Source organism: Rhinichthys klamathensis, unplaced genomic scaffold (genome assembly GCF_029890125.1).
Source record: "Rhinichthys klamathensis goyatoka isolate OS25496 unplaced genomic scaffold, OSU_Roscu_1.1 h1tg000554l_1, whole genome shotgun sequence".
In the NCBI taxonomy this organism is placed as follows: domain Eukaryota; kingdom Metazoa; phylum Chordata; class Actinopteri; order Cypriniformes; family Leuciscidae; genus Rhinichthys; species Rhinichthys klamathensis.
The window spans coordinates 2,220,932-2,293,020 of NW_026607023.1; the positions used below are offsets into that span (position 1 = coordinate 2,220,932).

The 72,089-nt window shown below is 44.1% G+C and overlaps 1 protein-coding gene and 1 pseudogene across 1 annotated transcript; both read left to right on the top strand.

The window, feature by feature from the left end:
- The first annotated feature begins 27,498 nt into the window (after positions 1 to 27,498).
- On the top strand, positions 27,499 to 46,977 carry LOC130073627 (uncharacterized; annotated as a pseudogene).
- An 8,314-nt stretch (positions 46,978 to 55,291) lies between these two features.
- Positions 55,292 to 56,614, top strand: gpr34l (G protein-coupled receptor 34 like). The gene is made up of 2 exons (XM_056239114.1): positions 55,292 to 55,385; positions 55,518 to 56,614. The coding sequence occupies exons 1-2, from the start codon at positions 55,341 to 55,343 to the stop codon at positions 56,568 to 56,570; spliced, it is 1,098 nt and encodes a 365-aa protein (XP_056095089.1). The 5' UTR covers positions 55,292 to 55,340; the 3' UTR covers positions 56,571 to 56,614.
- The last annotated feature ends 15,475 nt before the right edge of the window (positions 56,615 to 72,089 follow it).

Sequence of the window (72,089 nt, forward strand, 5' to 3'; positions counted from 1 at the left end):
ATTACAATAATACAATACCAATACAATAATGAATGGCTACAACATGAACGCATGACTCGCTCCCACAGTTGCTTTGAAGCATATTTTGATCTTAGAAACTTCAGCTCGTTTTCATCCCGAAAGTGGATCAGCTGCCGGGTTTCCTCATGCGTCCCTGTGTGATACAGGACAGTATATGTAAAGCACGTATCGATGTCTCCGGGGTGACCATACAACCACTCGATTTCGGGATCGCCCAAAATGTTCGGCTTTTGCTTTCTGCCGTCGCTATTCATTATGTTTACATGCACAAGGTGTTGTTTTAATTGAAAACAAGTGATCGGTTGATGTGCGTTTTAGCATTGCTAATATTCCTGTGTTTTCGTCTCGGTCGGGATCCGTTTGAAGCTGAATGCAACAGAAAGCTGCCACGTACATGTCAGTATCAAATAATGTAGGCTACACATAATGAATGGCGTCTGTAGAAAGCAAAAGCCGAATCCCGGACATTTTGGGCGATCTCGAAATCGCCCTAGTCAGAGAAATGCGGGACTGATTGTGCAAATCAGCAATGTAATGTTAGCATAGCCTGGCGTAGCAGACTAGCTATTTTTAAAAACGTTTAAAAACGTTTCAATTAACAACATAGTTGCAAATATATATGTACATGACTGTGTAGAGCACAAAACAAGACTGTCATAATTTTTTAATCAATCATTTAAGCCGAAAATACTTACATTTATGAGACTCTCTGGATGGTATGCCCGCCATTGTTACCGGTTGCGCAGTGCATTCTGGGTACCCCTTGGTTTCAAGTAAGCTCGTGAAAATTCTTGGTTTTAAGGGGTATCTACCTCTTCCCCTTAGCCCTACCCCTCGATCAAAATGAGGATTGGGATAGCCCTTACTCTCACGTGAACGTGCAAAACTAAGGGGAAGGGGTAAGACAGAGAATTGGGATTCAGCCTAAATGTCACACACACACACTGTCAGAGACACATCAGAACAACATAAATCCACTCTATTATAAATATCACACACACACACACTGTCAGAGACACATCAGAACAACACAAATTATAAATGTCACTCTATTATAACACTCTATTATAAATGTCACACACACACACACACACACACACACACACACACACACACACACACACACACACATACTTCCCCACTTTGACTGAGAAACATATAAGAGTAATCAATAAATTACCTGCAATGTTCCAGCACAGTCTCCAACCTCTTCAGTTTATCAAATTCAGCTGCTGTTGGCATGTTGATGCTGCTTGCATGTAGAACCAGTGCATCTATCAAAGGTTCTTGATTTCCCTGAACACGCTTTATCATTTCAAGGGTGCTGTTCCATCTAGTTGACACCTCCTGTATGAGTGACTCTTTCTTTTGAAGATGTTCAACTTGCTGCTGTTCGAGCTCAGCTGCGTTTGCAGGACTATGCTTGAAATGACCCACTACCTTCCTACATTTTGCCATAACGCCGTCAAATGGGCTGTTCTGGAGAGAAACTGTGATAGCTTGGTGGAGGCTGTGTGCAATGCAAGGCATATGCTCGAACGGGAGCTGCCTGTGTAGTCATATAGATTCAAATACTCTTATGTATTGTTATTCATATGTGTTATTGTTATTCTGTATTGCTGGTTAACATTTATTAAGTATAGCCATCTGTTATCATCACTTAAACCTGTGTATACCGGCGGGTGACACTAGGGGACAGTGAGGAGCCGCGGGGTGGTTTCACTTGTTCACATAAAGAAGTCACACTGCCAACTATTTCAACACTGTGATACAGAAACTAATTTACTGTTGTCTTTGTTGAATTTGCAGGTAAGAAAAGTGATGTGACATCATAACTGATGTATAAGTAAATTCAATGTTTTAGTTTGATGCACTTGTTTCATGGAATTGATAAGAATGACCGCATCGACGCAACCGCGGCTGATGTGCGGCCTGCTCGACCGCGTTGGCGGATGTGTTCGCCCGCGCTGCTTAGGCGGATGTCCGCGGCCGCGCTGTCGGATGTCGGGCGGGAGATCGCGGCTTTACAATGTTTAAATGAGATTAATTCTGTTTCAGTGCACTCCATGTTTTAGTAAAGAGAGTTTACAGTTATCACGTTAAAAACTGCTTGTATGCTTCTTAAAATGCTTGAATAGGTATATTGAGCTTTATAAGCTTAGTACTGAAATGTCAATGTCAGTAGGCTATATGTTTTGTTTGGTGGTTTTAATTTTCTGTGACCATACTGTATAACCGATAAATGTGTATTGAGTTTATGGAAAGAGAGTGGTTTCACTTGTTCACATAAAGAAGTCACACTGCCAACTATTTCAACACTGTGATACAGAAACTAATTTACTGTTGTCTTTGTTGAATTTGCAGATCTTACAGTGTGTGACAGCAATACAAATTATATGTGCCACCAGAAAACAGCCTCTTCTGTGTGTGCAACATAATCATGGCGAGCCAGCCAGGAGGACTGCTGATTGGATGTGAGAGAGACAGCTCCTCCTTGAGACGAACCTAGAATTAACAGAAATTCATCAATACAGAGAATAAGGTACATTATAGAGAAAAAAAAATATATATATATAAAAAAAAATGGAACTACTTTAAGACTGTGTTAGCTCCAAGTTTCTGACACTGGAGAAGCCTGAACTGATAAAAGTCTGCCTATGCCTAAAGTGCAGCGAACCAGCGGGTGAAGGTTTCCCAGGTCAAACAAGGCGAGCACTAATAAGAGTGGCTGAGAAGACGTTGGATGAAATTGAGGAAAGTTTAGAACGGGAAGAGTATGCAGAGATCCTTAATGAACTTCTGTGTTTCATCGAGTCCCTTCAGAAACCAGCTGAGCTCGAACTGCCACCAGTAAATCTGGCTGAGATAGAGAAGCTAAGAAAAGAGTATGCAGAACTACAACAGACACATGCAAATGCTAGTCGCGCATTACAGGAACAGATCGGGCTACTTGAAGAAAAACGTCAGGCAGGAAAAGTTGAAATAAATGTGAAAGAGAAAACCACAAGACACTATTCGGTTCCTGAAGTTACTATGAGGAGGGAATTCCGAGTCTTCGGACAAATTGGGGAGGCTGGCCAAAAGGAAAAATTGTCCTACACTAGCCTCAACAACCAGATCGAATCAGGAGTGAGAAAGGGGTACGCTGAGGCAGAAATAATTGAAGCAGTTATCAGAGCAGTGAGTCCAGGCCTTCCCCTCAGGGAACTCCTTGAAATAAAGCGAGACCTCACACTTTCCACATTGAAGACCATCCTCAGAGGACATTATAAAATAGATTCTTCATCAGATCTGCTGCACAGGCTCATGAACATCTCACAGGAACCCAAGGAGTCTGCTCAAAGTTTTCTCTTCCGAGCCATCGAACTGAGGGAGAAACTACTGTGGACATCTGGAGAGGAGGAGGATGGAGAGCAGTTTAGCCCTGAGCTCATTCAACGAAAGTTCCTTCGCTCTGTGGAGACAGGCCTCCTGAATGATGCAGTTAAGTTTCAAGTCAAACCATACCTCAGTGATCCTAAAGTGGCAGATGAAGTACTGATCGAGAAAATTGGTGAAGCCGCTAATCTGGAATTGGAGAGACAAACAAAGTTAAAGAAAGCTGCGACTCCAAAACCCCTCAGACTAAGTGAAGTTCAAGCAGTAGAACATGCCTGTGACACTGAGCGACATGTGAGCAGCAAGATTGAGACTCAAGGCCAGAAAAAAGAGTCATTGATGAAAGACATTCTCACTGGCAAAGACAAGAAGAAACAGGCACAAAGCAAAGAGAATGACAACAACACTACTAAAGCAATCGAAGACCTCAGAGCAAACGTCATGGAAATGACCAAAGTGTTCAGAGAGACAATGGAAGCGACCAGATCACAGTTTCATCCACCCGTTACTCCACTACGGACTGAAAGGAGGAGCAAAGGCTGCCGTTCATGTCAGGAGGCCCAAAAGGGTGAAGAGTGCAGGCACTGTTATCGCTGTGGACAAGATGGACATCTATAACGGGGCCGTCGACAACGGAGGCCAGCATTTGGAAACGGGAGGGGACTGCTGAACTGGACCCCCCAGTAGTCTATTCTGTCTTTGGGTCCCAAGCAAGCTCAGAAGTGCTACAGGCATCCAGGTCTGTACGTAGCAAGTAAGGAAGCAAAGAAAATAACACCCAACCTATTATCCACACAGATGAAATCACTCATGTTGTCTCGTCACTGTCACTTACCACGCCTGGACTTTTGAACATTATTGGAAAAAGGTGCCTGATCCACTGCTTGCTCAATGATGTCCCAGTTGAAGCCTTATGGGACACAGGAGCCCAAGCCAGCATTATCAATGCGGACTGGAGAAAACGACACTTACCACATACCACCGTCAGACCGATTGAGGAGCTCCTAGGGCCAGGAACACTGACTGGATTGGCTGCCAATCACACAGAGATCCCTTTTGATGGCTGGGCGGAAGTCTGCTTTCGATTAAATGATGATAAAGGCTCAGAAGGGACCCTGCAAGTGCCCATGCTCGTGGCAACTGATTCTAGCGTGGCAGAAAACCCGATCATCGGTTACAATATCATTGAGGAGATAATTGGCAGGTGGGAGAAACAGGAACCACGATCCAGTACTGTCGGTAGGGTAAGCAAAGCTTTCTCGATATCAATAAATAAGGCAAGATCAATGCTAAGACTGTTGAAGACTGTGAATTCAAATGTGACTGTTGGAACAGTGCGAGTGGGTAGACAAAAGATCAGACTCAACGCAGGGCAAATAACCACCGTCTATGCGCAAGCAAACATTGGGGGGCAATTTCCAGAACAAAGCCTGTTATTTTCTCCAAGTGAACCATCACCACTACCTGAGGGTTTGGTAATGCAAGAAGGCGTAGTCAAAGTCGGTACAGAAAAGACGGCGAAAGTGCCAATTGCCATCGCTAATACAGCCAAACACCCAGTCATACTTACGCCACGACTCATACTAGGCCACCTGGAAGTGATAAAGACAACATACCCAGCAACAACAGACTCTTGGATAGAACAGCCAACATCCATGGTGCAGACATGTGGGGTGAGTGTTACACCGCATCAATCAAAGAAACCAAGTCATTGGGATCCCCCAATAAAACTTGAACACTTAACAGTGTCACAACAATATATTGCACGACAACTGTTAAAGGAAGAGTGCAATGCTTTTGCTTTTGATGATAATGATGTTGGTTACATCCCCTCACTTAACATGCATATCACACTCCATGACAAAACACCTGTGCAAAAGACTTATCTCTCTGTGCCCAAGCCACTTTTACAGGAGGTGAAGGAATACCTTCAAGATCTGCTGAATCGAGGGTGGATAAGCAAGTCAAGATCTCCTTATTCCTCGCCAGTGGTATGTGTAAGGAAAAAGGATGGAAGCTTGAGACTCTGCTGCGATTATCGTGAGTTAAATCGTAAATCTGTGCCGGACAGGCACCCCATTCCCAGGATCCAGGATATGTTGGACTCTCTGAGCGGCAGTTCTTGGTTTTCAGTCTTGGACCAAGGGAAGGCCTATCACCAAGGATTCCTTGATGCCGAGAGCCGACCCCTAACAGCCTTTATAACACCCTGGGGACTATTTCAGTGGAACAGGATACCATTTGGCCTTAGCTCAGCCCCAGCCGAGTTCCAGAGGAACATGGAAGCTTGTCTGGAGGATTTGCGAGATGTCATCTGTCAGCCTTACCTGGATGATAACCTTGTTCATAGTACCTCTTTCGATGACTATGTGAACCATGTTCGCACAGTCCTTCAGAGATACCAGAAACATGGAGTCAAACTCAGCCCACACAAGTGTGAAATGTTTCAAAGGAAAGTGCGTTTCTTGGGCCGCATTGTGTCTGAGGATGGATATTCCATGGATCCAGCCGAAATAGCCCCGGTACAGGCCCTGAAGCTCCGAACACCAGCTACCGTAGGAGATCTGAGGAAAATTATGGGGTTCCTCTCCTATTATAGAACATACATACCCAATTTTTCTCGCCTGGCAAGACCTCTCTATCAGCTGATCGCCGCACCACTACAAAGCACATTACCTGCTGAGACGAGGGGAAAGAAAAAAAGAGTCAGTACAAAGTCAAAAGGGCAGGCATCCCCTAACACACCCATCACTTGGACACAGACTCATCAAGATGCGTTGAACACATTGATTGACCACTTAACAGAGCTGCCAATTCTTGCTTATCCTGACCTGACTCTACCATTGGTCCTCCATTGTGATGCGTCACAGGACGGCCTGGGGGCAGTCCTTTATCAAAAACAAAAGGGAAAGATGTCAGTGATTGCATATGGCTCAAGGACACTTACACCACCTGAGAAAAACGTCTCAGGTTACGTATGTAACCCTGGTTCCCTGAGAGGGAACGAGACGCTGCGTTTGAGACGCGGTGGGAACGCTCTGCGTGATTGCGTCATGAAGCACGTGTAAAATCAGTCCAATGGAAGCCCGATACGTCATAGGTGACGTCATAGACCAGGAAACTATAAAGCACCCTTGAAAACAGACCGCGACAGCTTCTGAAAAGTCTGAAGTAAGTCGATCAGGGTATGCAGGAAGTATGGCAGGCAAACGCAGCGTCTCGTTCCCTCTCAGGGAACCAGGGTTACATACGTAACCTGAGACGTTCCCTTTCAAGGGAACTTCGAGCTGCGTTTGAGACGCGGTGGGAACCCCATACCCACTACGCCATAGTGACAAATGCCCGTTCTGTGTGAAGTCCTTGGCGCACACTAAGAAGCAAGCAACCTCGCCCCAGGAGTGGAGAGGTCAAGGTCATAAAACCTGACAAATGTATGCGGAGAGGACCAGCCTGCCGCATTACAAATGTCAAGAAGGGAAACACCCGAAACTAAGGCCGTAGAGGCCGCCATACTCCTAGTAGAATGGGCCCGTACAGCCATAGGTGAAGGCTGACCGGCCGCTTCATAAGCCAATGAAATAGCCTCGACTATCCATTTGCTCATAACCTGTTTCGATGCAGGGCACCCTCTTCTGGGTGACCCAAAACATACAAATAATTGCTCTGACTTACGCCACAGGGCAGCTCTGTGAACGTAGGCATCTAATGCCCGAACTGGACATAACAGGTTCAATTGTTCCTGATCTGGGGTATTAAAAGGTGGAGGATAAAAGGCCTGCAACACTATTGGACCCCCAACATTCACTGGGACCTTAGGTATATAGCCCGGTTTAGGGTATAGAAATGCTTTCACCATACCAGGTGCAAATTCCAGGCATGAAGGAGCAACCGACAGGGCATGCAAATCTCCAATTCTCTTGATAGAAGAAATAGCAAGGAGAAACAAAGCTTTCAAAGTGAGGAATTTTTCTGAAACCTCTTCAATAGGCTCGAAGGGAGCCAGAGCCAGACCCTCAAGTACAATGGCTAAATCCCAAGCCGGTGCTCTAGAGTGCAGTGCAGGTCTCAACCTCAATGTACCACGGAGAAAACGAATAATCAGAGGATCTCTCCCAATAGAAGTACCCCCCAGAGGGGTATGATAGGCCGATATAGCCGCCACATAAACTTTTAAGGTGGAAGGAGATAATCCAGCAGAGAAACGGTCTTGCAGAAAATCGAGAACTGAACCAACAGGGCAGTTAACAGGATCAAACTGACGCTCACCACACCAGGTGGAGAATAATTTCCATTTCAGCGCATACAGTCTTCTCGTGGAAGGGGCTCTGGAATGGAGAATGGTCTCAACGACCTCAGTCGAGAGACCGGATTCTATGAGCCTGGCCCCCTCAGAGGCCAGGCCCACAGTTTCCACAACTCCGGCCGAGGGTGAAAAATCGTGCCCTCTACCTGGGACAGCAGGTCCCTCCTGATTGGAATCTCCATGGGAGAGCCGTTCAGAAGAGACACCAAGTCCGAGAACCAAACTCGAGTCGGCCAGTAAGGGGCTATTAGTAGCAGACGGGCCCCTTCCCGGCGAACCCTCTCCAGAACCCCCGGGAGCAATGATATCGGGGGAAATGCATACAGTCTCAGCACTAACTTCCTCACAATCATCCATGTCCCTCAGCAGGTCAGCCTGATAAGCTTGTAAAATCGACATCGTATGTAAACATGCTGCAGCCTGACCTGCTGCCGAATACGCTTTACCCACCAGCATTGATGTATTTTTTAATGGTCTGGTGGGTAACGTCGGGGCTTTCAGTGATGACGCTGACTCGGGGGAGAGATAGCTCGCAAGCGTCTCTTCCGCACGAGGCATCGTCAAATAACCATAATTATCCATACCTCTAACTTTACTATAATTACTAGTTTGAGGATTATGAACTCTGAAAGACGCCGGTTTATTCCACGATCTGGACACCTCAGTGTGAAGATCAGGAAAAAACGGGAGTTCCCGACGAGGAGGTCGTGATCTAGATGGTAAATAACGTTCATCTAGAAGACTCTTTCTTGATTCAACATCAATATCATCAGCTGGCCACTCAATATTTAATTTAGTAACAGCACGAGATAAAACCTCCATAAGCTCCTCATCAGCAGGGGTATGAGCTGGCGAAAACTCAAATTCCCCCATATCAACGACATCCAGTTCCTCAGAACTGGATAGCCGCAACAGTGGTGTCTCAGCCTGGGGAGGAGAAACCGCAGAGCGGGCTCCTTCCTGGGCTGGGACACCGGATCCAGCAGGTAAGGGCTGAGAAAGGGCGGGGCCCGTCTCAAACCCCGCTACTAAATCCATATGTGAACCCCAAGATGAACGCCGCCGCAGTGCCTCGGCAGCCGCGGGACCCGCACCTCGGGGAACACGAACCGAACCATCCTCCTCAAAGAATGCCCGGCGAGAGCGGAGAGTTTTCATGGACAAACTCATGCAATGCTCGCAGTCAGCCCCCTCGAGGACCGACTGAGCATGCTCCACTCCCAAACAAGCAACACACATCTGATGTGTGTCCCCACCCGTAATGAAACGAGGGCAAGGGACAACACAACGTTTGTAATCTTGCTTGCTCGCCATAATGATATATATATATGAATGATCGGACAGACAACAATAAATAGACAAGGACAGAGTCACAGAGAGCGCTTACTGAAGACAACAGAAGCTGTCGCGGTCTGTTTTCAAGGGTGCTTTATAGTTTCCTGGTCTATGACGTCACCTATGACGTATCGGGCTTCCATTGGACTGATTTTACACGTGCTTCATGACGCAATCACGCAGAGCGTTCCCACCGCGTCTCAAACGCAGCTCGAAGTTCCCTTGAAAGGGAACTATCACATGCATTCAGGAAAACTAGAATTCCTTGCTCTAAAGTGGGCCATTTGTGAGCGCTTTAGGGATTATTTGTTTCATGCTCCACATTTTGAAGTGTACACTGACAATAATCCCTTAACGTACATTTTGACGACAGCCAAACTCAATGCAACAGGACACCGTTGGGTCGCGGAGCTGGCCGATTTTAATTTCACCATCAAATATCGGCCAGGGAAATGCAATGCAGATGCAGATGGCTTGTCGAGGATGCCGCCAAACATTGATCAGTACATAAAACTGTGCACAGAGGAGATAAACCAAGATGTGATAAGTGCTACTGTGGAGGGTGTGATGTTACCTTTTAAGGATGCTCCTCGGTGGACAAGTGCAATAGACATACAAGCAGTACACCTGGTGGAAGACGAAATCACACTGCCCACTAATCTGTGTCTTTCGCAGAAGCAGATCAAGCAATCTCAACAGAGAGACCCTGTTATCAGCCGTGTTTTGGAGTACAAAAAGAATAACAGTCGTCCATTCGGCCGTACTTTAAAAAAAGAATCTCATGATGCCAGACTCCTGCTGAAACAGTGGACACGATTGCACTTGGGCGATGACGGTGTCCTGTACAGAAAAGCAGGAAAGAGGAACCAACTCATCCTACCAAAAGAACATCATCAAACAGTTTACAAGGAGTTGCATCAGGAAATGGGGCATCTTGGAACTGAGAGGACTCTAAGTTTGATACGTGAGAGATTCTATTGGCCCCATATGCAGAAAGAGACTGAGCACTTTGTGACACGTGTCTGTGAGTGTCTGAAAAGGAAAAAACCTCACAAGATTACTAAAGCCCCATTGATTACCATTCAAACTACATACCCTTTCCAGCTTGTGTCCATTGATTTTCTTCACCTTGAGAAGTGCAAAAATGGTTATGAGTACATACTTGTAGTGATGGACCATTTCACACGTTTTGCCCAGGCTTATGCCACAAGAAATAAGTCTGCAAAAACTGTGGTACAACACGTTTTCTTTGATTTTGCCCTCAAGTTTGGCTTCCCTGAGAAAATCCACCATGACATGGGAAGAGAATTTGAGAATCATCTCATGCATCAGTTGCAGAAGGTGTGTGGTGTGCGTGGGTCTCACACAACCCCATATCACCCAATGGGCAACGGGCAAGTTGAATGGTTCAACAGGACGCTCTTGTCCATGCTCCGGACACTGAGTGATGCTAAAAAGGCTGACTGGAAGAATTCGCTGTCCAAAGAAATCCATGCATACAACTGCACCCGCTGTGAAGCGACTGGGTTCTCTCCATATTACCTGCTATTCGGGCGTTCACCCCGGCTTCCCATCGATCTTATGTTCAACCTGCAGGCGAATGAGAAACAGCAGAGTTATGCAGATTATGTGGCAAACTGGCAAACACGTATACAGGAAGCTTATCAAATTGCATCAAAGACTGCAGAGAAAGAGGCCTCAAGAGGGAAAAAATACTATGACAAGAAGGTCCATGGTGTTGAACTTTGGCCTGGCAACAGAGTCTTACTCAGGAACTTGAGTGAAAGGGGAGGGCTGGGTAAACTGCGTTCACACTGGGAAGATTGTGTGTATACAGTAGTAAGTAGGAAAAGCCCTGATGGTCCGGTGTACGAGATCAGACCAGAGAAAGGAGGACAGAGTCGGGTGGTACACCGGAACCTCCTGCTGCCCTGTGACAGTTTACCTGTGGAAAAGCCGGACACAGGAGAATGCAAAAAACAGAAAAGAAAGCACACAGCTAAGAGCAGGAAGGAGCCAGAAAAATAATCCAACCCAGACTCAGACAGTGATGATGACGAAGGGTATGAACTGTGCTGTAAATTTCATCCCCGTTCTAAGCAAAGTGGAAAGTCCATCACGCTGAATCCTATGGCAGAACCATTCGAACCAGCAATAATGAATGAGGACTTACCCGCATACCGACCTGATTCTGGAGGAGAAGAGAATCCAGACGTCACCGGAGCTGAAGAGGAGAATGTATTACAGGAGGACAGTGTTTCTGAGGAGGAGGATCGAGATTCTGTGAGTGAACCGGAGGTGCCACAACCATCAACTTACCCAAAAAGACAGAGACATCAGCCAAAGATGTTGACTTATAATGAACTGGGAGAACCAACAGTGGAACGGAGAAATCTAGTTCTGAAGGAGATTGACTTCCAGACTGCCTGTGGTCAGAAACTGTGGAGGCCATGGACTTTAATAAACAACATGGTAGTAAACTAAAGACAATTGACTATCACAGCAGAAAAAAAAAAGGATAGAAGAAAAAAATAGAAAAAGATTACATACCTGAGACGTGTGACCTGAGATCTGGGACCTGTAAAGTAAAGAGAAAAAAAAAGAGAGAGGTAACAAGACTAAGTGAATAAGTGGCCGGTAATTATGGAGTCTGGTTACATGGTAAGATTAATCTAATTAAGATGTAACTGGTTACATATACTAACATTGCTGGTAGAAATAATCAGATTACTGAAAAAGTGCAATAGTCAGAAAATGTAGCATTACCCCTTTTTTTGAGTGACCCCTTTTTTTTTTTCTAGAAACAAGCCATGGCAAGCAGGGGATGACTGATTTTATGCACAGAGTTCAAACAAACTGAAAACCTACCTTTTTGTTTTACAGCCAGGAACGGGTCAGCCGGGGAAATATTTTTCTGAAGTTGTGGTAAAATGTCAAGGAACATTTTTTTTTTAGTGGGGGAGGGTGTAGTCATATAGATTCAAATACTCTTATGTATTGTTATTCATATGTGTTATTGTTATTCTGTATTGCTGGTTAACATTTATAAAGTATAGCCATCTGTTATCATCACTTAAACCTGTGTATACCGGCGGGTGACACTAGGGGACAGTGAGGAGCCGCGGGGTGGTTTCACTTGTTCACATAAAGAAGTCACATGCCAACTATTTCAACACTGTGATACAGAAACTAATTTACTGTTGTTTTTGTTGAATTTGCAGGTAAGAAAAGTGATGTGACATCATAACTGATGTATAAGTAAATTCAATGTTTTAGTTTGATGCACTTGTTTCATGGAATTGATAAGAATGACCGCATCGACGCAACCGCGGCTGATGTGCGGCCTGCTCGACCGCGTTGGCGGATGTGTTCGCCCGCGCTGCTTAGGCGGATGTCCGCGGCCGCGCTGTCGGATGTCGGGCGGGAGATCGCGGCTTTACAATGTTTAAATGAGATTAATTCTGTTTCAGTGCACTCCATGTTTTAGTAAAGAGAGTTTACAGTTATCACGTTAAAAACTGCTTGTATGCTTCTTAAAATGCTTGAATAGGTATATTGAGCTTTATAAGCTTAGTACTGAAATGTCAATGTCAGTAGGCTATATGTTTTGTTTGGTGGTTTTAATTTTCTGTGACCATACTGTATAACCGATAAATGTGTATTGAGTTTATGGAAAGAGAGTGGTTTCACTTGTTCACATAAAGAAGTCACACTGCCAACTATTTCAACACTGTGATACAGAAACTAATTTACTGTTGTCTTTGTTGAATTTGTAGATCTTACAGTGTGTGACAGCAATATAAATTATATGTGCCACCAGAAAACAGCCTCTTCTGTGTGTGCAACACCTGGCCGCTGCAATCATTTTGCGAGCACTATCAGTGGTCAGTATTCTAATTTTGAGTTCAATGTTCCACTGTCTGGCTACTTGAAGAAAGTGCTCAGCGCAAATGTCAGCATACACTGTTAGACTTTTCTGTAATTTCTACAGTTATTTACTATATATCAACCAGTATACTACTGTAAATTATCTTTACAGTTCAGAACTGAACCCTTTGCATCATGGGAATTTTCTGTGACGTAAAACACCAAATACAGTGATTTGCTGTATTTAAAAAAAATAAAGTATACTACTGTATTTACCACAACGACATTTGGCGCTATTTGGATCGTCAAAGTCCAGTCGTAAAAAGATTGTTTCATCCCCGTGAATATGGAAGAATAAGGAAGAACAGCAAACAAGCAAGGTAAATAATGTATGTATGTGTGTGTGTGTGTGTGTGTCTCCGCGGTTGTTCGCACCCATGTTCGCATCGCACCCCAATTTTACCTATAGGTTAACATTCGTCAGCATTGGCACAAAAAAAAAAAGAGGTAAACCTAACGTTTTATTAAAAAAAGATATGTGTGAGATATCACACTCACTGTGTGAGTTGAATTCCTTGAATTACCGATTAAAATCAAGATTATTATTTTTTATCCTCGCATTAAGACGAAGTTAGGTAATAAATTAACGTTGGTCTCTAACTCAGTCTAACGTCGTTTTTACATTTCATTTGTTAGACACCATGTGTTTTCTTTTCTTTTTTCTCATATTTGACTTTTGGTTCGACATGATTTATTTTACGTTTTAGATTAGGAACTAGCAGTGGAGTCGCAAGTTTTGCCCGAGGCCAGAGCTCTCGGTTCTGGAGACGGTTAACGTTTTCCTGTCAGCATTGGGGCTACAAACTGAGGTAAAACGTCTCAGGTTACGACTGTAACCACAGTTCCCTGAGAAAGGGAACGAGACGATGCGTCATCGACGCTTTGGGAACGCCCCCAGCGTGAATGCGTCTGAGCATCAATGTCAACTAGTCCAATGGAAAGAATGAGCGTCACGGGCGGGTGACGTCATGACCAGGAAGGGATAAAGCACATCCGGTGCAAACCGGCATTAGCTTCAAAAATGTCGAAGCAAGCCGATCACAGGGATGCAGGAAGTATGGCAGGGTGACGCATCGTCTCGTTCCCTTTCTCAGGGAACTATGGTTACAGTCGTAACCTGAGACGTTCCCTTTCGAGGGAACTCGCGATGCGTCATCGACGCTTTGGGAACGAGAATACCCAAAACGCCAGAATTCCAAGTACCTGAGTGTCAGTCTGTTGAAACTAAGCACTAAGCACCTGAGAACCTGGGGCAGCATCCAGGTCCAAGCTGTAAAACCTAACGAATGTGAGCGGTGAGGACCAGCCTGCCGCATCACAAACGTCTTGAAGAGAAACTCCAAATAGTAAGGCTTTAGAGGCCGCCATACCCCTCGTAGAGTGAGCTCTGACCGCCAAAGGACACGGCTGGTCAGAGTACTCGTATGCAAGTGAAATAGCCTCAACTATCCACTTACTAACCGTCTGTTTAAAAGCAGGAAGACCCTTCTTAGGTGATCCAAAGCAAATAAATAACTGGTCGGACTTCCTCATTGAAGATGTCCGATGAACATAAGTATCCAGTGCTCGCACTGGACACAAGAGGTTCAGCCTTTCCTGGTCCGCAGATGTAAAAGGAGGAGGACAGAAACCAGCAGCACAATAGGCCTCGGAATAATGGTAGGCACCTTTGGAACATATCCATGTTTCGGGTAAGATTGCCTTGGCCATCCCCGGTGCACTCAAGGCAGGTGGGGACCAAAAGGGCCTGAAGGTCTGACTCTAATAGGGACGAAATAGCTAGCAGAAAATAGTCTTAAAAGAAAGGAACTTCTCTGAGACCAAATCTAAGGGCTCGAAGGGAGCCCAAGAAAGGCCTTCTAGAACTATTGCAAGGTCCCAAGCCAGCACCCTAGTGCAAGTTGCAGGCCTCAGCCTCAAAGTGCCATGAAGGAAACGAGTGATCGGGGGTCTCGACCCAAAAATGTACTACCCACCAGGGCGTGGAAAGCCGCAATGGCCGCCATGTATACCTTAAGCGTGGAAGGACATAGACCTGATACAAAGCGTTCTTGCAGAAACTCGAATACTGTGTTTACTGAACAGTTAACCCGATCCCACTGACGCTGGTAACACCAAGAAGTGAAAAACTCTCGAAATAGTGAATATAGTTTCCTCGTAGCGGGAGCTCTGGAGCTTAGAATGGTCTCAACAAACTCGGTTGAGAGACCACTCTCTATGAGTTGGGCCCCCTCAGAGGCCAAACCCACAGTTTCCAAATCCCCTGCCGGGGGTGCAATACTGCATCCCCTGCCTGAGACAGAAGGTCTCTCTTGATCGGGACCTCCAAGGGAGGTCCGTCGAGGAGAAAAATTAGGTCCGCAAACCAAATTCAGCTCGGCCAGGGTGGTGCTACTAAATAGGCTTATTCCATCCTGGCGGAATCACTCCAGAACTCCTGGGAGCAGAGCAACAGGGGGAAATGCGTACAGACGTAGCCTCGGCCACGTCTGCACCATAGCAACCAGCCCCGAGGGGACTGGTTGAGTGAGGGATAACCAGAGTGGACAGTGCGTCGTATGCTGAGACGAGAACAAATCCACTTCTGCCTGGCCATAAAGCTCCCATATTTGCTCCACCGCCTCGGGGTGGAGTCCCCTGGCCTCAGCGCCTGCCTCGACAGGGTGGCTGCTCCAATATTCTGGCCCCCCTGGAATATACACTGCCTTCAGACAGCGTAATTTCCTGAGGGACCAAAATAATAGGCCACCAACGTGTTGTCTGTGGGTCAAGAACCAGAGTTTCTTCCTTATAACCATGGCGCGGGGATACTGCCGCGTGATCTTGATCGTACGGAGTGGGTTTCCCCTCAGGGAGAACCCTCTGGTCCTGAGCCACCACTGTAAAGGTCTCACGTACAGCAGGTCAAAGGCCTAACAGTCACTGTTTCAGAACAACACATGATGGCCCCTCAGGTCTGGGAGGAGATGTCTCAACGCATTGAACACGACCATCATCTCTAGGCAATTCATGTGCCAAGCGAGATGATGACTCCTCCCAAGCCCTGAGTTGAGCGGCCTTCCAATACCGCTCCCCAGCCGGTGAGGGAAGCATCTGTCGAGATCACAACTCGATGGCAAAGAGCTCCCAACACCGGACCCTGGGCTAAGAACCAGTGTTTCCTCCATATAACCAAGGCGCGGAGACACCGCCGCGTGATCTTGATCATACGAAGTGGGTTTCCCCTCGGGGAGAACCCTCTGGTCCTAAGCCACCACTGTAAAGGTCTCATGTACAGCAGGCCAAAAGGTATCCCGTTGGACGCTGCTGCCACAAGACCCAACAGTCTCTCAAACTGTTTTACAGTGCGTGACTGGCCTAGCCTCAGCTCTTTTGTGGCTGTTAGGATAGCAGCTACACGAACGGGCGACAGAGTGGCCCGCATCGTCACTGAATCCCATACCACACCAAGGAAAGTGGTTCTCTGTACTGGAGAAAGCACACTCTTCTTGGCATTGAGCCTGAACCCCAACATCTGCATATGAGCGAGAACGACACCTCGGTGCCGAACCGCTAACTGTTCTGATTCCGCTAGAATCAGCCAGTCATCTATGCAATTCAGAATGCGTATACACTGCAGCCTGGCGGGGCCAGAGCTGCGTCTACACACTTCGTGAATGTGCGGGGTGATAGAGCTAGACTGAAAGGAAGTGCCTGATACTGGTGTTCTTTGCCCCAAAGAAAACCTCAGGAACCTCCTGTGCTGAGGGAGGATGGAGATATGGAAGTATACGTCTTTCAGATCTATCGTGACAAACCAGTCCTCGGATCTGATTTGAGTCACGATCTGTTTGAGTGTCAGCATCTTGGACTTGAGTTCCAGCACCAAACACTCCAACAGACGAAGATCTAGTATGTGACGCAGCTCTCCATCCTTTTTTGGAACAATGAGATAACGACTGTAAAGACCCGACGCAATGTCGGGTGAGTACACCTGCTCTATAGCTTTCTTTGCTAACAGGGCCTTTACCTCTTGCTCCATTACCAGAGAGATTACCATTACCCATAGAGATATATTTGGCAGTAGCTTCCGCGCTGCCAGAAAATCTACCAAGGGAACCAGCCCCTCGAGGCTGGCCTCTGGTGTAATAAAGACAGCCAGTTCGGGGACCTGAAGCATACTGGCAGGAACCACCCGAACTGACTGTTTTCGAACCCCCCTCAGAGGGCGCGAGTCCGACGCAATGTCGAGTTGACGCTGCGCCAGAAGCTCGCTGGAGAACGCTGCGCCCCGAAGCACCAAGGGTGGCGGGGTTGGCAGAACGGTCCCCTGAGGGCACCGAGATGGAAAGGGCACCGTATAATGAGGTGTACACCATTCCACCCCGGTTGGGGCTGCCCTCACCGGTCTGACGCCGGTGGCGCCAGACCTTTTCTTTTGAGCGGCAGCCTTCTCAGCATGAAGAACGGTCCTCGGATCCGGCTTCTGCTTTGAAGGCTTTGGCTGCTGTGTTGTGTATGAGAACCTAGCCGGCTGGAGCTGCTCACGGCCAGCAGCCCCAGGGGGTTGGACATAGCGAGGGAGAGATTATCTTGTATCTTTCTCCATGATTCCCATCAAATTGAGCCAGAGGTGTCTCTCAGTGACCACAAGGGCTGCCATCCCTGAGAGATAAATCTGAGGCCCGACGGAGTTCTCAAACCCCATCGGGCCAAACTCCCTCACTTCTGTCCAAATACCACAGCAGGTCAGCCTGATATGCTTGCAGCACTGCTATAGTGTGCAAGCAGGCTCATGCTAGACCCACTGCCATATATGCTTTTCCCACTAGATTAAAAAATAGTTTTCTTTAATGGTTTAGTGAGAGAAGCCGACGCCTTCAGGGACGATACTGAACCGGGAGACAGATAGCTCGCAAGTGTCTGTTCTACCCAGGGTATTGCCCCATAGCCATACTCTCTTAACCCCCAAATATCTGAATATACATGAATGTGGGGCTAAAAAATGGGTAAGGCTTTTTCCATGATCTAGACAGCTCGCTGTGCAGATCGGCAAAAATGGAAGGCCCCGTGATGGAGGTGGAAAAATAGAGGAAAGGAAACTCGTTCAATTTATTTTAAGGACGAGTGCCCCCTTATTTCTGCTGGCCATTAAATATTTAATTTATCTACAGCCTTAGTAAACACCTCCACCAGCTTATTATTTTTTATATATACATTCTTTATATATATACACTTTATTTTATATATAATATATAAACTATCATATATATATATATATATATATATATATATATAGGCTATATATATTTCTCATACGCTGGGGAAGAGATGGCAAATCCACTTCCCCCATGATTGTGTCACTTTCAATGCCCAGCACATCTACCTCCTCGGAGGTAGAGCACTGAAGCATTGATTTCTCTCCCTGAGCAGAAGAGACCGCAGCGCGGGCTTCCGAGACCGGCGAGAGAGCGCTGGATCCCTCGTGGAAAGGGAGGAGATAAGATCCGCGGACCCGTCTCCAACCCCGTAAAGAGATCCTATTCGCGATCCACAGGAATGCATTCTCCGCGCTGCCTCGGCAGACGCGGGTCCTGCACCCTGAGGATCGCGAGCCTGGCCACTTTCCTCGAAAAGCGCCAGGCGAGAGCGGAGCATGCGGAGCGGAAGCATCTCGCAATGCCGCAATCAGCCCCCTCGAAGGCTGACACCGCATGCTCCACACCCAAACAAACTACACAAAGCTCGTGTGTGTCCCCACCCGTTAAATAACGCGGGCAGGGAGAAGCACAGAGTTTGTAAAGTTGTTTCGCCATAACTCTTCCCAATAATATCGAACAGACAACAATAAATAGACAGAGACAGAGTAACACAGATCGCTTGCTGAGACACAGAAGCTAATGCCGGTTTGCACCGGATGTGCTTTATCCCTTCCTGGTCATGACGTCACCCGCCCGTGACGCTCATTCTTTCCATTGGACTAGTTGACATTGATGCTCAGACGCATTCACGCTGGGGGCGTTCCCAAAGCGTCGATGACGCATCGCGAGTTCCCTCGAAAGGGAACTAACGTTTTATTTTTTAAAAAACTCTAAGTTTATTGAATTACCGTTTAAAATCAAGATTATTTTTTGTTTTAATCTATAATAGCCTAACTGTTAGTTAAGCTTATTAAGACGAGTTAAAAAATTAACGTTGGCCTCTAAATTAGTTGCGAAATACCATATTTTTTTTCCATTTAAACACAGTGTCGTTTTTTCTTTTTCTCATTTTTGACATTTGGGTCGACAGGGTGCTTTACGAATTAGATTAGGAACTAAGTTACAGTGCAGTCATTTTGCCCGAGGCCAGAGCTCTCGGTTCTGGGGACGGTTAGCAGCTAACGTTTTCCTGTCAACATTGGTGCTAAAAACTGAGGTAAAACTAACGTTGTGAGTTTATTAAAGGTGCCCTAGAATGTTTTTTTTTATTATTTTATAATGTTTCCTGGGTTACCCTTATAATGTTAGTATGTTTTTTAGATAAAAAATAATCATAATTTAGAAATAAAAGGCATTTTTCCTAGCCTGCTTTTAGCCTCTAATTTGAACACTCTGTTTGAAGGGGCGTGTCTGCTGTGGGATTCAGTGTAACCGCGGCCACTGCTGTGATTGGCTGACATGCTTGCATATGAAATAGCAACGCATTACATCTGAAACTCTCTCGAATACTTTTACTACTGCTATTATACGTTTTTACTATAACAGCTATCGAGATTAACGAATCGTGAGATGTTTTTAAAGTATTTAGATCTATTCCCATCACATAAAATGTTGCCGTGATGAGCATTGAGCAGATGACAGTGTGTTGATCGTGAGAATGAAGATTTTATCATTGCAAAGCAGTTTCTGCACTCTCTCTGCTTTCACCAATGCAAACACGATGATGTAAATACAGTAAGAGCTTCGTTGTGCAGTAACGTGCGTCATTGATTTCATAACGAGTTTGGCAAGTGTCCAGATAAACTCGCGCTGTGTGGAAAGATTGTTCTTTGATCGCTTTCTGTATATAATTTGTTCACAATTTAAATACGATTATTTTCATCCTACTAAAAGAAACGATGTGAAGCTGATATTTTAGTCACTGTCTTGACTTACTGATGCATAAACAGTATTGAACGATTTTGAGAGAAAGATTACCTGTCTGAACTTGAACAATTACACATCAGAAAGTGTTGCTTGGTAGCACGATCCGAGGCCAGCTCTGTATTGGCCCAAGTTGAGGAAACAGTCGGTGAAATGTTTGAAAATTTCCAGAGAAAATAAAATTAACCCATTGTTTCTCCAGAGGCTCAGATGAAGGAACTAAAAAATACTTTTGTGTTCATGTGTACATCCAAACACTGAGCAACTGCCATGCTTCGGCTGCGCAGTTCCGCCTGGCATTGAGGGCTGGCATTATGCAAATATTTGAAGGCGTACATATTAATGATCCCGACTATTGCGTCACAGTCGGTATTGTGTGGAGAACCGACCGTTTTTCAGGGGTGTTTTTCATAAACGTGAATTAAACGAGAACGCGAAAACAGTCCAATTTGAGATTCACTCTATGTCATGTCCATGCACTAAACTCTTGTTATTTGACTATACCAAGGTAAATTCAATTTTGAATTATAGGTCACCTTTAAATAATGTTACCGATTAAAAGCAAGTTTTTTTTATTTATTTTTTATCGAGCATAGTTAAGATTATTACATTAAGACGAAGTTAGGTTAACAGTGGCTGTGAAAATAGTCGTTTTTATATTTAGACACCATGTCGTTTTTTTCTTTTTCTCATTTTATGAAGTTTTATGTAAACAAAGTTCGGGAGGAGCATGTTCAGGTAATCATCCAATCAGCGCAAGAAGAAGCCAGTATAAATAAAGCCTTCCCTTACCTCCTGTCTCATGACTAATTTCTCAGCATCCCACCACCACCCCTTCACCCCACATTCGGCTGGGTCCGCTCATAGCTACCTATGATCTCTAAGGTTATGGGGGGAGTACTCTGGGGTCGGGCCGAATTCTGAGCTCGGAGCCCTCCCCCCGGACAGCAAGCCAAATACGCATTATAATATTACATCTGATTTCATTAACATGTAAACTCGTGAATGACATTTGGATCGACAGTAGGCTATTTTACGTTTCAGATTAGAAAGTAGCTGTGGAGTCGCAAGTTTTGTCTGAAGAGTGAGCTTTTGTGTGATTTGTGTGCGTTTATTGAATTATCGAGTTAAACCAAAATTGTTTTTAACGAGCAAAGTTTACCTTACATTAACATGAAGTAAGCTAATGTGATATTCTCTGTATTTCCCCCTTTCAAATTTTACATTTGGATTGACATGATGTATTTTACATTTCAGATAAGGAACCATAATCGCAGATTTTACCAGAGGGGCTCAGGAGCTGGACGTAGGAACTGTGTGGAGACACTTTGCTAAGATTTTTCAGAAAAATAATAAAGACCTGCTATAGCTTAACATACAGGTAGATGGTAAAACCTGCTGGGCATTTCTGCCTGTCGCACCTCCACCGGTGCCTAAGAGATTAAGGTGTACCGAAGGTGTACATGTTGGGGAACACTACAGAGGGCATTTATGGGTCATCAGCTGGGGACCACCAGTCACGGATGTTTCGCTCCTTTAACCCCAGTACATCTCATGGTGGCGGAGCGATGGCAGGGATTTCTCCCTGCCACCCCCTGCTGATGCCCTAGGTGGATACTGGACCCCAACTCTTTGCCTTCCTTCTCAGCCACAGCCAGAAACTGCCTCTTTCGGCCTCTTCTGCCAGCTCTTTCATGGCTTTCCGGTGCCTTATGCCTGTTGCACCCATGTCGCGGAGCAGACGAGAGGTTGAGGATCCCACAAACCCCCGGCACCCCACCTCCACAGGGTAAATGACTGCCCTCCAACCAGCTTCCCTGCACTCTGCAGCCAGGTCAGAATATTTGGCCCGCTTCCGCTCATGGGCAGCTTCAAGTCCTCCTTCCCATGGGACTGTGAGCTCCACCATCAGGACAACCTTGCAAGCAGCAGACCACATCACCAGATCTGGACGCAAAGACGTTTCCACTATCTCCCTGGGAAAATGGAGCTGCTTCCCAAGGTCGACTGCTAGCGTCCACCCCTTGCCTGGTGTGAGGAGTCTTCCTGTGTCCTTCTGGTGGTGGGTGTTACCTCTCTGCCCAGCCCTTGCGAACTGGATGGAATGTGCGGTTAGGGCCAGGGGCCTGCTATTCGCTTCCTGCCTACATGTTTCCACTACCTCAGCAAGCTTCTTCAGCACCAGGTCGTGCCTCCACCTGTAGCGCCCTTGTGCCAACGCTGTCTTGCAGCCAGACATGATGTGTTGGAAGCTCGCATTAGCAGTGTTACACAGGAGGCAAGATTCCTCGTTGCCAAACCATCGGTGGAGGTTGCGGGGGCAAGGTAAGGTGTCATATGCTGCTCTGACGAGAAAACTTAGCCTGGCCTGTGGAATCTTCCATACGTCAGACCAAGCCAGCTGCCTGTCTAGAATGCCTTCCCACGACAGCCAGCCTCCCTGTTGGCCCTGGGACACCGCTTTGATGGTAAGTCTCTCGTTTTCAGCTCTCATCACCTCTGCTGCCACCATGGCCTTCCTCTCTTCTTTGGATGCATTTGACCAGAAGAGGGGGGCCTGTCCCCAACCGAGGCCTGCCCGGCCGTCCTGTACTCTACCAACCACCTCCCTGTGTCGCAGCCTACTTATTGCCAGGTCAACTTCCTCCTTGGCCTTCCATTTTCTCCCGGTTACAACTTGGGCATCCGCGGCTCTCACCAGATGGTCAGTGGACTCTCTTAACTCCATGATCAACCGCGCCTTCTCCTGCTTATATCCCCCGCTGATGGAACGCAGGGGCAGCTGGAGCTTGGTCTTGCCAAAGAGACCTACATCAGAAAGGCATCTTGGTAACCTGAGCCATTTCCTGATGTACGAGTTTGCCAAGCTATCCAACTTGCTCACTGTGGAGGAGGGAACTTCGCTCATCTTAAGTGGCCACATTATCCTCTGGTACAGCGTGAATTGGTAACACCACACCTTGTATTTGCCTGGGAGCTGACTGAGGTTGATCCTGGCAAGGCCACCTGCCAGCTGCTTCTTCACCACGCTCCCCATCTGTTTATCCGTGAGGTCTGCAGAGTAGATTCGGCCGAGGCTCCGGACAGGCTGGCTAGACAACAAGGGGATTTCCTCACCGCCAGCGCTAAAGATGGAGCGGTCACTCCTGACCCCTTTCTGAAGGGACAAGCTTCGTGACTTTGAGGGTTTGATTCTCATTCTTGCCCACTCCACAAGTTCATCAAACCTCTTAAGCAGTCTCACAGTGCATGGAGCTGTCTGGAGTATGCTGGTAACGTCATCCATGTACCCTCTCAGTGGAGGTAGCCTTTGGCCTGATGGCAACTTCACTCCTCCGACCACCTGCCTTGCCCCAATGAGGATGATCTCAAACGCTGCTACAAACAAAATTGGGGAGATTGAACACCCCATGGCAATGCCAACTTCAAGTCGTTGCCACTTTGTAGTGAAATCTTCATGTGTGCAGCATATCTGGATGTCCTCAAAGTATCTGGATATCAATCCTTTACAGGGATCAGGGATATAGAAGAAGTCCAGGGCGAATGTAATAAGTTGGTGGGGGACAGACCCATAGGCGTTGGCAAGATCCAACCAGACGACATGCAGATCGCCCTTCTCCCTCTTTGCCCTCTGAATCTGTTCCCATATCACTGAGGAATGTTCAACACACCCTGGAAAGCCTGGTATGCCAGCCTTCTGGCAGCTGGTATCTATGAACCCGTTTCGCGTAAGGAACGAGGTCATCCTCTTGGCCATGATGGAAAAGAATATCTTTCCTTCTACGTTTAGAAGGGCTATGTTCCTAAACTGATCGATATCCTTTGAGTCTTGCTCCTTGGGAATGAGGACAGACAGGGCTCTCCTCCACTCTACAGGGACAACTTCTTTTTTCCATGCTGCTCCTAGGAGTTTCCACAGGATCCTCTGGACGCCGGGACAATGCTTGTACAGCTTGTAAGGTATCCCATTGGGGCCTGGTGCTGAGGCTCCTCTGGCCTTCCGAACGATATCTGCGACCTCGCTGAGTTTAGGGGGTGCAGTATTAAAGGGCACGGCTGGGGGGGCTGGGCGAGGAACATACCCCGGGGAACCCAGAGGTTCCCCGGGGCATGCGGGGTATTGCTAAGATTTTTCAGAAAAATAATAAAGACCTGCTATAAAGCAAGGTAAAGAAAAAAGAAGGGATGGGGGATTATATGTACTTTCAGAAACAAGAAATAGATCCATTATAGTCCAATATCCATTGATATAATAGTTCTGCATCAGAATTTCCAGTTACAAGACTTATAGCAATATGTTTAGCTGTAAAGTTTGTAGCCACCACACTGACTGTTTAAAAACCTTCTATGCCCATGCAAAAAGTCATAGAAACTTGGCAAACAACAGATTTTCATGTGGCATAGAATATTGTCCTGGTAATTTCAGGGTGTTTTCTGCATTAAAGTCCCACATGCACAGAAATCACCCACCTGCTGTCACTGTGTTACAGAGACAAGGCATGTACCAGCAGAGTGGTAACTGCAAATGCAGTATTCAAGAATGTGATTATGTGGCCGATAATGTTAACTTGTTGTGCATTCATTTAAGATTACACATACGGAATGGCAAAAAAGTCACTTGTCCCTTTGAGGGATGCTCAAAATATTTTAGAGTGAGGTCATCCTTTGCTACACACATATCTAGGAAACACAAGCAATCATTTGTAGCAGAGCCACAACCACAACAAGATACTGATGTCCAAGACATTCAAGTCCATGATGAGACTGTTTATCCATTTCTTGAAAGTCATGAAACAAACCCAGATTTGAACCCTGCAACCTTTCTAAAGAATCTGGCATTGTTTTATTTAAAACTACAGTCCAAACTGCTTTTGCCAGCCACAACAGTACAGAACATTGTTGAGGAATTTCAGAAGGTCCATAGTAGTGGAATGAAGCAAGTACTTAAAAAAGTAGAGGAGAAACTGACAGGGCTAAACATAACAAAGGAAGAAATACAGGAAATAATTAGGGAACTTGAACAAGAGGATCTTTTAACTATTTGCAATGAAGGTGTCTTGAGATCAGACAAAACCAGGAAAACATATTTTAAAAAAAAAATTGATTGTTGCACCTGCTCAGATTTACCTAGGAACAGATACCAGTGGTAAGGAACGCTTTTGTCAGTATGTTCCTGTAAAGGATACACTTGCTACCTTGTTTAAGCAGTCCAGTGTGAAAGACCAGTATGCACATTCTAAACTTCATGTGCACAGTGATATGGTTTTAACTGATGTTAATGATGGCAAAAACTTCAAGCAAAATGCCATTTTACAGGAATCATCATCTGTGTCAGTTATACTGTACTTGGATGCCTTTGAGGTGGCAAACCCCCTAGGCTCTGGAAAAAAGAAACACAAAATCATGGCCATGTACATGACACTTGGGGAAATATTACCACATAATCGATCCACTGTTGACCCAGCACAACTTGTTTTGTTATGCAGGGAGCAGAATTTTAAATTTTTTGGTCAGGACAAGATATTTTCCCGTCTTATTGCTGACCTAAAAGACTTAGAGGAGTCAGGCTTTCAGCTGGAAGATGGGAGGTACCTTAAGGCATCACTGATTGCTATATGTGGCGATAATCTCGGTTCCCACTCTGTTGGTGGATTCACAGAAAATTTCAGCAGTAGCAGACTGATCTCATGAAATGGCGTATGTATGACACGCCAATTCGTATTTCCATTTTTGGCGTGCTATCAACACGCATAATCGCTTTTCAGCGTGTTTATCAACGCCTTTGACTTAACGTTATATTACTGTATTATGTATATATAGATATATGACCTACCCCAACCCCGTCCCTAAACCTACCCGTCACTGGGGTTAATACCATTTATGAGTCTTCTCCTACCATCCTAGGAAAAGAAATATCGCTCCACAGATGTAGATATAGATTTTGCTTCGTTTCGCTCGGACATTTAACGGCGTACACATACACGCGGAATCACTCGGACATTTAATGGCGTAGACATACACGCAAAAGATTTCGGCGTGGACATACACGCGGATAGCTCAAAATGCGTATAGATAACACGCCACTTGAATTGAAAGTGGCGTGTATGTTTACGCAAAGTCATGATGTCATGTTGGCAGTAGCAAAAACTTTTGTAGGTACTATTTGATTAACAGAGAGACATTTGCCAAATCGCCACTGGTTTTTGGCCCTCCACGAACACCTACAAATTATAACGACAGTGTACAACAACTGACCTCTGACCATGATTTAATAGATGGAATCAAATTTAATTCCTGTTTCAACTCACTTAAGTCTTTTCATGTCTGTAGCGGTCTTCCTCCATGTCTTGCAAATGATTTGGCTCTCTATATTGAACATTTGGTAAATTCTGAAAAACATCTCACCTATGATCAGATAAATCGAGCCATCTCACAGACAAAACTTTTGGGTAGTGACTCACACAACAAACCATGTGAGATTAAGGAAAATGCTAAAAAGCTCAGTGGTTCAGCCACACAGAATTGGTGTCTTTTACGATTATTACCAGTTTATGTTGGTAGATGGATCAAAAGTTCTTTGGAAAGTGAGGTTTGGCAGTTGTGCCTTAAGCTAAAGGAAATAGCTGAATTCATCTGTGCTCCAAAAATTCACCAGAATGAGGTCGCATACCTGAAAGTTTTGCTCGAGGAATATGTATATTTACGGAACAGCATGTTCCCTGACCACCCTCTCAAACCAATGCATCACTATTTGTTGCATTATCCTGTCCTAATCCTTAAATTTGGCCCACTGATACGCTTGTGGTCACTAAGGTTTGAAAGCAAACACTCCTATTTCAAGGAGTGTGCCAGAAAGCTTCACAATTTTGTACACTTAAGTAAGACACTGGCAGAAAGACACCAGCTTCTTCAGTCATATCTAGGTTGTGGTCAGTTATTCTCACCTTCCATTCAGGTTGCTGGTGAAGCAAATTAAATTGATGAACAGACATACAATGGGGATATACAGATGCTGTTAAAGACAGTTGATATTGATAAAAACAAAACCTCTGAGGTTTCATCAGTGATTTACAAAGGGACCAAGTACACTAAAGGCCTTGTTGTTGTTTTAAAGCACACTGGTGACAACTTGGTCTTTGGGAAAATATCCCTCATACTTGCTGATGAGAAACAGGTGCACTTTGTTGTTTTGGTACATCAATCTTTACTGTTAGTTGATCTTGGAATCTATCACCTATGCAAGTCAGAAAATGAATATGCATATATTAATGCAGATAGGTTGCAAGATTATTATCCACTGCCAGTGTACAACATCTTGGACCTCCCTACTGTTTGCTTGCATCACTCAGTGTGTTCTTCATTCTAGGTATGGATGCTGAATGCATTCAGGAAATTCAGAGAGTGCTACCTGAATTAGACTAGGAGAGATTGATGGGTCTCATTGAACACCTGTCATCAGCTGTTGGAGTCACAAATAAAGAAGACCTTGCCTTTATTGAGAGGGATGACTTCCAGCATCATTTAACACCAATACAGTGTCGTAAAGTCATCCAAGCCTTCAAAAAAAGAGGTGAGAAAAAGCACATCAAAAGCAATGTAAAATATTAAAGATATTGTATGTGGCATCTTTCTAGATAAAGCTTGAGACACTAAACTCCAGCCCTGGGGATCCACCTCCCAGCATGTTTTAGATGTCTCCCAGTTCAACATGCTAAGAAGCAGATGAGCTGAATCAGGTGTCTTTATTAGTTGGACTAATCTAAAACATTCTGCGATGTGGGTCCCCAGGACTGGAGTTGAGAAACACTGGGTTAAACTACTGGATAAACTTAATCTCTAAATGACAGAAGAGAAAGGGGAAACCAATTGTTAGTTGTTTAACAGCCTGAAAAATAACCATAGATATTATATTGTTTTAAAAAAAATAAAGCAGATTTGTGAATCACTAATAAAACAATTTTAAGTTCTCTTATCTGTAAAATTTGCATACTGTAAATAAAATGCACTTGTAAATATCTGTTAATGTATTTCTTCTCTACTAGAACTGAATGGAAAAGCTGACACTGATGTCAACTGTGTGCCAAATGAAAAAACAGTGCCTTTTTCATCCTTGGACCCAAAGCCGACAGATGGACATTTCCAATTTACACCTCCTCATACACGACCCCACTTTAATGGATTATCTTTTACAAACACACAGAACTCGTGGGTCAGCCAGTTTGAGATTCCTTGGGACAAGATGCCTGCTTCACTCTCACAGGGAATATTAAGAGGGCACAGGGCTAACCCTGCAGACAGACGAGCAATGGTGAGAACTGTGGTGGCTGCCATGCAGAAAAACTGTCCAAATCCCAACAGGGCTGCCTGCGTGGAGATAGCGAAACTGATTGTGTCAAAATATCCTTTGACCTTTGCAGACACAAATGAGGAAGGTGAACAGTTGGGGATAGGTTACTTTTCTCTTGTTAATCAACTTAAAACAAGAGTTGAGCATGTTAACCGCAACAATGTAACTGAGAGAATACGGAGAACAAGAACAACGACAGAACTTGGCACTACCACCAAAACAGTACGGTGCAAAATAGACAGCTATGGCTGCACAAATTGGCAGCCAAAATGTCTCCCAGAAGGAGAGTCAGTTGACTCCTTAGAAGACCGAAGAAAAAATATGGTCACCATATTTCAGTCTGCTGGCCCCAGAGTTGTGGACACTCCAGATATTGACAATTCAATGAGACTGACATACATCTATCAGCGTCACATGATAAACAGCTTGCCCTCCCCCTAGTACAAATGAGATTGAAGAACAGTGGCCTTTCCTCTTTACAAAAAGAGGACTCTGTGCCCATTTCAAAACTCACACAGATATTGATATCTGTGATCGAGTAGGACAGGCTCTTCAAACCAAGGGGAAGAGGATCATAGATTTCTTCCAAAGACAGACTCAGAACAGAGACATTCAGTGTCTTCTCCGGGACATTGAAAGCGACACAGCGACCATGCAGCATAGCCGGACCAGCATAGCAACAGTGCTTCTTTTGATGAAGCACTTCCTTGAAAAAGAGGATTCCATCTTCATTTTGGCTGATGTAAGTGGGTAATAGTATTGTGAATTACATGAAATGTTAATTTAAGCTGCATTTTAAACATATAGTAATAATAGGTATTTTTGTGTTTTAAAGACAACTGCAACAAAGGCATCCATCGAGAAAGACTTGAGCCTTCCAGCCACAAAAGACTCATAATGCTTGGTAAGAGAAGATTTTGAGGAATGTTGGTGTACTTCATTTGGGGTTTGCCTTTTAAAGCTGTAATATATATATATATATATATATATATATATATATATATATATATATATATATATATTTAGGGAACACATTTCTCTCTTCCCCAAAGTGGATGGTAAGCTTCGAGGGAAAGGTGGCCTATATTTTGGATGAGCACCTGGGATTTGCAGATGCCTTATCTGTATTCTTCAGCTGCTTCTACGTTTTCAACATCGAATACCAGGAGAATGCCTGTGCAACACTGGAACTCATACAACGGTAAGTACCTCTTTGATTCTCCACATATTAGATATATCGGATGACATTGTTATGCCCATCTCGTCAGTAAAGACGTATCGCCTGCGATAATTAATGCGATATGGCTCAGCTTGTCAGTGAACTACGGCTCTGTGTAGTAAATGCCGCTCCATCTGAAAGCAGGTGATGGCGATTTACTACTAATCAAGGAACCGGCTTTACTGACGAGATGCGGATGACAATGTCATCCGATATATCGCCCAGCCCTACCACATATTGTTTTGTTCTGTTAATTCAAAGTTTAAAACGTTTAGTTGTCTGTTTAACTAAATCACAAAATTATATAGTCATTCACTTCAATTAAGTGAAATGGAAGTGAATTTTGCCCCAAAACGAAATAAATGATGACATAATTTTTTTTTTTTTTGGGAGAACTATCCTTTTAACGAAGAACCATTATCCTAAAGTGTTACCAAAAACATTTAAAGCAAAGAAATCTAAAATGCCTTTTTCCACTCATGGCTTAAGAAATACACTGAAAAAAATTATTTTTGCTGCTTGTTCAAATTGCTTAGTTAAAATTAGCTTAAGCAACACAATTGCTATACATTTTGTCCAAACTTAATTTGATTGTGTCCAATCTGCTTAAATATATGTACAATTTAAGTTTACTTAATCCGTTTGTGTTGGATTACATGAACGATTTGTGTTGCATTAACTGAAACTAGGCGGTGCGTGTTAATTCCCAGCATGCTTTGCATATGTCTGAATTACGAGAGAATAAATGTTGAAATGAAGTGTTATTTTATATGTTTTTGAGAAAATGAGAAAAAGTTAGTGTGTAATTGTGTTTAATGTTCAATTACATTGGATTTATTAGAACCATTTAAATTACACCAAATTTACAGTATTCCTTAGTGACTGTTATTTCTAATGTAATTTCCTATGAATTTTAATACTTAAATGCACTTTGTTAATTCAATACTCTATTATTTTGTCAATTCTTACATTTATTGATTTGTTAATGGGTTTATGTTAAATCCAGTATACAGACAAAGGACAAAAAATGTTGCAAGGTCCCAGCATTGTATCTTTAATGACTGTTTTTCAGTGTGTGTGTTAACATACAGTTTTATGTGCAGTGTTCAGATACTTTGTTATAAAAAAATTAAATAAGTGACATTGAATTACTAATTGCTTTTAAACATGTAAATTCATGCTCTATTTTGTATATTTGTGTATTGTATATTTATATTAAGTTATTTATATTTATATGCATATAAGTTATTCTGAAAATAATATATGAATTGAGTTTTAAAGTGAACTTCTTTCTCACTTTTACATGTTCAAGTTTAAGTATTTGCAATGTTTTAAATAAAGAATTTCATATTTTGTAATAATTGTGTCTCTTTGGACTAAATGCCAGGACTTATGTAGGATAAAAATTATAAAAGTGTAATTTTAATTTAGTAAGAATTAATTATTGATTGGGATTAGTGTACTGTTAACCAAGTTTTACAGTAATGGTACTGTATTACATGATTACAGTAACACATAGTTACTGTAAAACTAAAATGCGGTTCTGTACTGTACATCTCAAATACAGTAACTTACTGACAACAGTGTTGCCAGTAAGTTACTGTAAAAAACCCTTGAAAAGTCTAACAGTGTAGAGTCTCTCGTCTGTCTTCATCACGGTCAAAGCGTGAGACCGAAGTTTCCAGTGCGTGTCAAAATAATGCGCTGTGACACCCAGGTAGCTATGGTTACTGAGGAGCTATGGTTACTGAGGGAAGTCCAGTAATCTCCGGTTAGTGCAACCGTGTTTGTCTGTCTCAACGCCTCCTCAACTTTAGCTTTCTCCTCTTCATATAAGTTGTGAACTTTGCTTGTAACGGTGGCTCTTGAAGGTAGTTCATATGTAGAATCGTTAGATGCGATGCGAATAATTTCAAGTAGACCCTCGTCCTCCACTACATTAACTGGTCTACATGCTGTAGCCACCCATTTAGCTATCGTTGAGGTGAGTCTAATGGTTGTGGAGTTGTCCATCGATCTCCGCTGCAAACTATCCAATGTGGTCTGCCTTTGGCGAGGGGGGAGGGTAGCTCTCTGCGTCCGTTGTATGCTTCGCCATCAAGTGATATTTTAACCTGTTAAGCTGCAACACCATTTTTGAAAAATCCCCAGATATAGCATACCCAAACTGAAACAGATACAGTTCATGAACCCTTTGTACTAAAAGCACAAGTAAGATCTCATTTGAAAGCTGACACCTGGAAGTTTATTGTAAATGTAGAATTAATTATTGTCATAATGAAAAAAAATAGTTATAAATAGCTTCAAAGTTTTGTAAAGTTATTATACATTTATTTTTATGAAACATCTTCATGAAAATAAAATTGAAGTTGGCATTGTAGCAATCTAGAAATGCACTGCAGCTAAAGCCAGATGTCTAACCATGTTATATTTAAAACCTGAAGATGATAAGTCTAAAACTCTGTATCTAGTTCAATGTTTTTCAAGATCATGTCATATGACTTTATTTTGATTACTCTAAAATGCAAACTGGTGTTTATTGTCATCTTATAAGCATCTATTCAGACTATTGCCTCTATTGTTTTGTGATGCAAAAACGAGCCCCATTCAGTCTCAGTCTCCCCTGCACATATTCACACCTCTCCGGCTTGGTTATTGCTCTAAATATGCTTTTCTTTTGTCTGCATTATAATCACTAACGACTAGCAATTCACACTGTTTCAATCCCTCATTTCTTTTATAAAAGTTCTCACTTCACAGTGAAACTGTATCAAATGCCCTTTTTGAAAAAAGAAACATTTCAGTAAGCATTCTTATTTAGAAAAAATCATAAAAATGACAGCGAAGTTAGGTAACGTTAGCAGCCTAGCAGGTGCACAGAGCTAGCTAGCATGTTAGCTTAGCACACCATCAATACACGACAATTTATGAGATTAAAATCATGTTTTTACTCTAAACTTACTTTATAGTGCAAGTCGAGTGTTTTAAATAACTTTCTGTGATCTGATTTGGCTTCAGATAAAAAAATCTGATAGAAAATATATTATTTTATTGTATTCTGCAAATTGTGAATGTCTATTTCGATTAGCATTACATTATACATATAATCTATTATTATGAAAATACCTGACATGGCTCGAAGAACACAGATAAATCAAATATCATTGCAATCATGTTTATTGTCTTCAAAACATCTTTATCTGCACTTTACAGCGATCTCTGATAGCTTTGTTGTGCCAGGACTTCCTGAATGTCACATGATTATGCCTCGTCTTCATGTGATCCATATATGGACTTTACTGAATACACAGCGCCCTCAGACTGTCAGTATGAATTGAAAACACAGTACATCAGAGTATACAGCGCTCATAATGATTACATCGACGCATTTGGGTATAAATTCAATAAATATTATTCCTGTCTATAGAAATCTGATGTAAACCTATGAGAATCTATCAATATTTCTCCAAATCTGCACATGTTTGAGCTAAAAGCCCTGAGGGACGTTGTTTTGTCAAGCGCTGTCATGACGATCGCACGGGAGTTTTTTTCTGAATGAGAGCAGCTGACGCTCATAATTCACATTAAAGGTAACGACTCGTTTTTTAATTTCATAACTCCTGACACAAATTAAGACATAACTGTCACTATAAGTTTCTCAGAATACAATAGTGGTCAAAAACTGAAACTTGAGTCTTATATCTTTTTAATTATGTATAGTTTGTCAAGTTAATAACATTAAATATGATAGTAACTTTGAACTATTTAAAAAAAAAAAACGCTTCAGAGCGCCCACGCACTGGTGAAGCTTTAACAGGTTTTAAACTCGACGTGCTGCGGTGATAACTTAATTCACATCGACAATAAATGCAGACAACTTTTGTCTTGTCGACAGAACCATCAGGCATCGTTTTGTATATGAATTTTCCGTTCAGAAGACCCTTTTCTTTCTCCATTTCTGTTTGCCGCGGAATTCTTTACGTCTATCTCTTTACGTGCATCTCTAACTCTCCAACTACGGGCTAGGCCACGGGTCAAACAGATAATGCGCGCTGCGTTAATCGCGCGTTAAACAAATTTGTGTCGTTAAAAAGAATTTGAGTTAATGCGTTATTAACGCGCTCATTTTGACATCCCTAGTTTTTATAGTTATTATACTGTTTGTTCCAATGTAGGCTTTATTCAAATGAATGAATCCTTGAAATACACATGATAAAATGTATACTTTAGTTTTTACAAAGAAAGATTACACTTGAAATATTGTTACAATTTTAATTGTTGTTGTAATTGTGATAACCCGAGTATTTAAAGATGCACGCAGACATTGCTGTTTATCCTTTTTAATAAACTCAGCAGCCAGTACAGAAAAGCGACAACACCAGCCTAAACATCCGGTGAGCAACAGCTTAACTAGGACCGGGGGAAGCACAATACCAAACGAAGGTTCCGGGTTCCACCCCGGCCTACATAGCAAATAGTCCCGCTGCAACAGTAATTGTACCCTTTTTAATAAAATAGCAAATAATATATTTACAAGGTAGATATAAACAAAATCTTAAAAGCTCAACTTTTAAATTATCTTTAAATTATTTTTATTGTGTTTTATTAGTGACAAATTTTGGGAGAGGATACATATCCAAAACTTTCTGAAAATACAGTATGTGAATTAACTACACAATTACTAGAAATGTTTACCTTGGATATTATACAATTTGCAAGCAAAAATACAAGTGAAAAATACAGATTTTTTTTAGATGTTTCCAACTGTGAACCAATTTTGTAGTATATATATATATATATATATATATTATTTTTTGTCCTTGCATTCTTTCTTGTGGCTCAGTGACACACCTGTGTGAAAGGCTCATTATGCAGCTCATTATGCGTGTCATTATGCAAGTCATTGTCTTCTCAGGTGTGAATCACACCCCCCGCATATTGCCTTTCCAAACAAAAAGTGTTTTACAAAATTTAAATCAATGTATTGTTTTATGTGAATGATTAGGCTGGATGATTTTCAGATCATTTTGAAGAAAAAATTCTAGGCGACAACATCCATTAGTCAAAAGTATTGTGGACACATATTTAGTATGTGTTTTGTGGCCTTATTTCAGAAACTTTAATTTTTAGTTTTTTCAATAACCATGCATAAACAATATTCTCTCAAAAATACAAACATGTACATACATGTTGCTCACATGTTATGGTAGCCCTATTTGTGCTAAATAGAGTGTAATTACGCCTTTGCCATTAATATGTTTATAAGCAACTGAAAAAAACACAAATATCAGGGCATGTCCAAACATCTCAAGGACCCCAAAAACACCTTAGACCCCAGAGGGTTAAAAGTAATAAAGAAATGATTGGAAATGTGCAGAGGTTTCACTGAAATGTTGTCTGTGACGCAGTTGCGCGTGTAAATTAGGTCAAGTTGGTTGCCTGATTTGTGAGTACCTGTGGTGATGAGCTGTTTGAGATCAAATGAGGCTAGGAGAGATAAGAAGTCTGTAGCATAAGGCTTCTCTAGGTGAATGTTGAAATCGCCAAAGACTACAAGTGGACTGCCATCCTCAGGGAATGCATACAGCAGCACATCCAGCTCCTCTACAAAGGTACCCAGTTGACCTGGGGGGCGATAAATTACTACAATATGGATTTTAACAGTTGTAACTAATAGCATGAAATTCTGTAATAGCATGAAATTCAAATGAATTGTTATCGCATAGAGAAGAGTTAGTTGAGTATTTCCAATTGTTAGAAATGAGAAGACCTGCACCCCACCCCTCCCAGACTGGTGAGGGGTGTGAGAGAAAGAGAAGTTGTTAGAGAGAGCAGCTGGGATTGCTGACCAAAATTGTGTCTAATTCTATATTTTAGTTTCAAAAATCTATAAAATGAGCAATGATTTGACTCATGCTTTCAGTGCTTGCAGTTCATTGAATGTTCATAGCTGCAAAGTCTATAACTGGTTTCCAGTTTAGCTTCATGTTCATGTAGGTTGTCTACAAACCGGAAGGTTGGTGGTTCAATCCCCGGTTCTACCTGGCCAAGTGTCGAGGTGTCCATGAGCAAGACACCTAACCCCAGCTGCTCCCGACGAGCTGGATGGCGCCTTGTATGGCTGCCACCGCCGTCGGTGTATGAATGGGTGAATGTGAGGCAAAATGTAAAGCGCTTTGATGGCCATTGGGTCTGTGAAAGCGCTATATAAATGCAGTCCATTTACCTGTTTTTTTTTCCTCTCATAAACCAGATTCCACAAGGGTCTGGTCCCGCCTGCATCAAGCAGGACACACACATCTTGAAATGTAGGAGATGGGGGTGGAAATACTTCAAGGGGCCATTCACACCCATCTGTATCCAGAAAACCCCTACAAAGTCGTTTCTTGAGTTTTTGGACTCAGAAAACTCACACATCACATGTGTCTCTCTCAGCTATGCATTTCTTACTCTTAGAGTCATCTTTGAGCAATTGATGTTATATATTTATAATAAAATATATATTGTCTAAACACGCATATTCGATTCCCCTATGTATTTCATGCCACCACAAGACGAAGGCGACATGTTTATTTACAAAGATAGCTTTTTAATGTTGTATTATGAGGCAGACGTGCCTGTATGCGCTCACTCACAGCTTTTTATTGAGGTGGGAACTTTATATTTATCTTTGTAAAGAAAAGAAATACCACAGAAACACAGAAACATTCGGTAGCTGTTTTCAATCTCTTCCCGTTACTTTTATAAATAAAACGAATCGGTTACCTAACGTAACCTCGGTTCTCTCTAGATGAGGGAACGAGTATTGCGTAAGCTAGCTTACGCTAAGGGAAAGATTCATCTTTTCTGAATTATTGAAGCCAAAAAATTATCCTTAATTTTGTATCCATTGTCAACGCAGTGCAGCAGCTGCAGACCTTGAGCGGGCTATCTAGCGAGCTCATTGGTCGCTCTGCGGGAACTGCTGCAGCCTATGGACGGACAGAATGAACTCGCGTCCAATGAGAGGCGCTCGCGCCTTCATCACGTCACAGCCCGCCAAACTGGGCGTGGCTAGAGTGTATATTAGAGCAGTCCAAAGGCTGCCTCCCTGGTTTTCATAGAATGAAGCGAAAAATGCTCGTGGCGCGAGCACGGCCGGCTACGCAATACTCGTTCCCTCATCTAGAGAGAACCGAGGTTACGTTAGGTAACCGATTCGTTCTCTTACGAGAGGTTCTCTCGTATTGCGTAAGCTAGCTTACGCTACGGGAACCCATTGTCAACGCCGTGCGCGCCAAGCATCCACAGCATGAGCCCAGGGGAAGAAAACCCCGGGGAGCCCTATGAGTGGGGAAAGCATTTTAGCCAGCAAAAGCGCGGGCCAGTGTGAATGCAATACATAAGCACATAGCGGGAAGAGAGACAGAGCGGTAGTGCCGGTCTGTGGAGAGTTTCCCATCAGTGCAGCTCACCAGGAGAGCTGTAGCGTATTAGACCGCTAGCAATTTAGCCTGCAGGGCGGGTACTTCCAGATTGTAAAATCTGACAAAGGTGGAGGGGGAAGCCCAGCCCGCTGCGACACATATGTCGTAAATGGAAATCCCGCTGGACCACGCCCACGATGAGGCCATGCCTATAGTGGAGTGAGCCCTAATGCCCAAAGGGCATGGCAGGTCTTTTGATGCATACGCAGCAGCAATAGCATCCACTATCCATCTAGACAGTGTCTGTTTCGAGGCGGCGAGACCCTTGGTGCGCCCCCCGAACGAAACGAAAAGCTGCTCAGTGCGTCTGAAAGAGGCACAGGGCGCAGTATACAATCTCAGTGCTCTCACAGGGCAGAGGAGATTGGCGTCACATTCGCTATCGGATGTTGGCAGAGCCGATGGAGAAATGATCTGCACTCTGAACGGGGTACCGATCACTTTGGGGACATAGCCGTGTCTAGGTTTTAAAATTACCTTGTCATTTGGTCCAAACTCAAGACACGTAGTGCTTACAGACAGCGCATGAAGGTCTCCCACACGTTTAACTGATGACAAGGCAGTCAGAAAAACGGTTTTGAGTGAAAGGTATTTCACATCCACGGATTGAAGCGTTTCGAAAGGAGGGGCTTTCATAGCTTCGAGAACTATAGAAAGATCCCAGATAGGAACCGATGGGGGGCACGGGGGGTTCATCCTTCTAGCTCCCCTGAGGAAACGGATGACCAGCTCGTTTTTCCCCAGTGACTGGCCGTGCAGGGGTTCAGCGAACGCCGCGACGGCCGCCACGTATACTTTGAGCGTGGATGGGGACCTGCCCTTATCCAATAGCTCTTGTGTAAGGTATGGACTGTCAGTTGACTTCCTCCTTTCCCCAAGCAAGAACGTGTGTACAACACACACACACACTCTCTCTCTCTCAGGAATGGCCAGAGTTATACAAATGCTTGAACATTCCATGCCCTCCCCCATCTCTGCAAGAGAGAGAACAGAACTCTAACACACACACACGCAAACCAACACACACACATGATGGACCTTTACATTACACTCATAAAACGAGCCATTACCAATTGTATACGATATATTCCTGTATGTCTGTGTGTTTCCCAGTCCATGGTAGTCTAGATATGATCTCCTAGCGTATCAGTGAAACTCTTGAGAGTTTATAGTTATGTATTAAGATGTATCTTCGTATTCCAATTATGTGTAAATGTTTTGTTTGGTACCGTTTTAATTATCTCGTTCCAACTGATTTGGTCAGATACAGAAGATTACAGTAAAATGTATGTTTTCTATGTTTTTACCATCTTGTGGAATGAGTCTGACAAATTCTGACTGGTCATAAAAGAGGCGGACACGGCCATAGTTTAACTTTGACAAGACAAAGAGAATTTGGCCGCCAAAAGTTTCTTTGAATGTCATTGGCCAGTTTGCACCTCAGAGGTGTGGACTCCAGTTCCTCTAAAGAGGACTGAACCTCCCTCTGGACGCTCCTCTTCCTCCCGTGTCCTCGTGTCATGATGTAACGTCTCGCCTCCGGGCGAGTTCTTCGCCTTTCTTTTATTTGTTTCTAGTTTAGTTTGTGTTTTTCAGTTGTAGATAAGTCTCTGTGTTTAATTCCAATCGACGATTGAAAAGAAAACCCTGTGACATATCTCTTCAGCAAATCCATCTACAAGGGACCTTTAAACGAGCGCGCGCTCATTTTGAAGGAGAAACACGCGCACGTGACCGCGTGACGCGCCGGACCGAGCGACGCACGCGCTTCTTCACCAGCCATGCAAAGATGTAACGTTAACTCCGCATGATTTCCCCGTCGAGATCTTTATTTCCTTTTTGTTAGTCAAAGTTTTGTTTTCCGTAGTCGACTCAGTTCACTTCCACGAAGTGAAACGAACTTAGCCGAACTATTTCCCTTTGGAAATGTTACCCTAAAGACTGTAAACCTCCGTTCAACACGCGCGCCAAGCAGCCCACGTGACGCTTCCTCACACACAAAAGGACTCAGCTCACGCGGCCAGACAGGGCCGTACAGAGAGACCATAACATAACATAACTTGTGCAAGTATAATCTCTTTATAGAGCTTCAAAGAAGTTTTAAGATGATGTTTCGTGTTGTAATCGGAGAGGTGAATGTCTTCCTGCCAATGAAATTCTGCCAATGTTCTCTGTTCTCTCTCTCCCCATTCTCTGTTCTCTCTCTCTTACTCGCTCACGCGTGTAAGTTATCCATTGTCCAAACTTTACGCATTTCTCGTTCATTGATGTCTTATTGTATTGTTCATTGATGTCTATGTGTTTGTAAATACATATATCCCGTGTAACCGTAGTAAATACATAAGTAGTCATGCCTCTATTAAATTAATTATATATTCATTTGATTGATGTGCTGTCTCTTTGCTCAGTTTCAAGTCCCTTAAGTGCAAAAGATCTTATGCTACAAGCTTACTAAAATTAAAAATACCTTAAAGAGTATGTGTTGTGTTTATAGGGCGGGAAACCCAATTCTTCTGGCCAGAGAATTGCGTTTCCTGAAATCCTATAAAGTAAGATGATATTGTGGATCCCACAAATATTATCCTGACAATTGAGCTAATTCATTTTACCTGTTTTGTGAAACGTGGTCCGTGTAATTAATTGCAATCAACTTGTGGTTAATTTCAAGGATTCACATGCATGCAGGTAAAATGACAGATCCTCCCTTATCGGGAGATTTATTAACATGTAAGACTGGTCTAATCCAAACATGCATGAATAATTATTAATTACCAATTATTAATTATGATATGCAAATTCCCCACGGATTAGATCCGCCCTGAATCCTTACACTTGTAATGTAAAAACACGAGCAGCGGCGAAACCCCACTTGTCCGTGGGTCCAGATCTCTGTCGGTGCACCATTTCAAAAACACAGACCATTTGGACGCGTAGAGTCTTCTCGTGGAGGGAGCTCTAGCGTGTATGATAGTGTTCATAACGCCCTCTGGCAAAGCGACGGGTAGTCGTTGATCTCCCACGCGTGCAGCGCTCTGGGTGGGGATGCCAGATCGTGCCGCGAGCTTGAGAGAGGAGATCTGATCTCACTGGAATGGGCCACGGGGCTGTCAGTGACAGCTGCGTAAGCTCCGGAAACCATGTCTGATTCTCCCAGCGCGGGGCTATGAGGAGCACCGAGCAGCGCGTTTCCCTGATCCTCTGTATTATCTGTGGTAATAGCGAGATGGGAGGGAAGGCGTAAAGCGGGCGGTTGGGCCAGTCCTGGGCCAGCGCGTCCTCGCTTTTCGAGAAAAACACTGGGCAGTGAGAGTTCTCTTCTGACGCAAAGAGGTCTATCTGACCACTTAACTAAAACTTAAAGGGCTGCCAAAAACAACATTGGCTGAGAGCGACGCATGTGAGATAGACCTCTTTGCGTCAGAAAAGAACTCTCACTGCCCAGTGTTTTTCTCGAAAAGCGAGGACGCGCTGGTGAATAGGCGCCACAGCATCTGGACTGTTAGAGCGTGCAGAGACCACTCCCCTGGGGGAATATTGTCTCTGGACAGTCTGTCTGGGCCGTCGTTCAGGTGGCCTGGCACATGCGTCGCTCTCAGCCAGTGTTGTTTTTGGCAGCCCTTGCAGTTTTAGTCTTAGTCTTTTGGACGAAAATGCTTTTTAGTTTTAGTCACATTTTAGTCACTTAAAAACGTAATAGTTTTAGTCAAGTTTTAGTCGACGAAAACAAAAAAAGGTTTTAGTCAAGTTTTAGTCGCCGAAAACGCAAAAAGGTTTTAATCAAGTTTTAGTCAATTTTAGTAAAAAAAAAAAAGTCTTTAAAAAATAGAGAAAATAAAATGCGGCTGTGTCAAAATTGGTATCAAGTTAAAAAATAGAAAAGAAATAAAAGTGCCACTTTGCAATCTGTTAAAAAAAGAAAAGAATATAAATCCATTTGGCAAGACAGGTCTATTCCTGCATTAGTGGCTGCAATGAGCCTGTTTTGAATTGCACAATTTCTCAAAAGTCATGCTCAATGTTCAGCTGAGATCTGTACTTTGTTTACAGTGAAACTGAAACAGCTGAAAAGCCCATCTCACAGAGATATGATGTGGCAAAGGGAAGAAGAATGCACACAGCTCTCTGCCTTTAGCCTATAAAACGTGATATATATATATATTTTTTTTTAAATAGATAAAATAGACATAACATACTGTGTTTGATATGGGATTAAAATGATGGGTAGTGTATGGGCAGTGTATAAGATATAAACTAATGATTAATTACTTTAATATTCCTTTGTTCCGATTAGAGCATGTGAGCGGAGAGCGCATTTCTGAATATTCCTCGGCTCGCTCATTCCGCTCAGGGTCGCGCGCTCAACACAGAATGGCCTGCTGGTTCGAGAATATGTGGAATAAGAGCTGCCTCCAACTAAAGATGTTATTCTAGTCGACTAGTAGTTGTTCATTTAAGCCATTAGTGGACAAATCTCCCCTTTATATTAATTCAATTACTTAAATAGGCTATACGGGATATTGAGCGTTATAGCCGCACTCAAGCGCACGCATAAAGCTTGCCACAAAGAACCGGCAAAAGTAATGATTTTGAATGTGTCAAAAAAATAGCAAGGAGACATTTAATTGTTTATTAATAAACTGGTGTTTTCGGTGTCGCTGCAAAGATGAATTTGACGATGCGGAATCGCCATGGACGAATAAAGATAAAAAGGCATAAAACGGAAAATTTCCTCCCGTTTTGGAGGAGACCTGTCACGCCAGTGGGGCGCGCCCCACACTTTGAGAACCGCTTGATTATACTGAAACTGAAGGTAGCCTATGTCCATAAATCATCTCGTCGTTTCCGACCACCAAGCCCGTTGGCTTCGCGCCATGGTCCTTCGAAGATGTGTGGTGAGTAACTCGCAGCCGCAGGTGTGTTGTTGTGTGGAATCTGGTGCGTGCGCGCCATGGGTACCCAAAACAATGATAGGAACCGGCAGCATTGCTGATACTTTTTTTAGCTCAAAACAGACAGATTTCACGCAAAATAGGCAGAAATGACATGCATTGCGAACGTCAGACTTCTAGTCATTTTCGTTCCGTCTCGTCTTGTCAACGAAAACTCGAAAACGTCTCGTCATGTTTTAGTCACCTTAGAGCCATTTTTAGCTAGTCATCGTCACGTTATCGTCATAAAAAAAAGTGCGTCAACGAAATCATTTCGTTATCGTCATCGTTGACGAAAACAACATTGCTCTCAGCGAGCGCAGATGGCCCTGGGACCAACTCAGTATGCGTTCTGTCAGGTGGAAGAGGTTTCTGGACCTGACGCCGCCTTGACGGTTTAGATAGGATACCACAGATCTGTTGTCCGAACGGACCAGGACGTGGTGACCCTGAATGACCGGGAGGAAGCACACGAGCGCGTACTCGACCGCTATCATTTCCAGACAATTTATGTGAAGGAGCTTTTCCTGTACTGACCAAACACCTGTATAGGCCAAACACCGGTGAGCCCTCGCAGACCGCACCCCAACCCGTGTTGGACGCGTCTGTTGAGATGACTTTTCGGCGGGACACAGCTCCCATCGTCACTCCCCGCTGGTACCATTCGGCCACTGTCCAGGGCTGCAGAGCTGAGATACAGGGCTGAGTCACTCTGATCAGCTGGCGGCCTGTGGCCCAAGCCCGGTGAAACACGCGGGTGTTTAGCCAATGTTGAAGCGGGCGCATGCGCAGTAAACCCAGCTGGAGTACTGCTGAGGCTGAGGCCATGTAACCTAGCATCTTCTGAAATAGTTTCAGAGGCGTGAGGTTGTTCATCTGAAAAGATGCGGCTAGTCGCCGAACACGGCACGCGTGCTGTGTTGATAAGCGAGCCAACATAGCCACGAAGTCTAGCTCTATTCCTAGGATGGAAATCGCTTGACTGGGCTGAAGTGAGCTCTTGGTCCAATTGATTGTGAGACCCAGGCTGTTCAGATGACTGAGGAGAACTGTCCTTTGAGACAGTAGCTCCGTCTGTGATTGTGCCAAAATCAGCCAATCGTCCAAATAGTTCAGTATTTGCAAGCCCTGGCTCCGCAGGGGTGCGAGCGCCGCGTCCATACACTTCATAAAAACACGGGGTGCTAGGGACAGGCCGAACGGCAGGACGGTGTATTGATAAACCTGACCGTCGAAGGCGAATCTCAAGAATGGCCTGTGACGGGGATTTATCTGAATCTGAAAATAAGCATCTTTCAGATCGAGAGATATAAACCAGTCCCCCTGGCGCACGTGCGCGAGGAGTTTCCTGACTGTAAGCATTTTGAACGGTCTCTTCACGAGCACCCTGTTCAAAAATCTGAGATCCAAAATCGGTCTGAGGCCGCCGTCTTTCTTGGGAACAAGAAAATAACGGCTGTAAAACCCCGACTCGCTCAGAGAAGGCGGCACTCTCTCTATGGCCCTTTTGCACAGAAGGTTTGCTATTTCTGAACGAAGCATGCAGGCTGCTGCCGCGTTCACAGTCGTTTCGAGCCGCGCTCGGAAGCGGGGAGGGCAGCGATCGAATTGTAGCAAATAACCTTGTTTTATCATGCTTAACACCCATTTGGGTATCCCTGGAATAGCTTCCCACGCTTTGAAGCGTAACGCTATAGGGTGAATGGCCAAATCGCCCTGATTGCCGCGCACAGCGAGCTGAACAGAATGTGTGAGCGCGCTTACTGTGCTTATGCATGACGGCTCGCAAACAGCAGGAACAGGCTGTTCTGTGAGTGACTTCCCGATTGAGGTGAATGGGGAAAGAGTCACATCTGTTAAGTGATGCGCGAACATAGTCACGGGCACGGGACTTGTATACAGAGAGGTGATGGCTGGCCGTGTGACAGAGCGGGCAGAGAGGGGGCGCGCGCACGGGCTCGTGGGCGCGTTTATTGACTCTAACACTCGAGCGGGCTGTGCCCGCTTTATGTGAGTGGGCTCTGACAGGGACACGGGTAGTGTAATGCTTGTGTGTAGGGGCGAAAACTGAGTTGTGGGCACATTTTCTACACATAAGGCACGTTTGCTCTTTAAGAGATTTCTCTGGGTCGCTGTAAAAACGGCGTTTGGGTGCAGGCAAGCGGGTAGCGTCACCGGCTTGTTGGCTGCTGTATACACCACTGCAGTAGCCTGAGATAAGGGGACTGACAGGGGGCGAAGCTTTGACGGCGGTCCGGCCGCGGCGGGACTGAGCCGTCGTTTTCTCAGCGCAGCTAGGAGGACTTCGGCTTCTCAGGTTTCAGCGTTATTCCGAGGCCCGCGCGGGGGGGGGGGGGGGGGGGGGGCGGCGGTCTGTGGCGGCTGTCTGAGCGCGATCTAGGGGGGCCGCCCTGTCGACGCTGAGAGGTCTGGCTGTGCTGAGCTGGGCGCTGTGCAGAGTCTCGTGCAGGAGGCCGGTCACGTGGGCGGCCTGCAGAGAAGCTAGCGCGACGAGGCAGGAAAAGGTTCATGGCCTGGGTGGCTTTCTGGACTTCCGAGAAACGGTCAATAATGCCACTAACCGCGGGCCCGAAGAGACCGGAAGGAGAGAGCGGCGCGTTGGGGGAAACTGAACGTGCCACGTTCCTCATGTCGGCAAGCGTTAGCCATAAATGTCTCTCGGTTACCGTTAGCGAGGCCATGCACTTTCCCAGGGCTTGGGCTGCAGCTTTCGTGGTGCGAAGAGAAAGGTCCGTCGCGCTCCTTAACCCTCTGGGGACCAGAAACGCGCCGGCGCGTTTTGCTCGTTTTTTTTCACATAGCAGAAAAATAGACTTAAAGTACTACCATCATTTCTGTTCATATAGAGCTAAGAAATATGAGAAAATAATCTGTTAAATGTCTACGTTTTTATGTGCCCACATACAATCGAATTAAAATATTGTGCTTTTGTAAAATAAAGAAAATAAACAGGGTGTGCATTCTGCCTCTCGGTCACCGTGAACTTTTTTTCTGGAGCACGTCTCTAATCTTCAACACAACTCAGCTAATACTATTCACCCAGCCATAAGCAATAAATCTTTTAATTCATTTGAGTTTGTACTTTCAAATGATCCGATTCAAAACTAAAATTAATATTCTCCGTTTATGTCATCTATATAAAAAGAGAGACGTGTCAGCCCGTCTCATTATCGTTCTCTCAGCTGATTATCTCTGGTAATGTGACACGCCCACGGAGAGCACGCGCTATTCAAACGCAAATATGTGAAGCAACACATTGAGACGCGTTAACGCCCATAAACTCTGAAAACACACATTATTTTTTAGTCAGATTAATCTACTGTCGTCTTGCGCGGCTATATGAGGAACAATCCTGGGACAATTTACCACAGAACAAGTGCTGGTTTATTTTCACTTTGAGGAGGAGCAACAGATTCAGCTGAGAAGTAAGTGTTTTATGCAAGTGCTTTGTTCTAATCGCAATATAGAATAACGTTAGTGTCTGTAAACGGAAAAATAGCATACTGTTTAAAATCATGTTGTGTGTGTGTGTGTGTGTGTGTGTGTGTGTGTGTGTGTGTGTGTGTGTGTGTGTGTGTGTGTGTGTGTGTGTGTGTGTGTGTGTGTGAATGAATGAATGAATGAATGAATGAATGAATGAATGAATGAATGCACAGATACGTACTGTTACAGACTAAATAAAAGACAACATTTCGTTGACTAGTTTTGGATAAAGTTTTTACTCTAAAATAGACATCAAATAAGCTTTTGTTAGGAGTTTCTGCTCATATGTTAAATATATAGTATGTTTTGTCAATAAACTAATCAACTAAGATGTTATAGTGTTTGTTCAAGCTATATCAAAATAATGAATCCTCAACTTTGAAATATGTATGATCAAACTAAGACATTTATGGAAAAAGACAATTTTCTTTTCAAGATGTTTCCAACTCTAACTTTGAACTTTGAACTGAAATAAAACCATGTCTATATGGTGAAGGGTGTGTGATAGAAGTGTCCAGATGTATGCACCCTGTATTTTCCTTATATAAATCCAAACAATCTAAAAGCCATTCTTTTTTTAAATCTCCTCATTCTTTGTGCAAGGCTCCTGTAATGATATGGCCTGTTAGCACCTAATAGGGCCATTATGAATAGGGTCTTGGTCTTTCTCAGGTGTGAAATGCCACACATATTAATGAGAGATCACGCCTCCTGCATAAAGCTTTCTCAAACAAAACACGTCATTAAAAATGTAAAATACTTTATTGACTTATCTGAATGAGTAGTCAGGATGATTCTCACATAGTTTTGGAGCAAATATTCTAGACCAGTGTTTCCCAACCCTGTTCCTGGCGGCACACCAACACTGCACGTCTTCTTTGTCTCCCTAATCAAACACACCTGATTCAACTCATCAGCTCATAATCACATGGGTTAATGAGCTGACGAGTTGAATCAGGTGTGTTTGATTAGGGAGACAAAGAAGACGTGCAGTGTTGGTGTGCCGCCAGGAACAGGGTTGGGAAACACTGTTCTAGACTATGTGATACAATTTTCAAAAGTATTGTGAAGAAATAATCAATATGTGTTTTGTGGTCTTATTTCAGCAACTTTCTTTTTTTTTTTTTTTTTTATAACCACGCATAAACATTATTCTCTTAAAAATACAAACATGTACATACATGTTGCTCACTTATCATGGTAGTCCCGTCTGTGCTATATAGAGTGAATTTACACCTTTGCCATTAACATGTTTATAAATAACTGAAAAAAGCACAAATGTCAGTGCATGTCAAAACATCCCAAGGGCCCCAAAAACACTCTGGTCCCCAGAGGGTTAAGTCTGATACAGCCTCTCAGTGCCTGTCTTTCTCATCCCACTCTCGAAGCAGATCCGCTTGGAGGATCTGTAGGACGGCCATGGAATGCAGAGCGGATGCGGCTTAAGCGCGGCCAACACAAGCGGAAGTGGTTCTGCAGGCCTTAGACGGGAGCGTAGGCTTAGACCGCCATCTCGCGGAGGGCGGGCAAAGGTGCGCTGCGACCGAATCCTTGACCGGAGGGATGGAAGAATAACCCTTCTCGGCGGCGCCATCCACCGAAGAGAGAGAGGTGGAGACATGGGAGCGGGTCCTGGCCGAGAGAGGCGCGCTCCACGACTTAGTGAGCTCGGCGTGGAGTTCCGGCAGGAAGGGAGCGGCCCGGGCCGCGGGCGCCGCGCGGCGACGGCTCTGTAGAAAACAGCCGTCGAGTCTGTTGGGGGCCTGCTCAGGGGCCGGTGACCACTCGAGCCCGAGGCGGTCGACGGCCTGTGTGAGGAGGCGCATTAATGCCTCTTCGACTCCGGCGCGGGTCCTGCTGGATTCGCGGGCCGAGGAGGAGGCGAGAGAGCCCAACCACTCCTCGCTGTCCGAAGCCAAGAGGGAACAGCAGTCTTTCACCTCCGCTTCGTCATCCGAAATGGCGGCCGCTCGGCGGCAACTGCGCTTCCGGGGAGGGCGGGGGGGGTGAAGGCGAGGCTCGAGGGAGAGGCTCCGGCGAGACGGTCGCTTCTATCATCGGTTCCGGCGGCCTTTGGGAGCGGCGTTTTTTCCTGCGCGGCGAGACGAAAGGCGGCGCGGCGGCTTCGGTTTTAAATGCTTCGAGTCGAGCCCGCAGGGTCGACATCGGAAGCTCCTCGCAGAGGTCGCATCCGCTGTCAGCGAGAGCGAGCTCTGCGTGCTCCAGTCCCAGGCAGAGAACGCAGATGAGATGGCGGTCTCCGGCGCTGAGAGGGGCGCGGCATGAGCCGCAGTTGGTGCAAGGCATCTTTAAAAAGACGCTCGTGCTCTTTTGTGAAGTTCCCTGAGGAACTAGCTTAGCTCCAAAAAGGATACGTCACCGGATGGCGTAGCTTGCCGGATGGCTGAAGGTGGCGAAGGCGGCCGGCTTCTTCAAACGCTGTCCAAGCTCGCTAAAATGCCCCTCAGGCGGCGACGCGGCTTCTGTGGATCAGATGCGAAGAGCTTCGCTGAAGAGATGAAAATCAGGGAGGCAGCCTTTGGACCGCTCTAATATACACTCTAGCCACGCCCAGTTTGGCGGGCTGTGACGTGATGAAGGCGCGAGCGCCTCTCATTGGATGCGAGTTCATTCTGTCCGTCCATAGGCTGCAGCAGTTCCCGCAGAGCGACCATTGAGCTCGCTAGATAGCCCGCTCAAGGTCTGCAGCTGCTGCACTGCGTTGACAATGGATACAAAATTAAGGATCATTTTTTGGCTTCAATAATTCAGAAAAGATGAATCTTACCCGTAGCGTAAGCTAGCTTATGCAATACGAGAGAACCTCTCGTAAGAGAACCGCTTCTCTACTGAAAGCTGTGATTAAACCAACAAGCTTCACTATTAAGTTACTCACTCAAGCGTGTGCTCTTTCTTTCTTTCTTTCTTTCTTTCTTTCTTTCTTTCTTTCTTTCTTTCTTTCTTTCTTTCTTTCTTTCTTTCTTTCTTTCTTTCTTTCTTTCTTTCTTTCTTTCTTTCTTTCTTTCTTTCTTTCTTTCTTTCTTTCTTTCTTTCTTTCTTTCTTTCTTTCTTTCTTTCTTTCGTTCCTCTCTCTCTCTCTCTCTCTCTGGTTAATTCATTCGAATTCATTAAACAAATATTACAGGGCTACTTTATTTCACTTCAGAATTCTAGATCTGAGTTGTAGATAAACACAAATAATTTCCGGACTATATATCTGTTCCGTCTGACTTTGTACTGATGATCCTTTATCATTGTCTTCATGTTTGTGTTTGCAACAAACCGTGATCAAAGAAAAATGGAGGGGAGAGGGGGACTCTTTGATTTGTTACGACCCTTGGCTCAAGGGAAGCAACAAAAACAAGGGACACACGTAAACCAAATTGTAAGCTCAAAAGTAATGTTTATTTAACTACAAAAGTAAGACAAAACTAAATAATAAAATGAAAACATTTAAAGAAAATAGAAGTGTTTCTGTATTCATCAGCAAGATCAGTGTGTAAAGCAAGATGCATGGTCGAAAGTGTAATGCAATGTTGAAGTTGAAATGTAAATGCAAAAAGTAACAAAATACAACGCAAGCAAAAGGCAAAGTCCAAAAGCAAAATCCAAAACCAAAGTTCCCTCTCCCTTGGCTCAGTTGGTGATCTCTTAAGAAGCGTCTAAGGCACGGTCACAGGTGTTTCCAGTTGACTGCCAATTGAGGCAATTAGTGGGCTCCGGTACCAAACTGCAATTCTCAAAAGCAGTGGCAGAGGTCGTCACACCCCTCCCCATAAGACAGGGACTCCCACAAAGATCCCTGTAACAAAACAAACAAATCTCAATAAACAGGCATAGTATACACCCAAGTACAGGGCCGAAGACAGCTCCCAAAAACGCCAAAGAGAATAAATTCAAATCCAATAGATTAGAGTGCATCAGGAGCGCGTGACAGCGCATCAGCTACCACATTTTCCGATCCTCGTATGTGTCGAATATCCAGACAGAAGGATTGCAAAAATAAGGACCACCGAACCAACCTCTGATTCGGACACTGCAAAGAGTTGAGAAAGGTTAATGGATTATGATCCGTGTAGATCACGATAGGTGCACAGGAATTAAGATAAACAGAAAAGTGCTGCAAGGCCCAAATAAGGGCTAACGCTTCCTTTTCGACCACAGAATAATTACGTTGGTATGTGTTAAACTTTCTCGAAAAGAAACTAACTGGATGGTCTACTCCATCCACATCAGATTGCTGAAGGACAGCTCCAGCTCCAACATTACTGGCATCGACGTGCAACGTGAAAGGTTTGTCAAAGCACGGAGCCATAAGCACAGGCGCTGAACACAGCAAGGATTTCACGTTCTCAAAAGCCAATTCGCAACTGTAAGACCATAAAAACTTCGTCTTACCCTTTAACAAGTCGGTCAACGGTGCCACCACCGTAGAAAAATTTCGACAAAAAGATCGATAATATCCTACCAACCCTAAAAACCTCATAAGCTCTTTCTTTGTCGTTGGGGAAGGAAAATTCTGAATGGCTTGCACTTTAGCCTGTATCGGACGCACTTCGCCGTTCCCTACCACCTTCCCGAGATACGTCACGGTCGCCTTCGCAAACTCACATTTGGCCAAGTTCACTGTAAGTCGAGCATCAGACAAACGTCTCAACACCGAACGCAACCGTTTTAAATGAGACTCCCAACTGTCACTAAAAACTACTAAATCGTCCAAATAGACGGCACAACCCTCAAGGCCACAAATTACTCGGTTCATGAGGCGTTGAAAAGTCGCCGGAGCATTTCGCAGGCCAAAACTCATGACCCGGTAAGAATGTAATCCTGACGGAGTGACAAAAGATGAAATTTCTTGTGCTCTCTTGGTTAAAGGCACCTGCCAATAGCCCTTCAGCAAGTCAAACTTGCTGACGAACTTGGCTGAACCAACCTGGTCCACACAGTCCTCGACGCGGGGCAAAGGAAAACAGTCCGGTTTTGTTAATGCATTAACTTTACGGAAATCCGTACAAAATCTTACTGTACCATCTGACTTTCCAACTAAAATACACGGGGAAGCCCATTCAGAAAAAGAAGGTACTGCAATATCGTGATCCTGCATATACTTAATTTCCCTCTCCATCAATTCCCGTTTTTCAGGTGCAACACGATAAAAACGCTGTTTAATAGGTTTTGCATCCCCAACATCGATATCATGTTCAACCCAATCTGTACGCGATGGCACATCATCAAATAATTCGGGAAAACTATGTAATAGGTCACATAACTCCTGGCATCTTACAGGAGATAAATGACGGAGAGTAAACTCCAAGTTGTGCAAGGACTCTGAATTATTCAAACGGCCGCGAAAAACACAATCATCGGGCGAAATGGTCTCCTCTTCCTCACCCACCAAACTCATATTACCCCCACCGATAGAAACGGCCGAAAGTGCTGGATGCAAAGGTGTCAAATTTTCTACAGGTTTGGTTTCTTTTTCATAATACGGTTTTAATAGATTTACATGGCACCGTTTAACTGACTTTTTCCGTGATGGCATTGAGACATCATAATTTTCATCAGTCAACTTTCGTTGTACAACAAATGGGCCATCGAATTTTGCTTCAAAAGGAGAAGAAACAATAGGCCGTAAGACAAGAACTTGATCGCCTGGTACAAACACTCGATGTTCAACCGTACGATCATAGAATTGCTTCATGTTTTTCTGATTTTTTCCCAGATTTAATTTAGCTAGTTCTCTAACCTGGATGAGTCGATTTTTAAACCCCAAAACATATGACGCCAAGTTTTTAGGAGGCTCTACAGCTTTACCAACCTGCTGAAATACAGACAACAGTCCACGAACATTATGGCCAAAGACCAAGTCATTAGGGCTGAAACCCGTACTCTCCTGGACTACTTCACGTGCAGCTAACATCATCCATGGTAAACCCTCTTCCCAATCTCTATCCAGCTGCACACAGTACGCACGGAGAAGTGACTTTAACGACTGGTGGAATCTCTCCAATGCACCCTGACTTTGTGCATGATACGCAGTAGATTGATTATGCTTAATGTGCAGCTGTTTTAACACCTGCTGGAAGAGATGCGAAGTGAGATTCGAACCTTGATCACTTTGGATGATTTTTGGAATACCAAAAACGGATATAAACTGGGTTAAAGCTTTCACAATAGAACGAGACGTAATGGTACGCAGTGGATATGCCGCAGGAAAACGTGTGTTCAAACACATCACAGTGAATAAATAACTGCTACCAGACTTCGAACGGGGAAGTGGCCCTACGCAATCGACAATAAGATGCTCGAAAGGTTCACCAGTAGCCTGAATTGGTTTCAACGGAGCAGGTTTCAACACCTGGTTCGGTTTACTCGTTAATTGGCAGGTTTTACATCTCTTAATATAAGCAGAGATGTCTCGTTTTAATCGCGGCCAAAAAAAATATCGCAACAGGCGATCATAAGTCTTACGCACCCCCTGATGACCTAATTGATCATGCGCAATTTCAATCATCATTTGTCGAAATTTAGTAGGAACAACTACTTGGAAAACAGGATCCCCAACAAAATCTTTGTGAGGACTCCATTTTCTCAACAACACTCCATTGTGAACGAAATATCCACGGGAAACGTCACACTCCTCTACCGGAAGAACAGCACTCTGGAAGAGTTCATCCAAAGAGGAGTCAGTCCGCTGTTCTATTCCTAAATCCTCTGCAGAAACAGGAAAAGACAAGGCAGATAAATCAGGCATAAACAACTTAGTGCAGATTTTATCAGATTTTATCTCTTTTTGATCACACACTTCATCCTCATTGGCACGTTTCATTGCACGAGTCACAACACACGTTGAATCCTGGCACAAAGAACTCAGTTCAGTTTCAATTTTATTATCAGTGGTCACTATGGGAAACACTGACGTATCAGCCCACACACGTTCACCTACCAGTCCATTTCCCAAAATAATATGGACCCCCTCAACTGGCAAAGCTGGTCGTACTCCCACTACAACCTCACCTTGAATCAAATCGGACTGAAGCCTTACCCTATGAAGAGGCACAGACAGAGTATTCAGTCCTATTCCACGAATTAACACACTCTCACCAGTATGAGACTGCGAGGAAAAAGGCAATACGGATTCCAAAATAAATGAATCCATTGCGCCAGTATCCCGCAAGATTTTAACAGGGATTTCCTCTTTCTCTCCAACCAGGGATACACGCCCCTCTGTAATAAAAGGCGAGTAAGAAGAGAAATCAACATCAAGTGTTTTACTTTCAACAACTTCACTCCCTGAAGACAGAACTGGTGCCGCAAGAGCAGAAGGCTTAGCATGTGAATTTTGTGCATTATGTTTGAATTTATTTTTAAGGACAGGACAATCTGCTTTCCAATGTCCTTTCTCATGACAGTAATTGCAAATCTTGCTTGGGTCAAAATTTCCAGTGAAAACACGGTTACTCTTAGACGGAGACTTTACATACTGAACATCACGAGCATGCCAATCCACAAAAGTGGTTTTGTGCGTCAGTACAAAATCATCGGCCAACATTGCCGCTTCCTCTGGCGTTTTAACATTATGCTCACTAATATACATAGCTATACGGCTCGGGACGGAATTTTTAAATTGTTCCAACACCATCAAGTGAATTAAATCCTCCAATGTTTTAATGTCTAATGCTGAACACCAATGATTAAAGTGTTTTCTCAGATCACGCACAAATTCTAAGTTTGTTTGCAACTGGTCTTTTTTCTGCAATCGAAAACGCTGTCTGTATGCTTCGGGTACACATTCATATGCTTTTAAGATTAGAGATTTAACTTTATCATAATCTTTACAATCATCAACCGACAATGAAGAAAATGCTACTTGTGCTTTCCCAGTTAACACACACTGTAACAGCGCAACACAATCATCATCTGACCAGTTCCTTAATTTTGCCATGCGTTCAAATAGAGTAAAGAAAGTATCAGGATCTTCTTCATTGAATTTAGGAATAAGTTTTAGGTTTGAATTGATTGAAAACACACTCTGTTCCTGACCAGAACTAGAAAGCTTACCTTCTTTCATCAGGTTGAGCTTGAGAAACTCCAAATCCAATTTTGCCTTTTCTAAATCCATTTTACCTTGTTCCGCACGCAGTTTTAACTTCTCATGGTCCATCTTTAATTGTAGCAGCTCTTTTTGCTGTTCAAAAGACAAATTACTTTTTAATTCAGATGCCACTGGTACATATTCCTCCATCTCGGTGTCTAAGAAACCTTTTTCAATCAACTCAATTTTCAAAGCTACTTTAACATTATCTTTGAGCCTTTTATCTTTAATCACAATTTCATAACGTTCAGCAATACTTAATAATTGCTCTTTAGTACACCTGTCCAAAAATTCATGAGAAGGTGAACTAACAAACTCATCAATATCAGCCATGCTAAAATGACCAGAATAATTTATTCAGCACAGTGCAATCAAATAACGAGAGTTTTCCCTCTACCTTTCCAGTACCTCTACCTAACTCAACCCTAGTCTTCATGCGATTACTGGTGGGGGGTATTTATGCACTATAGCCCGCTGGGTGAAAAACGCAACTGGTCAAACCAGCGACGCCTTCAACACCACGGATGTGCTCCCGAGATAATTACTACTACCCACTTTCACCACAACACTACACAAAAATAAAAAATCCGACACGTCTCAAAAGAAACATGCCGCTATGCCTATCAGAGAAAACTCACGTTCAAAAAACAATATTGCACATGTACTTACCAACTGGTGATTTCACACGGTGAACAATTTGACTTTGGCACAAAAACATTTTTGTGTGTCCAACAAATAATCAATTATCAAACTAAACGTCCAAATTTTTTTTTTACGCAATCAAATAACCAAAGCAAGGACGAGCCCCCAATTTGTTACGACCCTTGGCTCAAGGGAAGCAACAAAAACAAGGGACACACGTAAACCAAATTGTAAGCTCAAAAGTAATGTTTATTTAACTACAAAAGTAAGACAAAACTAAATAATAAAATGAAAACATTTAAAGAAAATAGAAGTGTTTCTGTATTCATCAGCAAGATCAGTGTGTAAAGCAAGATGCATGGTCGAAAGTGTAATGCAATGTTGAAGTTGAAATGTAAATGCAAAAAGTAACAAAATACAACGCAAGCAAAAGGCAAAGTCCAAAAGCAAAATCCAAAACCAAAGTTCCCTCTCCCTTGGCTCAGTTGGTGATCTCTTAAGAAGCGTCTAAGGCACGGTCACAGGTGTTTCCAGTTGACTGCCAATTGAGGCAATTAGTGGGCTCCGGTACCAAACTGCAATTCTCAAAAGCAGTGGCAGAGGTCGTCACAGACTTCTGCCAGTAAACAACCACACTAAAAAAAAAAACTTGTCACACATTTTCTTCTAAAAATTAAAAAATCTGGTTTATACTGCAATTATCTAACAAAGGAAATTATTATGAAATTATTAATATTATTAAATCTATTAAACTTTTATGATGAAATGTTTTTGTTAAGGTTATTGTAAGGTTAAGCCAAAGAACTCTAAAGTGTATATTCCTCAACTGTGCACAATGTTAAAATGGTAAAAACAAGGCAATGGTCACCTATTCTCATTTGAGGCAACCAGACATTTCCTGTGCTCTGAGAGAGAGGAAGTGAGTTTTGGTTTTCTAGAAACATGTTTCGTTGAGCACTGTGACATATCTGCATTTCTGCTGGGGTTAACAGCATCATCAACCACAGTTACCAGGTCTGACGTGACATACAGGCAGAGTTTCCTGCATAGGTGCTGTAGTTTCTGAACAGACATGCACTTAGTCACTTGCTCAAGCGCAAGCAAACCACTCACACAGGTAAGAGTGCTATTCTTTTCTTGGAATCTTAGCATTTGTCCAATAGCAATTTAACAAGTTGTAGGAAAGATCAAGTAAGAACCTGTCAAAATACAGACCATTCTTTGACCTTTTCCCCTTTCGCTCCATTAGGATCTCTGTGTGTCAAGATTTTTGAGGAGCAGTGGTCAGCAAGTGTACACCAATTTTTTGGCTGTCACAATGCTGCAGGAAGGCAACTTAACCTTGAACGAATCCTGTAAGATTCATGATGGCATACTTTCACCCTTCGTGCCCATTGGCTACATTGTCATCTGTTGCATCGGTCTGCTCTGCAACACCATCACCCTTTACATATTTTTCCTTCGGCGGCATACAGACTCTTCCATGGCCGTATACATGCGGCATCTCGCCCTGGCAGACACTCTACTGGTCCTGTGTTTGCCCTTGCGGGTTTACTACCACAACAAAGTCGGTCCCTTCTACTTGTGCAAGGTGGTGGGCATCTTCTTCTACATCAACATGTATTCCAGCATCCTGTTCCTCAGCCTCATCAGTCTGGATCGCTACTTGAAAATCGTGAAGCCCGTTTGGGTGTTCCGCATCCAGAAGACCAAGTGGAGCTACATGGCAAGCTACATCATCTGGGGTGTCCTCATTTCAGGAATGATCCCCTTTTTGACAAGCGACAGTCAGAAACATCCGTGCGACAAAGTTTGCTTCCACTTTCACAGCAAGGGGACTGTCGGTGGGACCATTAACCTGACAACAGTGGTGATCTTCCTTGTTTTTTATGTGGCCTTTCTTTGTTTTTATGTGAAGATAACTAATAAACTCAGGACTATGTCCATGGGTAATGGTGACTCTAAGGCACAGAGTCGCAAAAAGAGGGTCATCATGAAGACTTTCTTGGTACCGGCCATTTTTACTTTGTGTTTTTTGCCTTACCATGCAATACGAATCCCATACGTTCTGGCTCAGCTGAACGTGATCGGGGATCTTCATAGCAAACAATTGTTGCACATCTTAAATGAGAGTACCTTGCTACTGTCCACTCTAAATAGCTGCCTAGACCCAATTATCTATTACTTCTTAAACAGTGCGTACAGGAAAACCATACTCTGTGCCATTCAGGGCAAGTTTAAAAACATGTATGCTTTAAACAGAAGGAGAATCAGCATAAACCGCTCGCTTACTGAAATTTAGCCTTAATGGATGACTTTTCCATTTGTGACTACATGAATCAAATTTTGTAGCCTTAATGGATGACTTTTCCATTTGTGACTACATGAATCAAATTTTGTAGATTCAACAATCTAAGATATTTAGTTTTAAATTATGTGCACTATTGATTTGGGCACACATGACTGAATTTGTTTCATATGACCTAAAAAAACCAGTGCAACACTTTGCTGTTATTCTAAAATGCAGGAAGTTATAATGAATTAAAAATAAGCAGGTGTGTCTAAATCTTTGGTAGTGTAAGTGTGTTTAAGAATTCCTTGTGTTTCTGTAAATATTGAATATGTAGCTGTAGCATTTGCACAAGCATTGTTCTCAAATGGGTTCGCTTTGATTCAGATTTTGTGGTGGTCCCAAAAACAATAACAAAATGGTTTATCTAAAATTAAGAATGGATATATGTATGAAACTGCACAGGCCCAACAGCATGTACAGTTATTTACATGATATAGGCTAAATAGAAAAATGAGAGTTTGATTTCTAAATGTGTTATTTCAGTGCTTTTATGTTTTCTGCAGCCACACATTAAAAACAAATTGTGTTTGACACAAATCCTCATAGTTTATCCTCATCGTAAGTGAACCTAGAGGGTCATTTTTTTGTTCATTTATCATATTTTTGGGGATGTCACAGAACATGTCAGTGTTGGCATCTGTATTATTTGACTAGCTTCTACCAAGTAACATATTAATCTAACGCTTTTTAGATGCACAGCTGAGCTGTTGACTTCAACAACAAAATATGGGAAGCATTACCAATCAATTGAGAACCTCTGTGCTTGAGTACTCTGACTGTTTATTTGTGGATAGACTTTTTACATTTCCTTGATTAATGTATTTTACTGAGAGCATGACCTTTATTTATGCAAGTACGTAAAAAAAGACCTTTGTAAATGCTGTGGTTTTCCCTTGTGAAAAAGATCCGATGTGGTTGACATGTTTACTGTTGTGTTATGAGTCAACCATGTTTGTGGTGATAAATGTATCCACCAATGTTTAAGTGTTAGCCTCCAACTTTCTGTTTTAACATGAAAGTAATGTGGGGAAATGTTTATTTAAGGATATTTGCACTTTTTATTTAAACAATAGGCAAATAAAAAATGGTTAAATGTGTGATTTTATTTTATTGAGACTTAAGTAACTTAAAACTATTCAGAAATTAGCCATGTTTAAAACTGTATTAGAAACCTGATAAATATGAAATGGTGCATGGTTTTATGTTATAAAATGTACTTTTGCACATCTGTATTATGGCTAAAAGCCATTATTGTAATTGTAACAAATATTGTATTGTATTGTTCATGAGAATACAATTTTAAATAAATACAATTTAATTAAATTATCTCAGTGTGTAAGGCAAGGCAAGGCACTTTTAGTTATAGAGCACGTTTAAAACAGCCACTGCTGACCAAAGTGCTGTACAATCACTCAGTTCAAACAATATACAATACATAACTACACCACCAACCGACACAAACACATCGTAAACCCATCATAAAAACCCATCATAAAATTACATTTGACCAAAAGCCAAAGAGAAAAGATACGTCTTTAGTGAAGATTTAAAACTATCAACAGTGGAAGACAACCTTAGATGTTCCGGCAAATCATTCCACAGACGCATAGCAGTGACAGAAGAGGCACGATCATCTTTTAATTTCATTCTAGATCGTGGCACAGTGAGCATCAACTTGTTCGACCCTGCTCCTGGCGATCGACTATCCTGCACGGTTCATCTCCAACCCTAATCAAACACACCTGAAGCAACCAATTAAGGTCTTCAGGATCACTTGAAAGGAAAGGCAGGTGTGTTTGATTAGGGTTGGAGATGAACTGTGCAGGACAGTCGATCGGCAGGAGCAGGGTTGGGCACCCCTGGTCTAGAACATTTCCTGTGGAGAAGATAAGTGTATTGAGAAGCCTGGCCATTTAACCCCTTAAAAACGTACAACAATACCTTGAACTTGACACGGTATTCTACGGGCAACCAGTGAAGCGAAGCAAGAACAGGCGAAATATGTTCGAGTACCAGTAAGAAGCCTGGCGGCAGCATTTTGCACGTTTTGTAGGCGGGATAAGGAATACTTAGCCACCCCAAAGTACAGCGAGTTACAATAATCCAGCCTGGATGAAATAAAGGCATGAATCACTGTCTCCAAATCGTTTACTGTTATAAATACTTTTAATTTCGCAATAGATCTAAAAGCTACTTATAAAGGCTACTCCTCACCACTGAGTTAATTTGTTTGTCAAATTTAAGGCCGTTATCAAAAATCACTCCCAAATTTTTGGTATAAGCATGAGAGTTCCCACTTAAAGGACCCAGTTGTTTTTTAAGCTGTATATTAGAAGCTGGTGATCCAAAAACTACAATTTCGTTTTAGAGTCATTCAATGTTAAAAAATTAGCTGCCAGCCAGCTTCTTACCTCCTCAAGACAGTTCAACAAAGACTTTACCGAAAAATCGAGCCTAAAGGGAGCAAATACAACGAAAACAACAGCGGGCCCAAAATAGACCCCTGAGGTACACCACAAGTTAATGGTACAGAGGTGGAAGAAAAATTCCCAACCTCCACAGAGAAAATGTTCTATCAGAAAGATACGATTTAAACCAATTCAATGCGGTACCTTGAAGTCCTACACAGTTACTCAACCGTTCAAGCAAGATAGCATGGTCAATGGTATCAAACGCAGCACTGAGGTCCAAAAGGAACAAAATTGCGCAGTTACCCGAATCCACAGCCAGCAAAAGATCATTCAACACCTTCAGCAAAGCTGACTCTGTACTGTGATATTGTCTAAAACCAGACTGAAATTTGTCTAATAAGTTATTCTCACTTAAAAATACCGTCAATTGATGGAAAACAGCCTTTTCCATTACTTTTGATAAAAATGGTCATTTTGAAATTGGACGATAGTTATCTAAAATATAAGGATCTAAACTGGCCTTTTTGCGGAGTGGATTCACTACTGCATGTTTCAGGATTGATGAAACGGTACCTTGAGATAGGCTGCTGTTTATAATAGTTAAAACAAAAGGTTCAACTACACATAACACTTCCCTAAAAAGACGAGGAGGTATCACATCCTAGGTGCAAGAGGAAAGCTTCATTTTATTGAAAAGCTCAACAAGAAAAGTAGAAGAAATAGGCTCAAACTCAGTTAAGCAGGCCGAACATGGGTCATTAGCAGGTGTGTTCAAATCAAACTTGGGGATACAAGAGCCGAATAGTACTAATTTCATCCACAAATTTTTTTAAAAATGCATCACAGATTATAGGTGTAGCATCGGGAAATGAAAATGAATTTGGGTTTAGTACATTATGTATTGTAAACAGAGTCTTTGGACTGTGAGCATGCTCTGCTATCAGCATGCTCTGCTATATTAAACAAGTCAATAATTTGAAAAAATTCCTTAACCAAAGGATGAGAGGGACAACACACATGTATATTAAAATCGCCTAAAATTAATAGTTTGTCAAAATACAGTACCATAGAAGATAAAAAATCTGAAAATTCCTGCAGAAACATCTTATTATAGGAGGTCGATAAATCAAGGCACAGAGAGTATTTGAACTTAAGATCAGTGTATCAGTGCATTGTTTGCTGCAGAAAGTTCTGTAGCTCTCAGCTGATATTTTAGGATGATAGGTGAGCTTGATATGATGCTCAAAGCTGCTGTGTGAGTTGAAAGTTGTCATTTGTTTCTGATCAACAGATCTGAGCAAACACTGATGAAATCATCGGGGGTTTTTCTGCAGCGTGTGGGTGACTTGCAGGATCCCGTTTCTGACTTGAGAAGTTTCGAGTTCAGATAATTTTCCACTTAATACGCCCCGTCATCTATTTAATACGCGCTGCACATACTTGCACATTTAAAAAGCGTTTTATAATGTAATATTATGAACAGAGGCAAAACCTCGGAACTTTGCAGTCTTTATATTTAAAGCTTTAACATTTTTAATCTTTTGTGTTCCATGGGTTTGGTGCAACATGGATGATGATATAATATTCAGAGCAAATTATCTGTGAAAGACTTGCCTGATCAGTCCCTCAGTGTTTCTTATGATCCTGGTGTGGTTACATGAAGTGAGAGGTCACAAGTGCATTTGCACGTATGACCTTTCATAGTTGGACATTTACGATCTCAGAGAGTCAGCTGCTCGCACCACAGTTCCTTCATCTCTAAACACATGTTCCTTCTTTCTTGTGCCTCCTTAAAAGAATTGTCCCCCAACAATGACATTCTTTCATAGGGCTGGACCAAGCCTTTATGGGACCCTAAATAGAATTTTAATATGATTGACTATTGTCAATGCTTGATTATTCACAGACTATAAATCCAACACACCCATTATCAATTGTATTAGTTTTAGCTGTGTTGCTAACATCAATGTCTGCCTAGCACGTTTTTACCCTTCTACGGTTTTTAATTGTAACATTAGCTAACCCAAAAGAGTGGCCAGGTGTTAATTTTCACTTTAATATTCAAAGTCGTACAGTACTAAGTGGTATACTTAATGTGGTGTACTGAAAGTAGCTAAATAAACCAGCTGACAATGCATTTCCTGTAAACAACCACTTTACTTGCTTTTGGTAAAAAAAAAAAAAGAAATATGCAAAAGTGCAGAACAATTACAGGTTGTTGTTTTTTTTATTCGCTTTGGTACTATTTTCACAAGTAAGGTGTACATTTTCCAAACCCTTAGTACAAAAATCCAAACTGATCTCACTTGTAACACAACTAATCATTCTTTCAAAACCTGATGTAATGCTTTCATTCAGTTGCACATATTTTCAGTCCACATAATCATTGTTACAAACACAATATTATTGTAATATGTAATGAGAGAACATTTGGTTTAATCACCGAAATACAACAGTATGTTATTTTTTTAATTTAGTACTTTTAACAATCAGTTCATTCAACAGCAAAAAATGCAAGATACATGTTTCAAATCACCCTTGTTGCTGAATTACAGTCAAAGGAACCATCAATAGGCTGGTCCGAGTAATATTTCGGATGACAGAAAGGAGAATACAGCGACAGAAAGAACTAGGGCACTTGTAGTTAGTGGTGAAGTCGCTAAATAATGAGAATCGCATTGAGAACAGATTTAATCCCCGACAGGAAGGAGCTTTTACTGATGCTCAAGTGTCTAATAGTGATAATCAGAATGGAAATAGTTCTGGCAATGTTCAAATTCAGAAAAGTGTTGAGAATGTAAATGGTAAACCTGTTGTGAGTGATGAAAAAGTTCTTAGTAAACCGGTTCTGGAGCAAATTGAAGCTGTGGATGAGATAAGGGTAGAAGGCCAGATGAACATGGAAAGTAGTGAAGAAGTAGAGAAGAAGTAGAATCTAAGGCTGAAAGTGGAGATGTTTTTCCTTTACCACAGGTAGTGTTGGAAACTGATAAGGATAAGGATGAGGTATTGAGGATGGTGAAGATAATGAGAGTGTTCAATCTGATTTCTTGGACGTATCTGATGTCTCGCAAATTACCCGTGATCAAGTAAATTCATTGGAAGAAATAAACAATTTCATGGATGAGACTTTTGGAAAACCTGTTGATGTAAGGTCAGTTATTCACAGGAAGAAGAGGGTTGGGAAAGATGGTTTAAGTCAGAGAAAAAGATTCCAGTTAAAAAAAGATAATTTCAAAGCTGAGAAAAGGAAAAAAAGTCATGCAAAACGTAAATTCAATAATTGGGTTAAATGAGATGCACTTCAAATAACTTCTCTTCGTTTTCTGTCTGTCTCTTCTTTCTTTTAGTCTTCTCATGGAGATTATAAGAGTGGGTTCTTTAAATATCAATGGGGGCAGACACAGGAGCAATAGAGCAATGGTTGCTGAAATCTTACATTACAAAAACATTAATGTTACCCATGCGCGTCACGTCCCGCCAGAATGGGCATGGCTTATGTCTATATAAGCAGAGTCCAGATAGGGTGTTCTTTGGTTTTTCATACTGAAGCAAAACCAGAATGCAGCACAAGCACGGCAGGGTTACGCAACACTCGTTCCCTCATCTAGAGAGAACGTCTCCGGTTACTTTATTGTAACCTTGTTCCCTGAGAAAGCGGAACGAGATGCTGCGCTGCTCAGCCCATTGGGAACATATTTTATCGTGACCAGCTGTGAAAATTGTGTATAACACGTCAATGGAATTGACCCGGCGGTAATATAGCCTCGGTCGGTGACGTCATCGGCACGCCCCCGCGACACGAGGCTATAAATAGATGATCCGCTGGTGCATCATCAGGAATTGTATCTGAAGAGCAGACCTGGGACACCTTCAGCACGGCAAAGCAGCGCAGCATCTCGTTCCGCTTTCTCAGGGAACAAGGTTACAGTAAAGTAACCGGAGACGTTCCCTTTCGAAATCTACAATCGATGCTGCGCTGCTCAGCACATTGGGAACGAGAATACCCACGCCGCCGTGCTTGAACATGTCTGGACCCCCAAGGTTGTGCATGTGTGTTTCACAAGAACGCAAGAGAGCCTAGATACTAGCTTGTGACGTCACCTCAAGGACATGAGAGCCCGGAGTGGAATGAAGATCCAAACTATAAAATCTTATGAATGTGTGCGGAGAGGACCAACCTGCCGCATCACAAACATGTTGTATGGGGGCACCCCTTGCCAAATCACTAGAAGAGGCGACCCCCCTGGTGGAGTGAGCCCTAAGACCTATAGGCGAAGCTTGGCCGCGCACCTCATAAGCAAGAGCGATAACATCCCTGACCCAATGCGACATAGTCTGCTTGGTAGCAGCTCCTCCTCTGTTGCTGCCCCCATAACAGACGAACAGCTGCTCCGACTTACGCCACTGGCTAGTGCGGTGGACGTAGGCCTGAAGAGCACGGACTGGACACAGTCTATGAGATCTCTCCTGCTCCGGCGTAGAGAACGGCGGGGCGCAGAAAGCCTCAAGAGTGACAGGATGTACAGCCGAAAATGGAACCTTAGGCAGATAATCAGGATGTGGATGCAACATCACTTTCACCATTCCTGGGGCAAAGTCTAAACAGGATGGTGAGATAGACAGAGCCTGCATATCCCCAATTCTTTTCAAAGAAATTATTGCCATAAGAAAAACCATTTTTAGAGTCAGAAGTTTATCAGACGCTGATTATATAGGTTCAAAGGGGGTGTCAACCAGACCCTCGAGAACTATAGCTAGGTCCCATGAAGGGATCTTGGTTCTTACTGGTGGCCTCAGTCGCCTGGCTCCCCGAAGGAAGCGAGAGAGCAGAGGGTGTCTCCCAAGTGGCGCCCCATCAACTAAGGCGTGGCAAGCCAAAAGAGCAGCCATGTAAAACTTAAGAGTGGCAGGACATGTGCCTGTTGATAGTTTCTCTTGCATGAAGTCCAGCACTGAAGCAATCTGGCAGTTAACTGAATCTACATTGTGTTCAACACACCACCTTTCAAAAACACCCCATTTATTGGCATAACTTTTTCTAGTGGAGGGAGCCCTAGCACTCAGAATGGTTTCAATAACATCCGGCGAAAGCCCAGTGTTTCTTAATTGGTACCCCTCAGGGGCCAAACGTGAAGATTCCACAGGCCGGGCCTGGGATGGAATATCGTGCCCTCCGCCTGAGAAAAAAGGTCTCTCCTCTCCGGAATCGCCCACGGCGAGCCGTCAAGGAGAGACATTATCTCCGAGAACCATACTCTGTTCGGCCAACACGGCACTATCAGTAAGAGGCAAGACCCTAGTTGGCGAACTCTGGCTAGAACTCCCGGGAGCAGAGAAACTGGAGGAAACGCATACAGGCGCAACTTGGGCCATAAGTGCGCCATCGCATCCAGACCCAACGGAGCTGGGTGACTCAGAGTTAAGTAGAGGTAACATTGCGCTGTCTGCTGGGAGGCGAAGAGGTCCACTTCTGCTTCATAAAATCTGGTCCAGATCTGTTTCACTACCTCCTGGTGGAGTCTCCATTCCCCCGTCGGTAGTGTCTGTCTGGACAATAGATCTGCTCCCACATTCAAATGCCCTGGGATGTAAACTGCCCTGGGCCCAGAGAAAAATCTGCATGCTAACCTGTTCAGGTTGCGTAAGCGCAGACCTCCCTGGTGATTTATATAAGAGACTGCTGCTGTGTTGTCCACCCGCACTAGGACATGACAGCCCCTCAATTGATGGAGAAAATATTTCAGAGCCAGAAATATGGCCATCAGCTCGAGGCAATTGATGTGCCAATCAAGCTGATGACCCTCCCATTCCCCTTGAGCTGGACGGCCATCTAAGACCGCTCCCCAGCCCATCAGGGAGACGGACCCAAGACGAGGAACCGGGGTCTGAGCCACAGAGATAGTGTACGAAGCCCGCATCGTGTCACTTTTATTTGCCTTTGAGGATTGGCCTTTGGATGAAATCCTCTGGCTTTTAGCCACAACTGAAACGGTCTCATGTGCAACAGCCCCAGAGGAATCACAGAGGATAATTCGTTCTCTGAGCAGGAGAAAGAACACTTTTCTTGGTGTTGAGTTTCAGCCCTAGAGAAACTAGATGAGCTAACACGATGTCTCTGTGTTGAAGCGCCATCTCTCGTGATTGTCTAGAATTAACCAATCGTTGATGTAATTCAAAATGCGAATGCCCCGGAGTCGCATTGGAGCCAGTGCTGCATCCATGCATTTTGTGTATGTGCGGGGTGACAAGGCTAGGCCGAATGGAAGAACCCGAAATTGGTACGCTTCGCCCCCGAAAGCGAACCTCAGGAATTTCCTGTGTTGTGGCAATATTTCTATGTGAAAATATGCGTCCTTCAGATCGATCGTGACGAATCAATCGTGATGTTGAATTTGCGACACGACCATCTCGACGGTTAACATCTTGAACTTGAGCGCTTTGACTGTACGGTTTAAGCCTCGAAGATCTAAGATTGGACGCAACCCCCCATCCTTTTTGGGAACTAGGAAGTATCTGCTGTAATAACCTGACTCCCTCTCTGGAAGAGGAACATATTCTATGGCCTCTTTGCTCAGAAGAGTTTGCAGCTCTTGCGACAGTACATGCATGAGCTCCGGTTTCACGGAAGTGAAGATTACGCCGTTGAAACGCGGAGGACGACGAATAAATTGGATTCTGTATCCTAATTGTACTGTGCTTAACACCCACGCAGAAACGCCTGGCAGAAGTTTCCACGCTGCCAGACTTTCTGAGAGTGGTATTAATTTTAATACTTCCTCTTGAGGGGATGTTAGATGTTCCGCATCCGGAATGACAGCCGGAAACAACGGAACATCTAACATTTAGCTGGAAACCGCTGCCCCCCGAGGCACGAGAGACTGCGGGGATGAAGTGGTTTTGTGAGGGTAGCGGGAAGGGGCGAAGAAATCTTGAACGCGCCCCATCCCGCGGGGGGCTACCCCCACCAGATTAGGCACCAGGCCATCAGGACTTTCTCTTTTTGTTAATAATAGTCCTAAGGTCTGGCTTGGGAGGTTGCTGAGCGCGGCAAGCCTGTCCCCAATCCCTGCGAGGGGGAGCACGGTCCGCTACGCTCTGCTTTTTTACCTCCCTAGGTTTTGAAGGACCGGGGCGGGGCTGGGTGGCAGACGGCCCCTCCCCTTGAGTGCGACGAGGAAGAAACTGAACAAACGCTTCCTCGTGTTTATTAACTTCCTTAAAGCGGGTGACAATGGTGTTCACTGAGTCACCAAACAGCCCAGATGGAGAAATAGGAGAGTCAATAAGAAATAAACAATCTTTTTCCTTAATCCCTGTCAGATTAAGCCACAGATGCCTCTCCGTGCTAACCAAAGCAGACATTGAACATCTTAACCATGAGAAGCTCACAATGCCCGCACTCGCCTCCCTCTAAAGCCAGTACCGCGTGCTCTTCCCCCAAACACACAAAATAATAATCGTGTGTATCCAGCTCAGACATGGGACGGGAGCATGGAGGAACACAACGCTTATTGCTTTGCTGGCTCATTTCACTTTTTAAACTCTTAGATGTACGAGAGAGAAAAAAGGTTTTTAGAAATGAGAAATTTCTGCAGACTGCCTGAATAAACTAACTCCTAGCAAAGATCTGTATCAGATGAAAAGGTAGAGAGAGAGTTCTGACGTTCACACATGCACAGTAATGGTCTGAAGATAAAAGACCTGATGATGCACCTGCGGATCATCTATTTATAGCCTCGTGTCGCGGGGGCGTGCCGATGACGTCACCGACCAAGGCTATATTACCGCCGGGTCAATTCCATTGACGTGTTATAAACAATTTTCACAGCTGGTCATGATAAAATATGTGCCCAATGCGCTGAGCAGCGCAGCATCGATTGTAGCTTTCGAGAGGGAACCGAGGTTACGTTAGTAACCGAGTACGTTCTCTTACGATAGAGGCAAATTATCAGTGCTGGTACTACTCGACCTCAGTGCTGCATTTGACACTGTTGATCACGACATACTTCTTGACAGGCTGGAAAACTGGGTGGGGCTTTCTGGGATAGTCCTAAAATGGTTCAGGTCATACTTAGAAGGGAGAGGTTATTATGTGAGTATAGGAGACCATAAGTCTGAGTGGACATCCATGACTTGCGGAGTCCCTCAAGGCTCAATTCTTGCACCACTCCTGTTCAACCTGTATATGCTCCCAAAGAGCCAAATAATGAGAAAGAACAAAATTGCTTACCACAGCTATGCAGACGACACACAGCTCTACTTAGCCCTATCGCCTAACGACTACAGCCCCATTGACTCCCTGTGCCAATGCATTGATGAAGTCAACGGTTGGATGTGCCAAAACTTTCTTCAGTTAAACAAAGACAAAACTGAAGTCATTGCGTTTGGAAACAAAGATGAAGTTCTCAAGGTGAACGCATACCTTGACGCTAGGGGTCTAACAACTAAAAATCAAGTCAGGAATCTTGGTGTGTCTCTAGAGTCAGACCTTAATTTCAATAGTCATGTCAAAGCAATAACTAAATCAGCATACTATCATCTGAAAAATATTGCAAGAATTAGATACTTTGTTTCCAATCAAGACTTAGAGAAACTTGTGCATGCTTTTATCACCAGCAGGGTGGATTATTGTAATGGACTCCTCACTGGCCTTCCTAAAAAGACCATAAGACAGTTGCAGCTCATACAGAACGCTGCTGCCAGGCTTCTGAGCAGAACCAGAAAATATGAACATATCACACCAGTCCTCAGGTCTTTACACTGGCTCCCAGTTACATTTAGGATTGATTTTAAAGTATTATTACTGGTATATAAATCATTCAATGGGCTAGGACCTCAATATAATGCAGATATGCTCACTGAATATAAACCTAACAGATCACTCAGATCATTAGGATCACATCAGCTAGAAATACCAAGGGTTCACTCTAAGCATGGAGAGTCTGCTTTTAGCTATTATGCCAGCCGCAGCTGGAACCAGCTTCCAGAGGAGATCAGATGTGCTCCTACAGTAGTCACATTCAAATCCAGACTCAAAATACATCTGTTTAGCTGTGCATTTACTGAATGAGCACTGTGCCACTGTCCGTCCGACTGTTTTTATTGTACTGGTTTTGTCTTTGTTTGTTTTCTAATTTCTAATTTATTTATTTTTATAATCTCTGGAAGAGATTTTGAAGGAGAGCGGGAGAGTCTTCACTCCGATGAGGCGAGTGAAGGAGTAAGTTATACTGCTGTATAAGAAATCGCTGAGAGCGTCGTTAAGGGTAACGGCAGCAGACAGCGCACACGAAGCGTGCTCTGTGGGGGCCCCGCTGGGCATTACTGGTGTAGCACCACCCCAGCAGAGTACGTCCCTGGGCTAGAGGTCCAGTGGCACCGTAAACCGGCTCAATCTCTTCCATCTCAGATAGGGGTGGACCAGTACTACTTTATTTGATTTTTTATTCTAAACTGTTTTAATTATTCTTATTTGTTTTGATTATTTTAATTTCTTCTATGTAAAGCACTTTGAATTGCCATTGTGTATGAAATGTGCTATATAAATAAACTTGCCTTGCCTTGCCTTGCCTTGCCTTACTCTCAGCCAGCCGCCATACAAATACCCTGGAGTGAAACCCCATGAAGAGGCCATGCCTCTGGTAGATTGGGATTTAATGCCTAAAGGGCACCGAAGGTCTTTAGACTTATAAGCCAGAGCGATAGCGTCGACTATCCATCTGGAAAGGCTCTGTTTCGAGGTGGCTAGCCCTTTAGTGCGGCCACCGAACGAAACAAAGAGCTGTTCTGACTGCCTGAAAGCAGCCGAACGTTTGACGTATATTCTTAGCGCCCTGACCGGGCAAAGAAGATTTACGTCATTCTCACTATCAGATCCTGGGAGGGCTCACAGGGAAATGACTTGCGCTCTGAACGGAGTGGAGAGCACTTTGGGGACATAGCCGTGTCTTGGTTTGAGAATGACTTTAGAGTCGTTAGGCCCAAACTCAATGCACGTAGCGCTCACAGAGAGCACGTGCAGGTCACCCACTCGCTTTACTGAAGCGAGAGCCATGAGAAAAGCGGTTTTGAACGAGAGACCGTAGTGAGACCGCAGATCCACAGACTGTAGTGGTTCGAAGGGGACGCCCTTCATAGCGTCTAGGACCGTGGAAAGGTCCCAGACCGGAACCAGAGGGGGTCGAGGAGGGTTTTGTCTCCTAGCTCCTCTAAGGAAGCGCATGATGAGATCGTTCCTTCCCAATAGCTGGCCATGCAAGGGTTTTGTAAACGCTGCTATGGCTGCGACATACACTTTGAGCGTGGAGGGGACCTGCCCTCGTCCATAAGCTCTTGTAGGAAGGAGAGAAACTCTCCTTCTAGGTTTTGAGCCGAGCACCAGCCGGAAAACACTGGCCACTTAGAAGCGTAGAGCCGTCTCATAGAGGGCGCTCTAGCCTGTGTAATCGTATTCAGTACTCCTACTGGGAGATTAGCGGGTACCCGTTGATAGCCCATACATGCAGGGCCCATAAGTCGGGGCGTGGGTGCCAAATCGCGCCCTTGGCCTGAGAAAGGAGATCCTTCCTCACTGGGATAGACCACTGGGCCGTGCTCACTAACTGCATCAGCTCCGAGAACCAACCTTAGTTCCTCCAGAGCGGCGCCACGAGGAGCACAGAGCATTTGTTCTCCCTGATTCGCTTGATCACCTATGGTAACAGTGCGATCGGGGGAAACGCATAGAGCGGGCGGCTGGGCCAGTTGTGGGCCAGCGCGTCCCTGTCCTTTGCGAAAAATATTGGGCAGTGCGCGTTCTCTGATGACGCGAAGAGATCGATTTCCGCTCTGCCGAAAGTGTCCCATAGTAACTGGACTACCTGAGGGTGCGGGGACCATTCCCCTGGGGGAACGTTGTCTCTGGACAGCATGTCCGGACCCACGTTCCGACAGCCTGGCACGTGTGCCGCCCTTAGCGAGCGCAGGTTGTGCTGAGACCACACGAGAAGGCGTTCTGCCAGTGCGTGGAGGCTCCGAGATCTGAGACCGCCCTGGCGGTTTATGTAGGACACCACCGCTATGTTGTCTGTGCGGACTAGGACATTGTGGCCCTTTAAGAAGGGGAGAAAATGCCCCAGGGCGTTCTCAACCACTTTCATTTCTAGACAGTTTATGTGTAAGCGCCCTTCCTGGGCTACGCACAGGCCGAAGACCGGCCTGCCCTCGTAGAGGGCGCCCCAACCTGAGTTGGAGGCGTCTGTCGAGATTACTTTTTGTTTCGAGATCGTTCCCAGATCCACACCTGACTGGTACCAGTCTGACACCAACACAGTTCTGGGTCACCTTTAGGCAAACGCGGCCAGAGGTCCATGCTCGAAGCAGGACCCGTGTTTTCAGCCAGTGCTGGAGGGGGCGCATGTAAAGTAAGCCCAGCCGAAGCACTGCCGAGGCCGAAGCCATAAGGCCTAGCATCCTCTGAAAGTTTGCTTTGTTTAAGCGCCTGAGATCTAAGATGGGTCTGAGACCACCATCTTTTTTGGGGACAAGGAAATACCTGCTGTAGAAACCTGATTCTCTCTGTATCAGAGGGACGGTTTCCATGGCACCTTTTTTCAGCAGTTTCGCTATCTCGGCACGAAGTAGATGTGCTACTTCGTCTTTCACCGTAGTTTCGACCCTGGCTCGAAAGCGCGGAGGTCTGCGAGCGAACTGCAGCGAATAGCCTCGCTTTATAGTGTTCAGTACCCATTCTGAGACGCCCGGGATCATTTCCCATGCTTTCATACTTAAAGTTAGAGGGAGAATGGTATCTGGGCTCTGGCCGCTGCGTGTGTGTGTGACACACAGCATGCAGTGTTTGCCAGCGAGCGCTCTCTACACACAGAACACATTTCGTGTTTATTGATAAGAGCTCTGAGTGAGTGTGTGTCACAGGGCAAACAGAGTTTGTGAGTAGGGGTGAGCACTGCACAGTGGGCACATTTCCTACATTTAAAACACACGCGGCGTGAGCCGATTTTATTGTTGTGGGCCGTGAATGAGTGTGTGTCATTGAACGGGGCATGCTTATGTGTAGGGGTGAACACTGGGAAGTGGGCACATTTCCTACATTTATAACACCATCGGCGTGAGCCGGACAAACAGACATAATGCTCTTTTTGAGATTTATCTGGCTGGCCGTGAAAACGGCCTTTGGGTACAGGCGAGCGGGTCGTATAACGGGCTCGTTGGCTGTAAAATACACTTCTCCAGTCGCCTCTGCTGAGGGAACTGAGAGAGCGAAGCGTGCTGTCTTTGATGGCGGTCCGGCCGCGGCGGGACTCAGCCATCTTTGTCTTCTCTGGGTGGTCAGGAAGACTTTGATGGCTCAGGCTTCAGCGCTATCTTCGGCCTGTGGCAGCTCGAAGAGTGCGAGCGTTGTTGAGGACCCCTCGGATGACGGCACTCTGAAGCTGGCGGCGGAGGCGGCAGTGGCGCTGTGTTCCGGTTAGGTGGCTGCTGTTTTGAGCGACCTGTCGCGGAACTGGAGTGTCTGGGAATGAAGTGTCTCATGGCTTGCGACGTCTTCTGCACCTCCGAATAGCGCTCAGTGAAGCCTTTAACCGCCGGGCCGAAGAGACCGGACTGAGACACAGGCGAGGAAAGTGGCTCTGTCGGACTCCTTCATGGCGGACAAAGTTAGCCACAAGTGTCTCTCAGTGACAGTGCATAGATGGGCATAGATGCGTGGCTACCGCTTCCTCGACCGGAGGAATGGAGAGGTAGCCATTGTCTTTCGTGCTGTCAACAACAGAGAGCGTCGAAGAGACAGTAGACCGCAGCCTGGCAGAAAATGGCGCCTTCCACCTTTTAGATAGCTCCGCGTGTATTTCCGGCAGGAAGGGAGCGGGCCTCGTGTGAAGCGTTGAGCGTCGTCCGGGCAGGAAACAGCCGTCAAGCCTGCTGGGCGCGGGTTCCTCGGGCAGCGACCAATTGAGGCCGAGGTCCTCCACGGCCTTAGAAATGAGGCGGAGAAGTTCAGTGTCGAAGCTAACCCGCACACCGCTCGACTCTTGCAGGGAAGGGGCGGGGTCCA

What these genes read in the sequence shown, in the direction of transcription:
- gpr34l (XM_056239114.1), top strand. Translation starts at nt 55,341, where the DNA reads ATGCACTTAGTCACTTGCTCAAGCGCAAGCAAACCACTCACACAG. An exon ending in CAAGCAAACCACTCACACAG is followed by an intron (nt 55,386 to 55,517) that starts GTAAGAGTGCTA and finishes TCGCTCCATTAG; the next exon opens with GATCTCTGTGTGTCAAGATT.